Genomic DNA, 72,089 nt, shown 5'->3' on the forward strand with positions numbered 1-72,089 from the left:
GTATAACACAGCATTATAAAATTGAGTGGGTGGTAAATAGAAACAATACACAAAATAATTATAATATTCAAAATTAACCATTAAAGAAACATTCCAACATAGCTAAATGTATCATTTACTTATCAACAATACATTACTTTTTACTTATATTATACTATAATATAACTGTAAATTTGTAACACAGTAAAAATTATAATTATAATAGAATAATACACAATTGGTAAACAAATTGTAATAGGAACATATGATTCACATTTAACATTTAATATCCATTTATTTTATCAATATATTTTAATTATTGGGTACCTAATAATTTATAAAAGAAATATATTAAAAGAAATTAAATAATTAATATTATTAAATTGAAATAATAAACTAATAGACATGACACTTATATAATATGTAATTTTACTCTTGTCTTATAATTTTTTAAATGGTCAATAATATTATAGACAATGATAAATGTATAAATAAATTATAATATGTAAAAACAAACATGAGATGCCTATTAGGTTCTTAATCAGTGTAGTGCCACTGTAGTCCATACCATTTCAAACTTCAAATACTATATTTTGCTTTAGGTACTTAACTAATTATATAGGCATTATGTACCTACTTATGTACCTATGGTAAAATTATTTAATTTCAATTTGTACGTGTTTCAATATTTGTACAATGCTTATGTTATTGAGTGTTTACTACGAAGTCTTCAATCCATATTTAAAAGTAATTATTACTTTTTTATAACCATCTGTGACAAAATATTACATTATTTTATTCCTGAAAATGTACAATATTTTAATTATATCTGTATAATATATTAACCCCAACCATAAAAACGAATTCATATATATGTATATATTTTTTTACGAATTATTTTCCAAGCATCAACATGGACCTAGCTAGGTATATCATATAATTATTCATAGCATATATTATTATTTATTGGTAGGTATGTGGGTCACGATGAACAAGTTTCAAGTAGGTGCATTATAATATGAACAGCCAAAAATGAATAGATGATAATAAAATAAAATTCAATTTTCGCAATATTATTTACTTTGTGTTATTATAATGTCATTCTTTTAGAATACGCGTGTGATTAATATAATAACATGCTATGTGGACATTTTCATATTACAGATATTGTGTTGATCACGGTTGTTTTGATCCGAAACGTGATTTTAGCTCGTAAACTGTAAATGATCTTGTGCAACCTAGCTTACAAGTCAGGCGTAGACTAGTAAACTTTTAACAGGGTGCGAACAACACCATATAATAACATGTAATTTGCCACAATTTTTTTTTTCGTATTCAAATTGGCGAAAGTATGAAACAAAGAATAAATTATGGTTCGGTGTGTGAATAAGGGTGGTTTTTTGATTTTCCAACGACAACCCGTGTACCTATATATAATATGCGACGAACCAGTTGATATAGGTACTCGTATTAATAGCAATCCACTGACGAGTGGCACAACTTAAATGGTCATTTATGGGTGTCGAGCGAAAATTGTATAGCGTATTATAGGTACATGCGTATAATATCTCAATGTTCATACACACAGGTAGGTTGTATGTTAGTAACGCGTAAACGAGACAAGGCCGTCTTATTCTGACAAGCAAAATTATGTTTTGCGATCGAAAGCCGATATCGGATCGACGGTCGTCCGGGAGGATAGGTACTTAGATATAATATATTATATACGATGCAGAGATCGCGGCTGTCTTTCTCGGCAGTTACAATGACGACGATGATGATGATGATGATGATGACGACGGTGATGATGATGATGATGATGATGATGATGATGATGATAATAATAATATTATTATTATTATTATTATACCACAGCTAGTCATCGCCTCGGGTTTTATTTAACGAATCACCGCTGATGATTTATTCGTTTCAATCGAAAACAGTTTCTGATGCCCCCAGCAAAGAAAACGGTAAATACCGATCAATATTGAACACCTCAACTCTCATTGTTATTGATATGACAATGATAAATAATAATATTATAATCGCAGCTACCCTTCCTTTCTTTCACATGAACATATTTGCCACAATCGTACAAGTGTGTGAGTGGTAAAATAATGTTTTGCGAAACAAAAAAAAATTCAATTGTACTCTGAGAGGTCATAGAATTAAAATAAATTGTGGAATAATTTATTTATTTATTGTCATATTAAAATGGGTTAGGACCTAATTGCATAAATGGATATAATTATATACATAAAATATATTTAACAATAGCACCTACAAATAATTAATTTACAATCAAAAATGAATATTATCATAGGTATATAGATTTGTATGTGATACTAGATTAATAGAAACATGTTTCTTTAAATGGATGAAAAGAAACTGAATAGAATGGATCAGTTTTATGAATGTTTACAATGTCCATAATTCATATCAGATAGCGGGATAGTAGCATAATTAGTGTCTTAAGACTTTAAATAAAATAAGTTCATTAATAAAGGGTGTGCGTTTAGGACGCTTAGAATTAGACGGGTTAAGAAGTAAGGACAAACAATATAAGGTCATTTAATAACTTATAAATAAAATATTAATCAAGTTTGATTCTGCGTTGCTCCAGGTGTTCAAAATTGTACATCCATGCTGCATGCACTGCCCCTGTATAGAGGATACGGTGGAACAATATTGTTGAATTGCCCTCGCTGTGACAGGTTCAAAGTGAACCACCTAAACGTCCGACTTTGACGTTTTTTTCCAGTAACAAAATTAAAAATTTCGATTTTTGATTCTATTTAAGGTCATTAGTCATTACATATTATATTATTGAGTATAAGTAATAAAAAAAATATACCTACCTATTAATTTAAGATATTGCATATTTGCATTATATTTTTAATGTATAATTTATATTTGGAATAAGGTATTTAGTTAATTTGTATAGGTAGCTTAAAACTGTAAACTCTGTAATTACTAATTTTATCCTGCGAGGTGTTTATAATTTCATACAACTATACAAGTAATATACAATCTGTGCCCTTAGGAACAAAAATTATATGTGATAAGAGAGAATTAATAACATGAAACGCGTGAGGGAAAAAGCCATCCGGTGAAAACACTACTTATTTTGTTTTGTTTTGTTTTTATTAATCACTAAGTAAATAACGACATCAATTTCTTTTCAAACGCCGCAACGTGGGGGATTGCTCGAAATTGTTCGAGTAGCTAGATTTGATAGAAGGGGATTGGGATGGGAAGGAAGTTATAATGAAATCGTTTGTAGTCGTTTATAATAAATAAATAATAATAATAATACATCACTATAGTTCAGAGTACACTATGATACCTTTTTGTGCAGAAATCATAAATATTATGTAATATTTAAAATATTTAAAAATAAATTTAAATTCAAATTTCTTTTGTTGTTATAATTATTATTATCATTCAAATAAATAGCCCGTCGTTTTGACACTCCAACAATGAGTATTACACCGCGTAGTCTTAGGCGTCTAGACTTTCAAAGACCGTTTTAAGAATGTTCCACCGGGTACACTATAGCAAACGCGACTTGCTGACACAGTGTGAATCATTTGCGGAATACGATAAACGTGCAGCGTGGATACGTGCCAAAGCGAATGTTCCAAACATTATAATACGTTCCTCGTAATTTACTGCACATAGCTAAACATTAATGACCGTATTGGCAATATAGTATGATATGTATAAAAGTAAATTAATTAGCGGTGAAGATATAGGTACTCATTTTAAAACGAAAGAATGTACCAAATGAATTTGATGTTGAAAACAAGCCTTAATAAATTTCGAACAAGTAGAAAAATCTACACAGTCGTAAAAATAATTGATATTTTCCTACTGGTAAATCATTGAACAGTTAACACTGTTATAAATTACACGTGTGTAAAAAAATATCTAATCGAATTGTAATCTAAAAATAAATACTCCTAACTACGTAGTTTATACGTAGGTACGTATTAATTATTATTAATGTTGGATTTCGCATTACAACGGCGACGACGACGAGACACAAAAAATTACCGGATCGATCATCAGCTGCAGCGGTAGGTATTGCAGTATCTGCAAGTATAATCGACATACGATGAAATTATTTTAGCAAAGTTGCTTATTAAATAACACAATAATAATGTACAATATCATATTATTGTATATACTTTTCGGTGTAAGAGCGGCAACGGAATTCGATTAAAGAATACTACTCGTCGTGAGCGTACCGAATACCAATATAATATATATATATATATATATATATAATATGAAAATATATTCAAACAATATCGAAACGTTTATATTGGTGGGGGAGGGGGAGAAGATCCGTAACTCGTGACATTCGTTCGGTGTCGACTTTGCATTGTCCGCGAACGTTTCTTCGGTCTTCCGACCGGCCGATCGCGCGCATTGTACGCGAGGAGACGAGACGCTCGTTCGTTATTTATTATATAACACTTATTATTATTAGTATTACTATATATACATCAGCGTGTGTGTGTGAATCCCGGCGACGTCCCGAGTTCGTCGTTTGACGATATCATTATTATTATGGCGTGGGTGGCAAATTCCAGCAGACAGAGAAAAAAGGCTTCCGACGAGGTCGCCGCCGCCGCCGCCCGCATGCGATTCACGCGTCTTTGTGTATCACCCATATACCCAACTCGCGGTGTATACGACGTCATTATAACTACCGTTTAAAACCTCTGCAGCTACCCGGGTCGGCACTCAGCGGGCGCCCACCCGAACACCGCACGCATCGCGCGCAGATGACAAAAGGTATTATAGGTGTACGGACGACGTGGAGAGTCGGCGGCCGAGGGAGACGCACAGACGGGCAGACCGTATGCAAACAAGTATTTTATTGTGTACATAAAATATATTATGTAGGTACATAATATATATATATATATATGTGTGTAGGAGTAGGTGCACCGGGTGTCGTAGTTATTAAGATAACTTGTAGGCTTCCCCCCCACCAGCGTAATAAAACGAAGTCAAACACGCCGCCGCAGTGCGAGACATTCTATAACAATACGTATAATAATATGATAGTGTATAATATAATAATTATATTATGTCATACGACACACATTACGTGGCATCATGTCATAAAGTCGTATATACCTATCTATAGGTATTTATATACAATGATACGCACTAACGATATAATAACTAATTGAAACGTTTAAGCCAAGTTAAAAATGTAATTAACCTTTCAACTTCACTAGTTATTACTTAATATTAGATTCATTTAGTTGCATATTTTATATTATAATATTATATCAGTTAGATGTAATACTTTTATGATTTAAACTTCATATATTATAGTTAGTTAAAGTTAGGTGTAGGTATCGTATCAAAAATGAAAGAAATAATCGACTTGTTATAATAATCAATTTATATAACAATAGCTATTAACCATTCGAAAAACTTCAGTTAGATGCATGTAAGTATGATTATATTGTATACATAGTTATCTAAATTCTAAAGTGATTACTAACTACAAATTACAATCATCATAATTTGTTATACTTCGCGATTTACAGTCTACGCAATAAGCATAAAAGTTAATACTGGATAATTTGAAAATTTGTGTTTCTAGATCAAAAATACGAAATATTTGAAAATTTAATAAAATCATTACGAGAGGCAATTTTAAGCTAAAAGTTAATTAGGTTTCATAAAGCAGTATATTTTCAAGATTTTAATTATACCAATAATACAATTTATTGAATTTTACGCTCAGGTATCTGAAAAATCATGTAATTTGGACACTATCAATAAAACGCCCTGTCCATATATTATGCAATCATTTCTACATTGCACGACACTCTATAGCCCAGACAGGAATTTTTTGTTAAAAATTATTATGACATTATAATCCCGAATTATATTAGTATAAAGTTATTATAATACTATCATAATTATTTCACAATATGTTTAAAAGTTCAAATTGTTTACATAATTTAAGGTGAGTTCTTTAGCGATTCAAATGAAAACTATTCTAATTTACTGTAAATTATAAAGCAAATTACTTTTTTGAGACATTTGATGTATTCAAATCGAAATTCAAACGGTTTAGGGTTTTTAATTTTGCAGTTTGTATACTATAAATAATTATAGGACTATGTTTTGAACTATGGTAGGTTTAGAAGATACTGGGGCTTTCAAAATTATAGTAATAATTAATATTAATCTATCAATATCGTATGTTTTGTAAACATTTTCTGTGTATAATGTAGTCACTAGATTAATATATTACGTATCTATTTCGAAACCATTTTTAAGTATACTGTATTATATTATATTTCGTTATTTTGATAACTCAGAAGCTACTAGTTAGAATTTCAGTTAAGATCCATGACAATTTTCAAAAAACATCGAGTGCTTCATAATTTACAGCAAATAAGGATGGTGTTCGTTTGAGATTTTGTTAACACGGGAAAGCCTTAAATGTCGTGTGAAAAACCCAAGTGTTTTAGAATATAATAATATGGTCCCTACAAGAAGCATAACTGCAACGATCAGAATTCGAATAAAATATTGCTGGTTAGAGAAAAACTGCACGAGGATGAGCCACGGCACGCACGACGAATCACTGACGCGCGGCGATTGTTTTACAAAATATGTATTATTATTTATTACAATGTTTACGGGGGCTGGCCGGTCTGTGTGCTGGCGAGGAAAACATTGACAACACTTGCATTGGACACGGGTGGCGTAAGCGTTTGTCGTGTACGGGCGATTAAATCGGGAAAATGGACTTGAATGAAAATGTAGAAATATTCCCTTAAAAATATACATTGACCCTCATAGGCACTATAGACTATATAATGAGTCTAATAAACGTCTTTATTTTCTATGTGTTTGAATAATAGGAGTCCAATAGACGAACGATTCCCATTAAGTTGCGATTACTGATTATAGATACTATATTTTAAGCATGCTCATCCCAATTTTTTTCTTTAATAGTAAATTTATACAAATTTTAAGTTTTAGAATTTATATGTATGCCTAAAGTCTATATCTTGAAATGTCTTATATTTTATGTGCTATTTTAAGAGTATCCTGTGGCTATTCTAACTTCTATTTTTCTAATGAGAACCCCCCTTTTTTTTTACTCAATATTATTTAGTGGATGATTTTCTTGATAATTTTAATGTATCTGAATCAAAATTCTATTGAGCAGTTTCTGAGTAATTATAATGTTTATACTTTGTATATATTAATCTTTAGAAATGGTTTTACAAAAATATAAACTATATGTTTACTAGCTGATCCCGTGCACTTTTCCCGTTATTTACCAACTCTATATGACTCAAACTTTATTCAATTCGTTATTTAATATTCGGTGTATGGTGTTCAAAATTTATCTTAACTCTTCTGTTGCCTGGAATAAAAATTCTGGTTCGTAGCAGTATACTATCAGGTAGGCAATCTACCTGCGGTAGATCGCGAACCCCGTGCTGTTTGTACGTAACTTTATAATTTGACTGTAAAGTATCAAAGTTATACCAAGCATGTCACTGAACTCCTCCTAAACGGCTGGACTAATTGTCAGGGCCGCATTTAGGGGGGAGCCCTGGGTACAACTGCCCCGGGCGCCAGTATTTTAGGGGCGCCAAAATGTTGTGGCCAGAAATATGCTTACTTGTGAATTATTAAAATTGTATAATTTTAATTATTTTAATAACAGTATTATATATATGGTATTATGCTGTTTGACATTTTTTTAATTAATATTAATTTGCATAGTTTTATATAATTTTATTTTATTTATTCATGAAATACCTACAACCTACTTAAATATGTTAAAAAAAAAAACAATTTATATGATGAATTATAAGCAAGGTTTAGGTGACATAAATTCAAATGTATCTTTGCGTAGAGAGGATCAAAATCTAAAAGGTTAATGAGGATCTATTTCCCATATTTTCCGTGGTTAGGCCCCATAGGGGGAGCAATTTTTTTTCACCGGAGCTTAGGGGGCGCAAATTTTTTTTGCACCGCGGCGCAATATGTCTAAATGCGGCACTGCTAATTGTGAATGCCGAGTCCGTCGACCAATATTTCCTCCTCATCCACGAATTGAATGAATATACTGTTTCACGGCAACCAATAATTATTATTATAATAAGCTTTAAAACCCATGGCTAACATTTATAAACAAAAATTTCCACCGTCAATCTCTAAATCCCCGTTTAAGCACATATCCTGGTTGGACCTAGGGGGTTGGTTTGTAGCCTATATGTTATTCTGTTGTATGAGCTATTGTAAAGTTTCATTAAAATCCATTCAGTAGTTTTTACGTGAAAGAGTAACAAACATACTTACAAACTTTCGCGTTTATAATATTAGTACTAGGTATTGGGATCATTTTTAAAGATTATTTATATTGATGGATTAATAGTAATAATTACTAACATTTTTAAATCATCTAATCCCCATATCTACTTAGCTCATTACCATAAACATATTATTCTTAGTACACATATTTATCTGATTCAAAAACTACTTGCTCAAATTTTGATTTAGATACATCAACATTTTCAAAAATAAAAATACCTGTTGAATAATTAAAAGTGAAAAAGGGGTTTCTTACTTAAAAAAATCAGAAGATTGTATTGTTACAGGATCATCCTTTAGTGGTACGAAAAATCTCAAGTATTTGAATATATGGTTTTCAAGTATGTTTGAAAATATCAAAAATCAGAATTTTGAGTATACGCATAATTTAAGCACAAAATAATAGAGTGAGCACTGAGCATGCTTAAAAATCACTCTGTATATTATTATTATTATTGCGTAGGTATATAATATATTATAATACAAGCAAGCCCGGTTTAAGGGGGGCTCCAGGGGGGGGGGCCTTGGCCTCCGGGCCTCGATAGTTAGAATGTACTTAGGGGCCTCAGATTTGTCCATTAGTTTTTTTGTTACAGGTTATTTTTTCGCATGGTTATTGCAGTGCTCGCGGGTATGAACCGGTTTCGCCTAATAAATTTAAAATTTAGTCATATCAGCTGTGCACCAATTGCGCTCGTTATTTTTTACGGTAAATTAAAAATGTATATACTTATATGATAATATAACCTATACCGATTGTGCTTACAGTTTTGTTTTTCTTTAATACCTATGAAAAATATATTATTTTCCAATCCAATTATATAAATATTAAATAATTGTTATTACACCATGCATCATACAAATAGCAGGAAATTATTATGTGTAATTTAGCTTCTATGTTGATCAATTCATTACTGACTACCGAGTGACCGTTTACCATGATGTCACATCCTGACTAGAAACGTATTCTACCTAAATCTATAGTATAATTTAGTGGCTATGATTCGTGTGTTGCTTAAGCAACACATAACACTTGGTAGGTGAGTGGGTGATTAATAATTATTTATTATACAATAACACAATATTATATATTATAGTGTAACATATTTTTTATTTATGTTGCACTATAATGAGTCATTGTATAATAAGTAATTATTAATCACCCAACATAACATAAATTTTAAAAAAACTAAAAAAATTTTAATCACCAGACATTTTAATAAAATACGAATACATAGCTATAATAGATAATATTTGGTAAAAATGAGTCTCAAATGTTTGTTATTCATTTTTGAGTTAAAATAAAATTAAAATAAAAGTTAAGATTTTGTATCAAACTAGATTTGTGTAAAAATTGCAGTTTTTCCCAAAAACATTGTTTAAAAATTGGAAATACAATATATGACCCTCTGATTGAATATTGATGATGTATCGATATATTTTTTGGTACCTATAGTGATGGGAATGATTTTTATCAAATTTTTATGTATTTAGCTATATTCAGCCATCCTTTGTGTGTAGGTGGGTCCTCAAAATTATCCCCAGCCACACATATTATTTTGGGCGTATGTAATTTGCGCCAAAAACAACCAAAAAAAAAAAATATATGTCATTTGCGCCACATCTAAAAATGTATTTTGGTAATTTGCACCACTATTAAAGTTTGTAATTTGCACCAAATAAAACTAAATAAAAAGGCAATATGTAATCTGCGCCATCGTGTACCTAAACAAATTGTAATTTGCGCCATTTTTCACCTTATTAAAGTTGTATTTTGCGCCACTAATACTAAATAGTCGTATTTATAAATCAGTCATATTATAATTATAAATAAATAAAACATATAATTTTTGAAATAAAATACCTAGCTACTTATAAAAATCCGTCATATTATAATTATAAATAAATAAAACATATAATTTTTGAAATAAAATACCTAGCTACTTATAAAAATCCGTCATATTATAATTATAAATAAATAAAACATATAATTTTTGAAATAAAATACCTAGCTACTTATAAAAATCAGTCATATTATAATTATAAATAAATAAAACATATAATTTTTGAAATAAAATACCTAGCTACTTATAAAAATCAGTCATATTATAATTATAAATAAATAAAACATATAATTTTTGAAATAAAATACCTAGCTTTCTACCTGCTTACTCAGCTTTTTTTTATACTTATAGCTTAAAGACGAAACTAAGCCTTTTCTGTCAATTTTATTTTGTCTGTAGTCTTCAAATATTTGTTGAAAAGTTTCCAAACGATTTTTGTTGATAGTAGATTTTCGCTTTTTAAGATATGTATACTTTTAATTTTAATCAAAGTTTCTGTTTGAAATCCTTTCAGTACGTCCAAAAAGTGATAAATAGTAGGATGTGGGTGATAGAACTCGGAATTGAAACGTGAATGATAGGATTCGCAAGCATTAGTAGTGAGACCTAGTGACGCAATATTCGAAGCCCAAAATTATTGGTGGAAATTTAGCCTCTTCACAGATATAAGTGTCAACTAAATAGTCAGCATATTTTACGTACGTATTATTGTATGTCTAATGCGTTATCAATAAATTTAGGTATCTGCTGGTAAATTCCAGCAATTCAAGTTAAAATTGTGGCGCAAATTACATAGTCCATTTCGTTTTCTGTCGTGGCGCAAATTACCAAAATTAATTTGTATATGTAGTGCAAAATACATTTTATATTTTTATATTTTGGCGCAAATTACATACGCACTTAAATGTACCTATCCTTGGCGCAAATTACAAGTAATAAAATTGGCGCAAAATACCATCTCCCATTATTTTGAGGATAAACGCCTATGTAGTATATTATAATATTATAATAATAATTGATTACCTATAACATTGGAAAGATTGCAAAGATTGTATAATATTGTTATTATGTATACAAGATATTATAACGCGATGTCTTGATTCTTCTTAGTTATTTTACATGACACGTGGTGGGTATGCGCATGATCCACGCCCGCGAGACTTGTTTCCCCGCCCTGTATCGATTGTGATGAAAAGGGTTAACGCGATTATTTTTTTCGCACGGTTTGTGCATGGTGTCGCGACTAGTATAGGCGCAGACGATCCTAAGTAACGAAGTGCGTTACCCCAGCAGCCGTACTTCCGAAATCATAAATATTAATCAAGCAGTATTATGTATTGTATTTTGTAAAATTATGTACAGCCCTCAACCCCGTTTCAGTTTCATCTTTCAGGAGCTGCGAAAACGTTACGCATACGTTGGGTCTCAAATATACATACACAGACTTCAGGTTTTACATCGTACACGTTTTTAACCAAATATAATATTATTATAAAACATAATATAGTTAATATTAATTAATAGTAGTATGTTTTAGTAGGTTCACGAACCCTGCAAATCCGGTGAGTCCGGCGACCCCGCCATGCATATGGTTCTAGCTGCGCGTGCGGAATCGGTTCGGCCGTGCCTCCACCACTCCTCTCCATGAGTGTTTTGCTGTGCAATGCCATGAGTGTTCATACCGTGAGTGGCGCCCCCCCCCCCAGATAAATAAAAAATAATATGGCTAACCACCTCTTAATTATCCCCTTCACTATTACAAACACGCCCGCACTTTTCGTTCTCGCTGTATACTTTTTTTTATTAGTATTTTACCGGCTATCATACAGATTATGATATGAGTTTATCACACTTTCATTATCTTTTTTATTATTTAAACCTGTCTACATTTCAATAATTCCTAATAAATTGTGCATATACATAGTATTATCACCGGTGTATTTTGCATTTTTATTTATCCGCTGTAAATGATAATAATATATGTGTTTAATTTCGCTATTTTAGTTTTCGGTCTTTTATAGTTTTGTAACTATGCAGTCATAGCTTCGCCGTTATTACTTTCGCTATTTCGGATGGATACCGTTGCACTGTTGCGTGCAAAAGTAACGGTCAGAAATAATTTCCATGTGATAAGCCTAGCACCCAGGGGTGGGTTTGATCCAGGCACTGGAAACGTTTGATTTTATCGATACTGGTTGCGGGTTCTGTTCTGGTGGGTACGTGAAAAAATATATTTAATGATTTATGAAATCTAAGCGTCAAAATTGGTGAGTGGTCGTACGAAGTGCTAAAAAATAATATAATATTCGGTACGATTTGCGGAAAGTGCAGGTATACGATAACTGCATGATGGAATGTTGAACAGGCGTCGTTCGTGGCCCTAAGACTGCCGCCTAAGTGCATAGCACTATATAATAATATGCACTACGTGGCTTGGGTTGGCTAGAGCCTAAAGATTACGTGACGTCCGCTGTCACTAGTTCCCGGATGGGTGACCACACGGGTTCGTTAAAGTGGCAAAAACCTTGCCACTATGCACGTGTTGCTGACCAACCGCCATTTTTATTGTATATTATACGCTTATATCGGTGGCCGCTCACCGCGGATGCAGCACCAGCGCGTCGTTCAAAATGGTCGGTTTTTATATATAGAAACTCCACGAGAGTCTGAACATCACCGAGGCAGAAGCACCGCGAGTGGACCATCATACTATCATTCCGTGAAATGTGTAAGCACCACTCAATACAACAACATTATTGCGCGCATAATATTATGAGACGGCGTATATACAATACATGCATTTGCGCTCATAATAATATAAACATACAATAATTAACAATTGATTAGTAATTACAAATTATTGTGCATAGATTACACAATGACGCCGACCACGAAAGCATAAGAAGCAATAAGAATTTAATATTTTAGTTGCCTTGGTCGTACACCACATCAGTGCAGTGTATTATAATTTTCTACACCAGTGGTTACCAACTGGTGGTCCGCAGAACCACACGGGTCCGCGGTTGCGTCGTACTGTAGTGATTCTTCATTTTTATTTTGTTTTAGTGAAATTATTAAATTTGTAGTCGTTTTAAATTCCGGCTATTTTTGGTCTATTGAAACTCGATTCACCGCCGCGAAAAAGGTAGATAATTAATTTGTTCAAATTTAAAAGTAAGTGTTTACAAAACAGGGGTCGCCGGACCAATTTAAGTTTTTGCTAGTGGTCCGTTAACTAATTGGGAACCACTAATCTAGTGGAGCCCACTGTTTGAGGCCGGATGCACACCAAAGCAGTGCGGAATGGGCGCGGGTTATTGCAGCGGGTCGTGGCAGTTTTTTTCACTGATTTGGAAATTGGAATGCATCGGTGTGCGGCCATATTTTACAACATTGAAACACTATGGACTATTCGTACATAATAGCATAAGAGCATAATACATAATATTATTATGATTTATGAACTTTGAAGTAATGATATATTATAACTTAGGTATTAATAACCCATAACAGCCAGCATAGGAATTAGATTTTTATGTATATTCTATATTTTGAATCAGGATAATATTGTAACGTTATTGTATTAATACACTATAATGGCGTTGTGTGTGCCAGTTTTAAGAAATAAAAGCTCATGCCCCCCCCCCCCCCCGTAATTACGTCACGTCTAGTAGGTGTATGTTTTGTGTCTATCCCAACACTTTTCTCGTTCCTAGATCCGCCTGCGCCCAAAGCGATCACGTTCGAATCCGATACCTATTTCACGCGATGATCAGTGGCGGCGCCTCGGGTGGTTTTGTACTACTTCTGTAGTTCTGGGAGTCTAAAGACTCGTATAATAGTCTTAGTTTTTTTTTCTAATAGATGGGCGAACGGCTGAGTGGATGTTAGATAGGAATAGGCATTCGGTTTAGAATTTGGTAACGTACGGGTGGGTGGGTGGATGAAATAATAATTGTTTGATGGATATGATGATAATATTGTAAGCTCGCGCGGCCGCGGCACGGTGGCCTCACCCTATAACGCGCGTCATTAAAACCGGCGTGTAGCTGGTACCTCGTAGTCTACCGACGCCGCCGCCGCGTATTTCGTGGTCTTCACACATTATATTATTGTTTTTATCGCGTCGTAACGATATCATTATTATCGTGCGTGCGTGTGCGTGTGACGGGTGATGGGTGACGGGTGACGGGTGTCGTAGTAAGTAGTATGATTGTATTCGTCGTCATACTATTATTATAATAATGATTATAATATGATTATACGACGATGTGCGGTAGTGGTGCACCGTCATGTGGTTGGTGCGTCGGGGGCCGCGGGGGCACTAAGCGGTGTCGTAGGGGGGAATGCGGCGGCGGCAGCGACACGCCGTGTGTGCGCGCTGCCGACGGTGCGCAGTGTGTTCTTTTTATTTACTAGTGCCGGACACGATGGGCTGCAGACAGCGCGGTCGATGCACCGACTCGCCGCACACGATCCGACGACGACATGGTGTTCAAAGGTGAGACGATCGCATAACTTTTACTTTAACCGTATGTTATATAACATTATCGTGTAGTGGTAGACACAGTGGCGTGCCGAAGAAGGTTTTTCCGAGGGCCTTTGCCTCAATCCTCAAATGGGCGGTTGTGTGGATAAAATGCAAAAATATACAAAACATATATCACAATAAATAATATGACGATTTTATATTTTTACCGTAAAAAAAAAATTTTAATTTGGTATGTAAAAAATCATATGTCGGGTAGACGGGTCCTAAAATTTTTGTTCAACGAGGATTCTAAAAATTGTTCGGCACGCCACTAGTTAAAGAATTTTTGTTTTTATGTGAATAAATATATGATTCGCCGCGTAGGCATAATATTATAATATCATAACGTATACGCGTGCCGCGTCCATGTGCAGCGTGCCAGCGCGCGATGTCTTTTAGACTTTAACTCATTTCCGGAAATACGGTGTATTTGTACATCCTAGACGAGTTTATGAATCACGGAATCCCATAATCTTGCTATGATCTCCTCTGTCTGTCTGTTCTCTAACTGTGAAACTGTTTAAAAGTATATGATATATGTATACTTACGCAACTACGTACTGTACAAAAATAGGTATTGCTCTTTTGAGGTCCGAATGTTCAATAGTGATGGTCGTAAATCAATATTTCGTGTAGTGTATAGGTAGCTTAGTTTAAGCCGTTTAAGGTAAATAGTCCAAAAAAAATTGAGTCAAATCAAATATGCCGTATAAAAATTGCACATTTATCTATCTATAATCCATAAATATTATGTACTTACCTAAGTTGTATGACTAGTATTTTTAATTTTAATCAACTATATAATATTATCATCTTTGCGTTATGACATATTATTAATAATGGTTTCGTACTGACGTAGCGTATGCGTAAAATGTTTAAAGTAAAACATCAAGCAGGTGAATAATTTCACGATCGCGAACTTAGGTAATACCACTAATAAGTACCCATAAAAATAGTGATATTACATTGTTAAATATATTTCTTCGGTAAAAAAAATATTGATTTATTAATTATGGAGTGACCAACTCAGACACATTATATATTACAAAATGCGACTTGTGGTGATACTGTCGTCACAATAATAATTGTAAAATGATTTTCAAAACTATCCAATTTTCATGAATTTATAAGGATAAATATTTTTTAGGATAGGTAGGTAATAATAACATTATCCAAAAAAAAAAATCAAATTGAATACAATGCATCGCACTTATCGGTGTGGCTTATCAAAATTGTGTTTTATTGGTCTCTTCAACCGTTATGCCGATCTACGGTTGGCCGATTATACGACGTACCAACGACGTACCATTTTCACTCGAGGATCGTTCTGAAGTCTCCCGAAATGACGAAATCTTATCGGTTGTCGTTAAAGATGGTGACCTATAAAGTATTTTATAATTTATAATTTTATTTCGATCGTCAGATTTTCTGGTGTTATGCCTATATATAGAGAGAGAAATGGGGCAAAGGGAATAGTAAATTTATTGATGCATACTCGACAATACAAATCTTGAAAAGGATCGCTTAGAGAATGGACTGGATGAGTATGAGTGAGCGCTAACTTCAGAAATAAAAAATCATTTACAATCATACAAACTAAAAAGTTACAAAAATATATAATTTTTGTAAGTGGACCGTTTGTTAATTTTGGGGCGCATAATAATAATATAGATATCAATGAATCACCCTGTAAATCGGGGCTAGTAATATTTGAAATAAAAATATCACTCATTATCATTATTGTTATTATTGTTACATACCTACTATATTAATATAATTTTAATAAATTGTATTGTAAGTGTAATATACCGGACGCAACGTCACATCGTGCCTTGCTGCAGTGATATGTGTAGATTATAATAATATGTGTATCTACGCAAAGAAAAATTATTTTGAACAGTTTTTTTTTTATTTTTATTATTATGATATTATTATTTTTTTATTATTACGAGTTATATAATACATCAAGGTCGGGTCAAAAACACCCCGGAGCTATATATATTTGAGTGTAATTCTCTTCTTTTTTTTTTATTTTATTTGTTTTACACTATCTATATCATTATTATTTCAAGATCGCCTCAGCTGATTTATGTTTGATGTTTGAAGTCTGAAATTCTGAACACAATCAGTTATAAGATCGGCGTTTGAGGTTTTATACCTTTGTCTTATGCTTATGTATACATATATAATATATATAGTATTTTATACAAACACACATGACACACACGTACGTAGTATTTATTACGGTTTGTATATAATAATCGTCGAGATTAGACACTTGTTGTCGACTGCTGCGGCACGATATGCGGTAAACCCTCGACTCTCGGGGGTTTATCGGACACACGACTGTCGTAAATTGTTATGGCGAAACAGTGGAAAAACAGCCACTGCATAATGAAACAATATATACCTATGTTATAATCTTGAGTTTCACTGTGTAAGTAGGCATTACGATTTCAGGCGTAGCTATAGCCCTCGGAATCAAAACCACAGGATCCGCAATACCTATCGCTGCAGAAAAAGTACCTATCTATAATAATCATTATCATATTATGTGTTGTGATATACATCCGATATATCGTCGACGTCGTGAAAAAAAAGTGTGTTATGACGTGATCATTCTTATAATTTTAAATGTATATGGCTTGATAAACCCAAAATGTATAGTAGTTATACCTGTAGGTAAATCACAACGTTTTGTGTCGGATCAAATTGAATTACGAAACATTTCGGAAACGCGACCTACAAAACACGTGTATCTACCTATGTACGTGGACGTAATTTAGGTATAATATTTTGTCGACGACGGTCAACAGAAATGCAGCATATAGGAAGGCAGTATCACATTAATAACACAGGGGACTATAATATATAATATGCACAGTAGCTTCTTTCGGATATTCACGCTTGTTTATATAGACACATAATATTGCAAAATTATTTATACCTTTAAACGCAAAAATTGTCTGCGCTCGATATAATACTATAGATTTGTTTATTTTTAGTTAACTTTCGACCGGTGCATAATTATATCATCAGACATAATAATATATCCACGGCTATATTTCAAATATTCCATATTGTTATAATAATAATAATAATATATAGACACTGCTCGGGCTATGTAGCTAAATATAATATTTAAAATGTTATTATTGTAATGTGTTGCGAAATCATGTCGGTTGGTCAGCACTTAGCTGAAACGGGTGGTCTTGAATAAAGAAGTGCAAACAAATTTTAGCGCACATCGTTTCACTATAATAATATGCACGCGATATATTATGCATATATTATATATTATTATCGGTATATGAGATCAGCGCATTGGTAGCATAATGTCTTATAATATTATTATTTATTATTAATGAACGTCATTATATTGATTGCCACGGCCACCAGTTGTTCGCTGACCGCCGACATTCATCTTCGCGTGAGACGAGTGAATCGTTTTACTCGTCCTGTTTAAATTAATTGTCAATTTGATGTTTCAAATCGTTTAAATGAACTTTTATAATATTGTACAGTAACCACGCGTGCACTATATTTAGATTGTTTATAATTTTGCCAAAATTTTGGTGTAGTTCACGTTCCTATTGCAACAGACAACCGTTTAATCATAAATCATTCACACTTTGCGTTTAAGATTTCCAACGGTATTTAATACATAATAAATTATGGTGTAAATTGATAAATTTTATTATGTAAACCACTTATCCGTGTTTAAATTTAAACGTTAAACAACAAAAGTTATACGTATATTATCAAATGTATCATAATTATTTTTGCATCCACGTTATATTTTATTCTAGCAAACTTATATGTATATATTTCTTTTAACATATTTTAATGGCACGATATCAAATTCATTTTTACCAAAAGGTTTTAAACGTAGCTATTATGCTTTAAAAATTAAAATTATTTTTAACTGTTTGTTATTATGAAAATATTATTAGGTGATCAAAATGATTAGTATATTTGAGGATATTTGTTTAAAAATATATCGTAATACTAATTTTATTGGCTACAACCTATAATATTACCTACAGACTTGTATTTTTTTTTTTTACCGCCTATAGTATATAATATTGATCATCGACATTACGCGATATACGAATTTTATACGAATGATTAATCATCGTACAGCTTAGAATATATTACGCTGGTTGTCGTGTTTAATGTATTTTCACAATATTTATCTTGTTTATTCTTGACGAAATGAAGATAAATAATTTAACTTAGGTATGACTGAAAATAATTACGATAAATATCAAAACACCATTCTTCAATTACTAAATCTATAGCTATAAAGTTATTTAAAATAGTAAACATTTAATGTATTAACATTTTTATTGTTTTATATAATTTAAATTTATAATTTTTAGTAGTTGATGGTGTCTGGTGTACTGTTCTGATTCTTATTAAAAATGTCCTACTAAAAATAATTGTCTTTCCTTTTAATTAAAATGTTTAATTCTTTACAACTGTTCATCGATATTGATGTACCTACTGTTAAATTTGAATCTTTTCGGTTTTGATAAATTATTTTTATTTTTGAGAAGATTAGGGGAGAACACAAATGTATTCTAGCTTTTAGTTGAATTCAGATATTTTTATTTAATTATACTACCAATGTTGCACTTTTAAAATGGTGTAAGCCATCGAGTATTTTAATTTTGAGAATATTACAGGTGACCAAGCATTTTATTTAATAGACTGGACATCCATAATTATTAATAAGTACCTAATTACTAACTAAAAAAATGATTTTTAATATATATTCGATAAGAATTTTATAACACTTTTAGATTGGTCGTCTTGAGATTATTATACATTCAGGTTTCAAATTAAATCAAACATCAGTCTAACCGTACCTCGTGTTTGTTTCTATATTATAATACGAGTATCAAGTTGAGATATTAATACTGTTCGAAATAATGCGCGGAAAGAAATTTGTTTTTTAATTTTTTTATTAGGACTGAGGTCACTAGCCTGTAGGTTGGTAGGGTTGGTACAGTAGGGCTGGGATGGTTGGTACGATCGGTTAGGAACATTTGTTTATGTGGCAAGGTTTTTGCGCACTACGAACCCGGGGGGTGGTCACCCATCCAAGATCTAGCGGCAGCGGTCGTTGCTTACTCTCAATCACGTCACGTAATTGATTTCAGCCACTGTACCGCGCCAACCCACAAAGAAATTTGTAAAAACATTGGAATACCGAATAGGGATATTGTAATTTGATATTTTCACAGTTTATTTATTCCAGCGGTATTTAAGTAACTAAGAAAATCTAATAAACAATAGATTTTATAATAATACTTTTTATACTTTTAATTGATTTGAATACAATTATAATGTATGTAATTATAATTTATATAATTTAACATTATATTATATTATCTTATTTTTTTATATAGATTTCCAACTGATGATTTCTTTTTTTGATATTTTTGTTAAGTATATCACGGAGTATATCATAATTACAGCTTTTGTAGTTGTAATAGTTAAAACCATATTTAATAGTTACAGTAAATTAAGTAAAACGTGCATGATTTTTTAAAAATTTTGTTTTAACAAAAATTAACCACGGAGTTTATTTTAAAAGTAAAGTTGTCCCTGTGATTTATAGTAAAATTCTACACGACTTCTAAATTTAAAATTTAACTGTTTAAGCTATTTTGAACTTTGATTAACAGTGTATTCAATATACGTAAAACATTACAGACATCATAATAAAACATGGTAAAATAATAATAATAATATGAAAGTAATTCTAAATCCTATGATAGATTACTGCGCCGGTTAATTTAAAGGAGAATGTTGTTTCTCATGTTAAGAAAATAATATCTTAATAAATCAACCAAATTGTATAAGTAATATCCCTTTTGAATAAATTAGAAAAATATAATATAGGTAGGTACTTACCTAATATAATGAAAATATTTGAACATAGAAAATCGACATACATGTAATATTATACTGAACCTCGCGTTATACGCGTATTTCACTCACGTTTTTAACGGTCATCAATTTTGAAATTTTTTCTAAAAACTAATGTTTATCGAATAAACGTGTATTGCGTTTTAAAATTTCAATATTGAAATACTATAAAAATAAAGCCACCGTTTTCTATGTAAAACGAATGAATGATCCTTGTGCTTTTATGTGTCTATAACGTCATAACATGAGGCTATAAAACAACGTCACGTGTAACAAAAATCCATTTCCAATGTTTTCCTCGTTTACATAATCACACAGTTGTTAGTCACGAGTATATGAGTGGGTTATAGACATTAAACGTATAAATTGTATTGAGGTAAAAAGAAAAAAATCACACACTATACTAACCCCGGAAGTACGGCGATATATATGTGTAGAAAACTCTCCTTGTGGTGATAATCGTAAGCGGTGGCCTGTGAGTTTTTGACAGCAGAGGTACAGGTGGTTAACAGTAATAATATGTTGAAAAGTACTAACGTTTTTGATAATACATTTTTTTCTCAACTTTTATTCAATACCTACGAGACAAAATATTTAAAAAATAATATTTTTTTTTTTTTAGTCTTATCGCTATTATAATAATTAGGTTTTCACTTTTTGAATTACAGCAAACTTTGTTAATATCTCGTGCCAAAGCAGAATATTGCTCTGAGAATTTTGATGAATACAAATTAAATTTCAATCGTGTAATAATTAATTAGTTATAAGTGTTATAAGTGTTTAAAGTTTAGATGTGCGGAGTAATAGTCCAAATTTTTTTGAGTTCCAAAATATTCTGCTTTTAAAATGTGCTGTTGTAAATTAATGTTGTCATTCAAAAAGGTAATTTACCGTGTAATAATATTACAGGTAAACGGTAGGCACATGATACGTATTAATTATAAAATAATGTTATAGTAAGCTTTATCTTAGCGGAATGAGTTAACATTTTTTAAATATTATTATGATACATCAGATTGATCTCAACCCTCCCCCCTTCCAAAATATGATATTTTGATTTTTTGCGTATTATCGTAATATACCGCCGTGAGTCGACAGTCAGCAGCAGGAACGCAATGGACCTTGATTTTGGAACATTAATGTATGTAGATATTTTAATATACATAAATAGTAATATAATATAATTTAATAATCATAATTTTATAATTTAATTCTCCTATTCAGCATAACGTTTTCGGTTACGATCTGATCCGAGAAGCCGCCTCAAAAACAAAACGAAATACACACATGTCATAATATATAATTTATAATTACTACTATTCTATTGCTATTATTATTATTATTGTCAAAATTGGTCGTGACTCGAGGGTCGCTGCGGGTGTCCGGCGGCAGCTGAGACCGCCGATCTCTATATACGTGTACATAATATTACCTATTATTATTATTGAACCTACGCAGTTGATGGCCGGCCGAAATAATTAATTGGACGTACCGGAAAATATTGTAGCGTCGTCCGACGGTCTCGCGCCGCGGCGGGAAGGCGATCGACCATTATTCATCGAGCGAGGGCGGGCGCGTCACACGTCCGCATTTTACGCGTTATTTTATAACCCATCGCAATCGTGCGACGAGTTTAGAGTATACAACAAGTTGCGATCTTATATTATGTATAATATTATCATCGACGTGTGGGAGTATTGATCGTATTTACGCGTCTTTCATGGATACCTACCGGATTTCGGGATGTGATCCATATACCGGCAAAAACGAAAGTCGTATAGTCAATAATCACCGTATATTATTAACGGACGTTGTTTTAACTTTTTCCGTCGGTCGCACCAGGCCCGGATTGAACCGGCGAGCTACCGAGAAAATCTCGGTGGGCCGCGTAAAATTTGGGCCGTTATTATTTTTGGACAAAAGTAGTCTAGTATTTTTAGATAGTGATATAGTAAAATATAGATCCAAATACACGGTTAAAACAATAGATGCGTCAGCTGTATAATACTGATGTATAGTGTATTGGTTATTTAATCCTCAAGAATTGTCAATCGCGATAATACACGCTAGAGCAGTAAAGATAGAAATTTAAAATCTCGGTGGGCCGAAAACTCTCAATCCGGCGCTGGGTCGCACACACGATTTAAGACAGATAAGATCCTATCTTAAACCGTGGTCGCACAGTAATAACACAGAATAGAGAAATATAATATACTCATTACCCATAATAATTATAATCATTATTATCACGTTGGTCCGGTCGGTACGTTTTTCGAACAAACCGTCGCGTCGCGTCACCGCCTCCTCCGCGTCACACGTGTTCATCCGTCTGGCATATCAAGACTCTGTTCGATCGGTGGCACAGTCATTGACAAGACTCGGGTGATTCAGGCGTGTGCCACGTTTTCGCGTCTCGCGTGATGTATTTATTTTATTTATTATGATAATATGTACAACAATCGTCGTTGTCCCTTAATTTTTTTTCTCACCTAAATAGCCTTTCGAAACTGTAATTTGATAGTGTAGTTTTATAATATTATAATATTATTATTATTATCATAATACTAATCATGTCGTAAATCACAATGTTTTATGGTTTAAAACCAGTAAGCTACCTTTAACAATATTAACGATCGGCAACATTATTAAACTATAAGTAGCTATTTCGAAACTAAAAAAAAAAAAACAATAATTTATTATGAAGTATTACAATTTTAACACTCTTCATATATAATGACGATGGGTTGACTATACATTTATACAGCGTAGGTATGGGTGTTTGGTGGCGTATAGATTTTATAGAATTTTAAGCGACTAATATATATTATGTATACGGGATGATTGTTTTATCAATTATCACGAAATCCAAAGTTAAGACGAACGGTGTAGTGCACCACCATTTTTCTGCAAAACACTTTTAATTCTTTAAGTACCAATGTATTATATTTATATATTATTGCCTATAGTAATCAACTATACAAGTTAGGAATTAGATTTTATTATAACTGTTGTAATGACTTCAAAGTCTTCAATATTAAGTACCTAAATAAAAAAAATGCCCTGATACTTATTAGCCCTCCATATTTATCGTTGTGAAATAAACGTTTTGTGTTAAAATAATTGTACAGGTAGGTACTTCGCAGATTTTGTACGGAGCAAATCATAATAATCATAGACCAAATAAAAATAATAACATATTTTTAATAATATTGTAACAATAATACAAATTAATCAGTTCATAAACGTGTTAGTCCTCATGCGTCTGTCCGTATAATCTGTACTACCTATAGGTAGGTTATAGACCTACGACTGCGCTGTGTCACAATTGTATACAAATTTTGTATCATATCTTATACGTCATATTCGAAATACAGCACAAAACACGATAAATTATAATATACGACCTTTTACATTTTAACACGTGAATAAACAGTATTATCTGCATATTATCTCACTGCAACGTAATAACGTCATCGTTATATCGAGGGGGTTGGTTTACGGGGCCTCACATTCGGGGTCGTCTCCGAGGGGTCCTGCGTGTTTCTGACTTTTTGTGTCAACGGTGTGTGCGTCCGACGTATATAATAGTCGAAGCTATAACGCGGTCGTTTTTTTTTTTACCGAATATCATACATTATTATCGCTTTTTAAGGTTCCGTTTTAGATCGTAAACCCGCCTATCGTCTCCAGTTTAATGTCCCTGCACTACTTTGTAGTATGGTATTACGTGTGTACTATTGTGGGTGTATATTATAATATTATACTTCACGGTTACACTCGCGTGTAGTCGTGTAGACAAATCCACACCTAAATAAACGCGCAGACACAATACTGGCATACGCACTATACACACACGCACACATTTAGTATACAATTTATGTGTGTGTGTTGGTGAGCCATAGCAAAGAATGTGGATTTCAAAAATAAGAAACGTTTTTATCGAACAATTTTTTTCCTTTAATTATTTCCACATAATATACATCTATTGTTAGTTTTTTTACCACGCAAAATTGAATTAAAACACGTTTTTGTTAATGAATTTAACATAAAATTAACATTTGTATAATTAAATAATCTTGAAAATCAGATTTCAAACTAGATAATAGTCTGTACATACTTATATCAATAAATGACACTTAAACATTTTAAATGTGTATATTTAAATAGTTACGTACCTATTCTACATTTTTATAGATATATATAATTAAAGTTAAAATGTAATCTATTTATTATCTTGTAAAAAAATGTTATATAACGAAAAATACCTCGATTTTTATTAATTGATAATATTCGAGTTCAACTTACTATAATTATTCAATGGCTTGTTTCATTAAACGATTTGCATCGACTATTTTTGATACGCGGGTCTATATGGATGGTATACAACTTTCTAGTTTTCAATTTTTTACAGCGTTGCACCAAATTCGTCATAAAAAGTAATTAAAAATTTTATTTGTATTCCAGCCAGTCGTAAAATAGGTCGAAAACTTAAAACTAGAGTATCACTTTTGCTATTGGTCTGTTTAGCAATGCCAGCGGCTGCAAGAGATAACGATTTAGACTTCACGGCCATGCCCATTACCTCGTTAACCATAAGACACTGTGGTCATATTCTAGTGAGTATCAATGCTTGATATTTATATTATTTTGGAATACTTCTTCCCTCACCACCTGTACACTGTTTACCACTTGCATTTTGTTTAGATAGCCGCGAACGCAAAAAACAACGAATTATACATGTCTACGAAATCCCGCAATCCTACCGAAGAATCGATAAACTTAAATAGAAGCAATGACATCAAGATACTGAAAAGGGTCCGGACGCAACTAAAAGTAGCTAGAAACCATTTTCGAAATAACCGAGAAGTAATCGCACGGCTTTATTCGGATGTAAGTATATTATAGCCATTGACTGAAAAGCGTATAAATATTAGGCATATCGCATATATTATAATTCCATTGTTATAAAAGATTTTTAAAATCTGTACGTTTTTATTATTGGTAATTAAATCTCTGATAATATGAAACATTATCACTAATCGAACCGTTTATTGCTTTGACCTATACATTTCCAATTATTTATTTATCGTAACAATAAATAAGTACCTACCTATGTATATACACATCACGATGACATTAATCGAAAAATCATTACTGTTGTAAATAATTGCACCCGAGGTCAATTATATGTATTATTCAACATTAAATATTTAATAATATTATATACTGGCCTATTAGACCGATAAATTCAGAGTCATTTAGTCCAGCATATCAGACCATCATTTAACTTACGCGAATTTCAGTGCACCTGCTATAGCTTATATATTAACTCTCATCGAGTCAAGAGCTCAACCGTTCTTGTATAATGTTATTGAACCAAGACGATGAAACTATCTGCATAAAGTAGAAAAAAATCCGAAACGAATGATATTCACATTATCCGTCTGCCACTCTACAGGTGTTTAATTACAGTCGGGATCTCTGGCGGGAGTATATTATATTTACATATACATTTTCTGAAATAAAATTATGTGCAATTTAACGTGACATAATATTATATTATTATATCATTATAATGCGTTGTGTCAGCGTTTTTATGGATCTTTAAACAGCAAAAAATATTTACCCATGTAACGTATTTTAAAATATAATAAATCAATGTTTAAAGTGTTAAAACATAGGGTTTTTTTTTTGTTTTCCCTCCGAAACTGCGTTGACGATGTATTCAAAGATAAATAATACAATACAAATATACGTTTACTGGTTTACAGGTAAAAACTGTGATGCAAACAAATTATCATTACGAGTGGTTGCCCTCTCAGTCACTGGTTTGGTACAAGAAACACGTCAAAAAGCTTGACAAGGACACCAAGGTGAGCACAATCAATTGAAATTGTTACACATTATGCGTAGCAGTTATATTATATAATATTATTATATAGGTAGGTAGGTATACTCTGTTCAAAAAATAACATGATATTTTGATACCTTGAATCGAAATTAATTATATAAATATTGTATCAAAATTCTAAGTGATGCGTTTGAGTGCTTTCCGTTTTTACACAAAACCATTTTTGGTCGATCCACTGAATATTATGGTCATAGGAAGCAGCGCATTGTCTACTTAATATAATATATAACAATTTATTAATAATTATTATTATAATATATAGCAGGATGGTAACGTAATATTTTATTCGTTGACACCCACTTAGCGGAAATTACGTGAACATTCTAAAGTTCTAGTCAGAGTCCGAACAAATATTTGTGGCATATTCCGTGAATACAAAACGTCTACTAAAACAATTCCGTGATTCCCACTGATAATAGAATAATAAGACTAACGAAATCCAAACACATGCCATCCGATGCATTATCACATAAACATTCGCATACATGGTTTATACCGCTGCAGTACTTAAGGATGCAATAATATTGGGCATTAAAAGAATGTTTATACCGAAGATAAATGCATTGTTAGAAATATATTTTGTATATCCGAAATCCCGTCGACTGGTAAACATCTGTACACCCTGTATAACAACGCTAATAAATTATTTTTCATTATACACCGCGTAAAACCATGTGGAAATTAATTTCAAAATTACTTTTCTGGTTTGGTTGTATAACATAAATAGGTATACAAGTATAATATATTATAACACCACACTCTCGGTTTAGGAGTGGTGTATTTCGAAATTTTTTCGACGTAAAAATAGCTTTCGATTTTTTTTTTTTTGACAAGAACGCGTTTAGTTTCATTAAATCGCAACAGCCCTGAGGACTACACCTAACGGTAAATGAGAAGGCCGGAGGGTGATAAAAAAATAAAAAATACTTGTGAACAAGAAGTAGGAAGTAATAAAATCCAAACGACATCATTACCAACGACGTGGTATCACTAAATTACAAAGTAATAAAAAACAATATATTAATAAAATATCGTCTATAAATTAGGGTCAGTATTGCGTTTGGAACGTGGAACATCGTTGCGACCATACTGAGTGGCAATTCCGGTGAGCTATTTAGGGGCGACAATTATTAACAATCTGTGAGATAAATTACTGTTCCACATAGTTCGTGTAAGTGATATATTATATTCGATACGGCGACGGGTGCCAGAATTGCTAAAAAGTTTAATAAACATATTTTTTAGCCCGCGCGTGTGCACGAAAAAAAACTGAATTATTACCTCATTAAATTGAATAGGTTAGTGGGATGATCTACATATTATTAATAATTAGTGTCAACGAAACACGTTGGTAAAATATACAATAATATATGTGCTGTCGTAACGCGTGTTACGCATCGTTTACAAAATGCCATTTTTGTTCTACTTAATAACTGCCAACTGATGCAACGACGAAACGTAAACGAATTTATATTGATTATGTATTGGTTTATTTTTTCTAAATATGTCTTAAAAATGAAAAATATTTTAATTGTTTCTTTTTTTTTTAATGTTACTTATCTTATAATATTAATTAAGTCTATGGAAGATTATGACGTATCGTAAAATTGATAAATCATTCATCATATTTTATCAAAATATAAATTTTTTGATTTTATTCACACAAATAATTATCATTCATACTTTGCACATTTCGAATGGCGTTTCTTAATCGCAAACACGAATTAATTCCATAATAATCTATATAAATATAAATATTTCTTCTTTCCCTCTATCTTGTCCCCTATAGACTTAACAATTACTAGATCGTTTTCAATGAAGTGCAGATATCAATAGATTTTTCGAGACTTGGGGAGGGTTTGTTGCTTCGTATTTCAACCCCTATTGATTGATATAGGGTGGCACACACATACATTTTGTTTCGGCCAATGAAAATCGAATATTTTTTGTTTATTTATAGGGCTATTGGTTATAGATAATAAAACAGTGATTATGATTGGATATAGGTTTCTGTATCTACATTGATAAAACGCAATATTTTTGGATAACGCAATTATCCACAACCAAGTCTATCAAACTAATGTTTCTGAAATTTAATACACAGGTAATCCTATACCCGAGGGTGTGCAACTTGAGGCCAATTTTTCAATTTTTTTAACTTTAAAGGGGGGCTTACATAGGGATTGGTTGGCTTACAAAAAACGTAAATTTTTTTGCTTGTATAGGGTTGTTATTGGTTACATAAAATGAAATAATTTATATAATAATTGTATATAAATAATAAATATAGGTATAATATAATACATGTAATGTGTATATTGTATTTAGTCAAAATCCCTTCAATTGCTGTGTCAAAAATATGTGTACTTTACATTTAATGGAGCTTAAAGCAGGATAAATCAACTGGCATTTTAAAAGTCACGTGGAGGATCAGCTGGAAAAATGGGGGATGGAATGGCTGAACGGACTACGGCGTTGGTTGTAAAGCGCACCGTCGCCGGTTCGAATACCGGCCACGGGCGGCATCGCTCTCTGGGCAGGCAATTATCTATACGGCGAGACCGCCATCCCCCAACCAAGCATGGCAGAAATCTACAGGTGCCCAAATAGAAATTCTGCCAAATAGGCGTCTGAACTAGGCCTTCGGATCTACTTCCGGCATAGCGCTATACGAAAAAAAAAGTTAGAAAAATGTTCAGCTGAATGTTTGTTTGTTTGTTCTCTATATTTTATACACAATAACTACTGTACTGTTTAAAAAAACATTATATCAATACATTCCTCGGAACTCTGAGGATTATTATAACTTACATCTCTAATAACCCCAATGGGTTACAGCAATATAGGGTGGCTCAATAATTTAATTTTGGCTCGCAGAAATTTAATTTGTTTGTTTATTTAAATGGTTGCCTTTGGTTACAGATTATATTTTGCCCATTGGTTGTAAAAAATAAAATAGTTATTATGATTGGGTATAATAGTATAGTTATTATTGACCGGTATTATTTTACATTAATTGTTTAAAACAACCCCAATAACTGTGTTAAAAATCTGCGTAGTTTACATTTCATAGGGCTTAAGAATGTATAAATCCACGGGAAATTAATTTGTCCCGGGAAACTATGTGGAAGGTCAGCTAGTTGTATAACATTTTGTCATTTATACGCTAATATCTATTATATATAAAAGTGTGTGGTTGAAGTTTATACTCTATTATACTATTCAACTGAACATTTTCAACTGAAGCATAATGGAAATAATATATAAATATTATAATAGATATTAAGCTAATGTACAGATATTATTAGTCGGGTTATATCTAAATAATATATACCCAAATCCACAGTTTTTGACCAATCGTCATCGAATTTGGCACAAATATAATATCGTAACAGCTATAAAACATAAAAGGAAAAGTATGGCCCGGGTCGCAGTAGCGTACGCAGGATTTTAGTTCGGTTATAGTTTTACCTAAGAATAATCACAGACGCGTGACGCGGGGCGGGGCGGGGGTTAATAGTTGCTTAACAGTTTTCAAAAAATACTTGAGATACATTTTTACGATTCAATGGAAGGTTTATAATAGATTGAGCCAGTTATTTTAGAGTGGCTTATCCGATATTAATAATATTAAAATCATCTCGCTTATTTATGCTTTCTTTTGGTTAGGTCAGGTTAGAAGGCACATAGGAAAAAATTTAAAAAGTTATTTATGAACATTGTTAAATTAAAATAATAAGCTATGAAGTTTCATCAATGAATGGGTTCTTCACTCAAGTCATTCTATATCACTTTCGCTTATTGTAAAAAAAATAATTTACAGAATATGAAATATATTTATAATGAGCAAAAAAAATAATAATAAAAAATATGTGATATTATGGAATATACAGTTTTAAATTAACTAAACAATTTTTTTTAATGTGTGGTGTTATATTTTCTAGGTGTTTATACTTTTGCCTGTGCTACGGGATTCATTGCACAATTTTTCAGTAACGCTCGAACAAATGCGACTGTTCAGCGAAACACATTTAATATCCAATTACACAATAAGAAAACTTATGTTAGACGATCTATCCAAACATCTTATCGCAGTGAGTTATAATTTAAATTAACCATCATTCAGTTAAAATAGTACATAATAAACATAACATAATAAATCTTAAAATACCCGAAACCTATATATATAGGTTATATATACTTACCTACTCACATACAGCAGGGGACTATTTCAGCCATATCTTGGTCCGTTCTTTTTATGTTAAAATAATTTGTAAATTCCTGAGATATTACCCGGTGTTCACGACAATATTGAATCACTCGCGGTATCTATACGCGCAATTGACTTGGCAAAATCCTTTCGGCTCAGTGCGGGGACACATTATTATATACCACGACTGCGTATTATATACCTACCTATTATGGCGCGTAATAAACCCCTGTAGGCTGTAAGCCGCCGTGTCTGGTACTCGGTTGTAATAAAATCGACACAAATAATATACATATTATAATTTATTATATTATACACGTTTTGCAAGTACGTCGCTCGGTGACAATAGTGCGCTGATCAAGGACCTCCTACGTTGCACCTGGTATGCACGCGTATAATAATGTTATAACTATGTATACCGTCATATACACATAAATATAATACGCGTATCGTGTATACCTATCTATATAGGTATGAGTATATTATAACCTATACGATTGACGAACGCACCCCGTCATCGCCACACGTCTTTCGCGACTTCGTATTACTCGCGGGCGTATACACGACGAGTATTAAGTAGGTACCTATATATATAATTTGAGTAAGCCCGGCAGTGGCTATATACATTGTTAGACATGAATGGCTGCTGCACCGCGGTGCACCAGACATGAACTGCAGTGGCCACGGCGGACGGTTCGCATAGCGTTTACCGTCAAAGTGTAAAATATACTATACCTATATATACCTATATACGTATATAGGCACTGCTGACTTCTGACGACTTCGCATAATATGATGAAGCCACATTTAGTACGAACGCGTCGGCTACGTCGGAACATACGCACCGTATACGAATATATTATATAGGTATATACACACATATTATAATAATAATAATACGAAAAACGCCGTACCTATATTATACGCTGCATCACCACCCGCCGGGCTCGCGACGACTGCCGGCGGAACACGTGTTCTTTATAATGCTCTCAAAAACACACACACTCACACAAGTATAACATAATATTATACATGTATATAATATAAGTACCCGCGTGTGTATATATATACTTGCAGCGGGCTCTTCGGTCGGCGGCGTCGGACAATGAGATTGTTTTGGGGGGCTGCTGCAGCAGTGCGGGGCTTCCGTTTGTCTGACCTGTCACTGCCGCAGTACGGTGTGTATACGTGATTATAATTTAGTCCACACACACACACACACACACATTATATTTATAACGCGTCGGCTACTCCGATATATTATTATCATTTATATATACGATGGATCGCCTCGTGAAGAAAACGAAACTTGACGCGGCAACGGTGTCAGGCGTTTTTTTTTTTTTGTATACACGAAATATGTATAATGTATATAGATGTGCGCTCGGCGCTCGGCTAGTCCGCGAGACGGGTTGGGTTTAAACGGCGTGTGGTGTGTGAGAGAGTCTGCGCCGGTGCTGTCGGCCCGACCAACGTGGTCATAGGTCCCGGCCGCTGCAAGGAGATCCCAAACGTCTGATAATAATAATATAATGTCCGCCACCCCCGGACGCCCGAGGACTCCTGCAAACCGCTCTCATCTTCGTGACGCATAATATAATATAATCTTTATTCTTCTGGACACGATGAGAAGAATATAGTATAATATTTTAACGCGCAAAATAACACGACGTGTAGTACGCGATATCTATAATACGCGGCTGCGAAAAAAGGTCAAATAGAACCCGATTTACGACTCATATGTATAATATATTATAATAGTGTATATAGGTATGTACCTTGTCAGTTTTAACGTTCCAATAAAAGGAATCGATCGACACGGTGTACTGCGCAGTGACACGCACAACCTGTGTACACCTCTCCGTATTATCCTGGCGTCCACTTCAGACTACGATGATGTTCCGTTCATCTCTTTTATCATAATAGTTTTATAGTAGGTATATTATAATGTGTGTGCGTGTGTGCTGTTATTTATTTTTCTTTCCAACCCTTCGATCCGTGATACGATATTATTGTAACATCCGTATTGTGTGTATACCTTTTAGGTATATAGTGTATACATTTAGGTAGGTACCATATTATTTACACGAACAAACACACGCCCCCACACGCCACGGATAATAATCATCAGTCGAGGACCTACACGTCCTGCTGCTGTAAATTGTGATACATACATACATAATATAGGAATTATAGAGCCATAGAGGTAAATAGGTATTTGGTACCTATGTACCCTATGTACGTAAACATATAATAATATAGTTGTACGTTTGTGATGCGACGCGTTTTATGGTAATATTTAATGTACGGGATTGCTATAATGGTAATAAAATATAATAATAAATTTATTTTACTAACATAATTATTAATTTGGAAGATTTGTGAGATAAATTCAGCTGTCAACATTATAATGTTCAATGTCATAAATTGTATGTGCAATACCTACCTATAATCAATCCTAATTCAATCAATTTTTGATATTCGTCGGTTATTGATTTTCTGGTAAACTCAATTCTGTTATCGAGACAAACTGCTCTCAGTTATACATAAATACGAATTAATCTCGTAAATAAGAGAAAATAATATAAATGTGTCTGCGTCGGTGAAATACGGTAAAAGGTCCACAGCAACTTTTTCATTAGACACGATACTTATATCCCAATTTTTCACGTTATGGTAAAAATTTTAATTAAAAAAAAAATGTGCAGTAACCGTGCACAGGCGGTCGCAATAAAAGATAAACACTCAAACTCTTATGATATTACATTAGTAATCATTAATTTTACAGCGTAGGAGCATGTGCGAACGGTAATACATTTGCAATGTCCCTCGCTCTATATTGGGTATTTTAGTCTGTTATATCAGTCATGTGCCCGCATTCGTCATTAGGGTGTATCGCAAGAAACATTTTGCACCTATACCGCGAGAGAGTATTACTGTCGCCCGACGAAAACACGTTCGATTCCGCGCATCGCCACGTATTTGACATACACTAAATGGCACAAGGCGGGGGAATGCCTACAGTCTTCATGCGCAAAACTGTAATACTCTCTCGTGGGCCGCAGTTGTAGTTGTGCTTAGGCGGCTACGCGACTCTGATATTGTATTATAATAATGGTACTTATGTCGTTTTCAATTTTCCGCGACGTGCTATATTATGACCAATAAACGATAGCAATGATAATAATATTTGCGAGGACTCGCGGCGACAACGACGACGACCTCTACGCCAATAATGTTCTATGTGGTTTACAATTATGAGCTTGCAGATTATTAGCCATTCGTTTCTGTTATTTTTTTACACTTATTTTTATCCGCCACATTCATCAGCACCGTGAGTACGACTTCGTCAGAAATCCGTAAAATGTGTTACGATCGTCTCGCCATAGCCGTGATCGCATATACAGTACCAGCTACTGATTTTATCTTTGGAAATAACTTTACTATACGTTGCCACGATGCAGTATGTTGCCTCAGACCGATCAATTTTCTCGGTAAATGATGCGGTTTATTGCACTTTTTCATTAATTGTTATCATATAGGTAATACATATTATTCATTCCAATTTCCCATCAATGCCTTTATACTGTAAGAACCTTTCTAATTAATGTTTTGGGTTTTTTCTTTTTGATTGCTCAGAACGCTATTATAGTCATAGATGTATTATAATCCTGTGCGAATAAACATCATATTATTCTACAGAAATAATAACCATTTGATATAAAATTGACGCCATAATTGAACATGCGTCTTAAACAATTACTGCGCTATAGGATAGCAGCTAATTTATTGACTCCATCCTAAATATCTGTCTGTTCACATTTTTTTCGTTTTAGTCTAGTTAATCGCTGAGACATACATTCAAGGTTAAAAAATTATAAATCGATTTTATAATTATATATTTCAGCTTAATTATACAGTAATATGTAATAATAATAATAATAATAATAACATAACAATGACGTCTTGACTCGATGTCGTAATTTATAAATCAAACACAAAATATTTATTAAATATTAATAGTTAGTCGTATTACATTTGTTTGGTTTAAATAATCATAAATTAAAAACGTCATTAGATTGGATTTCATGAGTCATGATACATAGGATGTGATAATGGCTAGACAAGAACATTTAAACTCAAGATTATTTTTTAGAAAATTATTTTAGGGAGCGGAACTTCCCAAAAAATTATTCTTCACTGGATCTCTGATATTGTTATAGACACATTATACATAATACATATAATACATATCTAGTGATTCACTAAACACACCTGTATATTGTATCCATTAATAATGAATTTGTTCAATTCTGATTTTTGTAAGGCTGGTCAAATTAATGATTTTTTTTTTTTAATAAGTTAAGGTAACTTAATATGCATCAATAACAAAAAGTTAAAAGTTAGTTTAATTTTTGGTTAACTCAGTTACATTAAAAGTTAATTTTTTTACACAACGTTAGCGTACTTTTATTTTTTATCAACCCAAAACTAAATTATAGACTATAATAGACAATAGTGTTTATACTTTATAGTTTATACAGTATTTCAATATAATATATTATATTTCATTGACGTTTTTCGTTTCTAAAAAAAGAAAAATAGTTAAGTACCTAATTATCTTATAAGTTAGATTAGAAAAATATATATTTTTAACTTTAAACAATTCACGGTAAATATTTTTCGACATTAGGTATAATAAAATAGACTGAAATAGTGAAATGCAATAAAATAAATTAACTTAACTTTCTTCTTAAAATGAAAATAATAATTAGTTGATTTCTCGTTAATTAAAAAAAGAAATTTCTTAAGTTAATTGATAAGTTACCTAATGAAAATCCAAAAGTAACTAGTTAAGGTACAAAGTTTAAATCAAATTTTTTTAACTTAAATTTAACTTTTTAACCCTCGTTTAGATTTTTAGAACTATTAAGTATACTTAAACAACATATTTTTAATGATTAAATCTATTTAGGTACCATTTAAAGGAGTGTCCTGTGGCAATACAAACTTCTATTTTTTAAATGCAACCAACTTTTTTTATGTTAATTGTTGAGCAAATGATTTTTTTGAAAATGTTGATGTATCTTAATAAATTCAAAGGAATAGTTTCCGAGTTATTAAAATGTGTATACTAAGGAATACGGATCATAGTCCTTGAAAATGATTTTTAGAGAAATACAAAATATATAGTATTTATTATTCGTGAACATTTTTTACAAATTATAAAATGTTCATAGATTAATAATATTAACTATTAACAAATTATCATGGCATTCATCATATTTTCCACACTTCTAATCATTGACTAATATAAATTATCTTTAGATAAACTGCTTCATAATTTATAGGAGAAATTGTGTTTTTTTTAAAAAAAGGAATTTGGTATCGCCACAGTGCACTCCTCAAATAATACGAAAAAATCTAAATATTTGAAAATATTGTCGTTAGGTAAAACTCAAGGCTGGGCAAGTTAATGATTTTTTTTTAACTCAGTTAAGTTAAGTTAATATGCACTAATAACAAAAAGTTAAAGTTCAAAGTGAATAAAACCATAGGTTAACTCAGTTATGTTAAAAGTTAATACACACTTTTAGTTAAATTTTTATTAAATTAAAAAAAAATTGATTTGCTTACACAACGCTAGCGTACTTCATTTTTTTCCAACCCAAAACTAAATTATAGACTATAGTGTTTATCTTTATACTTTATACAGTATTTCCATACAAGCTATATTCGAATGATATAATTTTTTAACTTTAAACAATTCATGGTAAATATTTTTTGACATAAAAACGAAATAGTCTGAAATAGTGAAAATTAACTTTTTAACTTAACTTTAACTTTTTAACTCGTTAATGCCCAGCCTTGGTTAAACTAGTAAAAAATTACAAAAATTAGAGCCGACAAATGGTGTGTGATTATACTCGGTGAGTCACAAAGCCCATATTTTATATTTAATAGTTATTACCTGCTTTAATTCCGAAGACACTCGCCTTTTCGTGAAAACTGTAAATAGTAACAACATTTTATCCGTTAACGGATTATATTCCAGAGAACTCTGATCGACCGCACATGAATACATGCCTGTAGGTACCCAGCTATCTATTCAAAGGGAAAAAGGTGTATAAACGAGAGCACGTCGACATTTCATTGCGGTTTCATTAAACGCGCATTTTTAACTAAACGTATCATTGTATTATTTATAAACAGTATAGACACAATAATGTATACGATAAATATGCCCCACAGTTGGCTGCAGATCCATTCATCCGGACTAGATCTTTTGACACGCATGGTACCTATATGACACATAATGTCACATTCATTCGGTTTTACTATAACAATAATAATAATATTGTTCGATCGGTTTTCAAACCATCAATATAAGAACTACTATATTATACTTAATATTATATTATTGTGGTTTGGTCAATTCCTAATTCGAGTTTATAGCGTGTGATTTGTAGGTACCCATTATACTCGGCCAGGTAAAATTTCCGAGCGAATTTGCGGAAAGCCATTTATCATGGATATCGTTATTATATTATTATTATTATTATTATTATTATAGTGTGTTGTGGGCGGGCGGGCAGAGCGTGACTAAATCGCGTCTGTACCCGCCTTGTAAATACACATATTATTAAATATTATTATAATAGCATAATAAATATAGGCGGATCCGATTTATTTTTCTCAAAAACAAACTGACAGTGACGCAAGGCGGATAAAAAAAAAAAATCGTGGGCGTTCCACATTAAAAGGCACTAAATCGATTTTTTTTCGTTTTTCTGTAGTTGAGCATAATTATTACAAAGTTTTAATTTACGTTTTTCATATTAACACATTAATAATTACCATTTTTAAAATTTTTTTTTGGTCTAAGTGCAATTATGTATTAATATAATATTACTTTGTATATTTTAACCGACGTAAAGTTACTGAGATTATAACGTCTAAAATTCAATATTATTTTGAAAATCGATTTCCGTGGTAAGAAATTCAAATATTGAAAATTATCGTCAATTATACATCTTAATCGATCGTTCAAGATACATTTTCGAGAAAATATTTAGATAACAATGAAACGAACAGAAACATAATAATATCGCGCAATTTCGTTTTTTACGATTAGAAATGAAGTGTACGGATTATTATATAAAATTACATAAGAGTTGGATTAGTTTGTAAAGAAATCCTACGATAGCCGATAATCTTTATATAATCGACCGAGCAGTTAATTGAAGGAACTACACGAATACGACGTGTGTGCCTATGGGAGACGCCCAGCGTTCTGTCATTCTCTGTAGGTATACCAAGTATATACAACTCTCTCCTTTGATTAATATTAAATATAGGTAAACGTATAACATATTAACTGCCTGGGACGTGTGGTCACAATGTCGGTGGGTCTCATATCAAATTTTTGAAGGTTTTTTTTTTTGGTCTGTATATTTTTCAAAAATATAGTAATAACTATTGATCATTGTTACAGTTAAAATATATGTCTTTAATATTTGAAGCTTATACGGTCATATCCAACGAGATAACTATTAAAAATTATAGAAAAGTATTTATAGTCAAGTGTTCCAAGAATCGTATAAAATAAAAAACAAGAATATTTCTAAAGTCATTATTGATTCGTGTTAAATAACACATTAATTCTCCTTACAGCAGGAGTTATGAAAATTCACGTGATGTATTTACTTAACCGTTTTGCAATTTATTACAATTAATAATACCTAATTATTAATTATAGTTAATCGGTTTTAACACCATATAACATTAGACGATAATTGGGCACACGATTTAATGATCGTTGTGCACGACTTTATAGTATACAATACTAGCTGACGATACTTCCACCTGTATAAATAACCACCCATTTATATATATTATTGTTATTACTATACTTTTGTATTATATAGGATTATACTTTGCCGCAACGGCAACGCTATAATAATATGGCAGCCACCCCGAACACACTCCCTAGTCCGGCATGGCGCTTTCATTTTACATGTGTTATTGCTGTACAGTTATAATAATATACATGTAACTATTTATGATATCCAAAATAACAACTTAAAAATTAAAATATTCCAGTCACACTAATATGAATACGAAAACGAACGGCCGCCAAAGTACAATCCATACAGTCATCCATTTGTTAAACCATCTCACTCAGAGATAATAATATACTAGTATTATACTATCTTTAATAAATAAATAAATATGCACATTGCCTAGTGACGTAGTTGCACCAAAGATGGTCGTCTCATTCCACTTTAAACTTCGCGTAATCAAATTAACCATTGGTTCTATTATCTGATCATTTGGTTTGTCATATCGAGTTGTCCAGATAGTTTTATGGAATTGTCACAGCTCACAAGAATTAAAATTGCCCACACATACCTACGTCTCCTTAATGGCAAACTTGAATTTTCTGCGTTATTCGTATTATTATCAACATTAAATATATTTCCAATGAACGCCCCAGGGTACATATTATATACCCTGCAGGACATTTTGAACTATCAGAATCGCTCAATCAGGACCCCAACTTTATATCAACCACATTTTAATATCTCTCAACCGTTTAAATAATTTTGTATTTGTTAACCGTCTATTCATTTTTATGTAATCTATATTTTTATACAAAACATATAATATGTAAATCTATCCAAATGGCTACTGTACTACTGTAGTCTGTTGCAGAAGGTTATATGTTAAATAAAATATATTATATTATATTTGAATACACACGAGTACGGTAAATCTAATTCAACTGCGTAGTTGTATAGTACAATAATTTTACTACTATGTTATAATATTACTTGCAAAATACGCTCATGGAGTTTTCCCATAGTAAATGATGGCGTTACAACTTTGTAGGTAGCATTGGATAACGTGAAATCGTGACCGCAATGGGAGAATCCAACGATCGGCTTCATCGCAATATATTAATTCTGACAATTTAATGACATGGTAATATTATACAAGGCGTGGCCATGGTTGAATTTAAGGGGTGGCTTAAATTCGGCGTAGACAAAGGTCCGTGAACAATTTGACCCCATAATAATTTTAAAAAAAAAACCGTTTTATTAACATTATTTTACGCTTTTTAAAGTAAGTTAAAATAAAAGTTCTTCTCACTATTTTTATTGTATTGTCATACTATATTATAATATTATCGTTGAATTAGCATTATTTTATTATTTCATTACTTTTTACAGGGTGATTCACCAAGCATGTTCATCCATTTTTTTCAATAATGCAGTTATTCAAAATCTGACTTTTTGAATTTTTAAATACACTGAGACCATATTTTCAAATTCTAGAGATTTTTAATACCTAATACTTAGGGAGTATCCTGTGAAGATACAATTTTCTGTTTTTCAATTGAAAATAATTTAAAAATATCATGAATTTGAAAATATTTGGGTGTTTATGTATATATTTAAAAATTCTAAAAATCAGAATATGAAATTTTGAAATTTAATTATTAAATGAAAAATGAGGGTGTGAGCATACTTTGTGGGTGGATCTACCTATATATTGACTATTTCATATCAAAAAACAAGAAAGATACACTAATTGTAATGGAAAAAAAACCAAATTACATAAACAAAAACAAACTTTACCTATATTTAATTAGGTAATATTTTTAAAAATCGTACGAATATTAAAATATTTAATATTATATGAGAATTACAAACACGAATTATATCTTTAGAAGGGCTCCTACAGTAAGTGTAGTTTAGTGTTAACGTGTAGTCTTATAACAGACTTCGCGGGTGTGCCGGTGTGGTGCAAAAAGCCCAATTATGTGGCTAAGTACATAGGTACTTAAGTGGAACTAAATATATTATTATAACATAGCGGTGTTTTTGCGTAATAAACTGCGTACCATATGCGTGCGGAACGGTGACTGACCGAAAGAGATAGAGTACAAAATTATTATAGTGGCTCACGTATTATATAGACGTGTAATACGTATGTGTAGTGTCCGCGAGTAAAAGAGCAGAGTAGAGCCTACTACCTATGTATACATAATATAATATACAAGTTCGTACGGGTGCGCGTCGACGAGTTGACCTACACCGGTATAATGTTATACCTATATATATATATCAATATATGTATATTGTATACAGACACAAAAATATTATTATATGATATAGGCAGATGTTTCACACAGACGTCCCCCGCGAATAAATCACCGCAATAATAAAGGCGTGAATGTTTCCGTGCGGTCTCCATTGACGTTGGTTATACCACAGCGGGGCGCTAAGGGCAATCAATGTACATAACTCGGCAGTTTTTATCTATTCAACTCGAAATTATTATTATTATTATACTGTTAAAGCCAAGATGCGCCGCGCGGTATGCATGTGTGTATAACACTGTTTTTTTCCCGCCCTATCGCACACACCCCTCTCACACCCTCTATCGCACATGCACCCTCACCCTCGCCTTGCCCCCTGTCTTGTTTTGTGACACACTCTGCGGGCCGACAGAGACATTCGTAAATTTATCACCTCGCCGAAACGCCCGAAAACTACCACCCCGTAATATTTAAGGTAGGCTTCGACAAATTTTTCAGCCCGTTTCTAAACAACGCGCGTGCCGCCACAGTCTCGCACCCGCTCCAACGCGTAATAATTATAAATTTATATGACATTCGTATATCATCATTACACGCGCTGTGTCGATGATCACGTGACATGGACAGCAGGGCGTAGGTGGTACGAGTTTTAAGGAGGCCCATACTTTGATCTCCCGCAGAAGCCAATCATTATTATTTTTTCTATCTCATACGCGGTCATACCATATACCTAAGTAATATTTACGATTGTACACGGTACACGCAGTCAATGAATATGGCAGACGTTAAGTCATGAAGCGGAGGATAGTATTGGCAGGTTAATGGCTTCTGAACGAGAATTTAAGAAATAATTTACGTCTATATTGATTTATTGATTATCGTCTATACCGGCAGCCTCTTTCATCTAACCTTATTGTTAGATCTGTTTATAGGTTAATTTTAAAATTTAAACGACAATCGCTTTCGCCGAAATTACCACCCACGGCCCTATATTATTATATTTGAGTATTTTAACAGGGCCAATAAATATGAACATATACAATCAAATAGGGTACCAGTTCAAAACTGCAGGTATAAGTGTGAGTAGTGTGACTAGTGACTTTCTTGAATTACGTCAGTGAATCTCGATCGACTGTCGGTATTGCAAGAGTATTGTGTCAACGGGATGATAATTAACACTTAAGAAAGATATGGCACGAAAAAAAATGAGGATTTATTTCAAAATATTCATTGAAAGAGAACCTAAAAAATAGTACCTTGTGAATTTAGAACCAAAAACTATAAATTGAAGAATACATCGTGGTTGGCACATTGGTGCATACTGTACTACGCGTAATATTATATATGTACCTATAGGTACCAGCTATGTATCATTTTATCTATGGACTATTCGAGAAAAATACCATACCTAACTAAACGCGTAGGGGACCACAACATTGGCCACGTTTGTTAAATCTAAAGTCGATAAATTCTGAGATTAACCTGTTATTAGCCATGTATAGTATATTATTGTATATTCTCGAATCGAAACTTAACTATATTTATTATATATGATTATAATCGCAAGTGATTAAATGCATAGTGCATTAATAATGCTATAATATCATACACTACTATGCTGCAATTCCATATCATATCAGATGCTTTTTCGACAGTAATAACATATTAGAGTCATAATTTATGTGTATAATATACAAATTAAATATCATGTGGTCCTGAGCCCATTTTATTAAAGTTTCGATGTTTCACTCGACCCCAAGATATATGTCATATATTATTATTTATTATAAGAAAAAAAATATCTGCCGCTTAACTATGTACCTATTCGTACGTTAGATATGTACCCACGACCCGTCGTTCTACGATAAATTAGTGTTTGACGTCATGTTAGTGTAATACAAACAAATACGACGTATTATTTGGTGGCAGGCCTACCGCCTACCATATTTTAGATGGGATAGGAATAATAAGTTTAAAATTTTATTAGAATAATAGGTACATAATATAATATAATAAGTAGGTACACATTATATTATGGCTATATAATGTTTTACATATAATAGATTACAACGAAAGGTTTCTTACGTATTTTTTCTATGTGTATTCTCGTGTTTGTTTCTAAAAAATTGTCTAAATTGCCATTTTAAAATACAAAATAATTTTTTATACTGTCTTGTTATAATATTTTCCTTTTTATTCTGTTTTATATCTGAAGTGAAATGTGACCGGATAAAATATATTAAACAAAGAAGCGTATTGGAATATTATGCACATCGAATGTATTGTATTACATTATAATATTGGCATATTGCTATGATTATTATTTGATATTATACTTACAGGACTATAATACGGCATAGGAGCTTTTTTAAGTAAATTTTTTTTTTTCAATTCAATCTTCTATATTAAATTATTAAAATCTGCTGTACCTATACACTTATAAAGTTCTAAGTGCCGATAATAAAACAAAATATAATCTCATCATGATTCGAATTTATTCATCATAGATGTCAAAATAGATAATATTATTATAAGTATTTTTTTTTTATATAAAATGCAATCATTGCAGTTACGGTTTTTGGAGATTGCAAAATACAGTAAATAAGGTTAAAAATATTTAGTACCTACATTAGCATTTTATATTTTATGGTACATGTTTGCAAGTTTTAAATATTGGAATAAAATATCGGTTCTGTAATATATTTTGTACAACAATAACCGCATAACAGTTATCTGCTCATTAATCATTAAATTATGATTGTTGATGTCTTTCTTATTAAATCTTAGTTGAAATATTTAATCATTTGTTCTAAGTATACACACATTATGATTATGTGTTTTCTACAATATTATACTGATAACTTTATATAAAACTGAAAACTCATAGCTACGATAAAACTATTCCCATGTCGTTGTGTACATTAATAATTGACTGTCAATTTATTCCTGATTACGACTGAAATAAAACCGAACGTATACGTATAGGGTCGTCGCGGATCATAATAATATTATTATAGGCGGAAACTGAACACACACCTTCGAAAAAAATATAGGTACCAACACTTTCGTTAATTGTTCATTAATCGCGGTTAGTGTATTACACTATAACATTGCCGCCGTTGACGTCGAGTGTTATAGGCATAGTATATTATAATATTATCGTAATAAAAAGTGAAAACGACGTATTCTTTATAAAACGGAATAATATAGGCGCACAGAATAACGGTTTTGGAGATTAAAAACGTCGATTACACGCACATCGGACGGACAATCAATACCTACGTCGTAATATTATTTGTTGTCGCGGTCCCCGAGATCCCACGAAGGGTTGTTTGGTAAAAAAAAATAATCGGGTGTAAATATAAATAAAATACTCACCAAACAACCTTGACGACGACGACGACGACTAGTCCCAGACGACTGTTGGAATGTTTTGCGTAGGTGCGATGAGATAACGGTTGTGCGTCAAGAGGTCGTTATAATATTAATATAGTATAAGTTATGATAATTATTAATTGTATACGTGTTTATTACCTATTCGTAAATGCAAGTTCCATTGTACGCGCCATATCCTATTGATGCCCACTGTTAACGCACACGGTAGACCCAACAAAATCAAAAAAGCAAAATAATGATGCCCATAAGTTATAATCTTATATAATTAATAATACATTTTTTTGATACATAGGTAGGTACCAATTAAATATATTAATTAATATGGATATAAATATTATAAACCTGGTGAACTTTCCGCTATGTGAACTATGGAGTTTTATTTTTTTCTCATTTTTACACAGATTATCTGGTAAGAATATTACAATTTTGAGTTTCAAACAAAATGTATTGTTTCTTCTTAACTTTGTTCGTATATTTGATAAAATTGTTTGACTTTCATAATATAGGTACATATCTACTCTGTAGATTAAAAATAGTATAAAAAATACTATATTTTAACATAATAATAAACGGACTGTCTCCTAAGGGCTAATACTGATAACGTTTAACAATATTATTATTATTATTACAAATTTTATTTGGTGCATAAAATGAATGCGCTGATTGTGTCACTCACATTTCAACGACTGTTAAGTTATAGTGTCCACTTGTGTCACCGAACGGCGACCAATATTGTGTTATTGTTATTACGTTTTTAAATAAATAAAACATTTGATCATACGATTAAAATCAGGAGCACAGACACGAGTTTATCGTCGTATCTACACTGAAAATGCGATTTTCTCATTTTTTTTTCATGGTTCTATAAAGTTTTGTAATCAGTGTGTGTTAAATTGTACATGTTTCAGAATATTCATTTTTTTTTATAAAATTATTTTGTAGGATTTGTAGATCACATGATCACTATATTTTGTAGTCCTGCACACAAGTAATGATGGTAGATCACATAATTTACTGCTTTTTCAAGTAGCATGTACTCGGTATGTCAGAAAAAAATGATGTTTAGTTATAGTTATCAATATTTACCAATGATGCACTATGCATAAACGTTTATCGGATTTATCAGCAATATTATGGGACGACGTACATCAGATTTTTAAGGCGTTTTAAATAGGCAATTTAAAAGAAATTATTTAATAAATGAAAAATAATTGATTAATTAACAAGTGGTCCAATAGTATTGTATCCGTTATCTGATTAAAATTAAATTATATTATACAAAAATTGTTTTGTTATTATGTCGAAAATATAAATATTTAATAGTAGAATAAATTATACTCTATAAAATTAAACCGTTAACTTCAATAATATTTTTATAACGCTATGGGATATATCGTATATAATGGTCTTTATTGTAAAATGTTATTTGATGATGAAATAAGTAAATAAAATAAAATAATGTAAAATAATAATCTTATTAATATAAACTATATACAATATTAATTGTGCATATTAATGTAATAACTGTGTAGGTACCTAATAAATAATATGCTATGAAAAAAAAATCACATAATAACATAACGTACAAAGTTCTACTCTGTGATTAAAATCTGATTGTTGAATTGTTCCATTATAAAACATAATATTATCGTGTACTGAGTGCACACGATGCGTTAATTGACATTTGGCACACATTGGGTTCTTATGCTTTTTACACTCGAATAACAGCAAATACACGCTTACATCTACTTAAGAGGACGTCACACCCACATGATATTGTGCTATCTCCGTCTTACAATAACGAACAATATATTATCAAAATTGTGTTCTGCAGAACCAATTAAGTTTTGTTAACTTTGTGAATTTATCTATTCTAGAGTATTCAAAGATAAAAACAGTTATGTATTTTTATGTTAGATTATTTATGATATTTCAATTTTCCTTTTTAATTCATAATTTTAAAACGCTCATAACTTGATTCGAAATTTTACTCCACTTTGGGTCTTGGATAATATTTTCACCTTAAATTTGATAGCATGTCAATTCTATTTAATACTAAAAATAACAGAGTAAAATGGATTCTTTATAAGAAACGTAGGTACGTAAGTACGTTATAACCGCAAGTGTTAATTACGTCTCACAAATGCACATCATACGAGTAAATTATAGTAGTACATTTTAGAATAATCTATTTAATTATATTATTTTTAATATATTTAGAGTAAATTTATCTATAGTAAAGTTTAAAGTAAGACTATTATATTGAGGGTGCCGTGAAGGTTTTTTTGCATATTCATTTTAAAGCGAGTTATGATCATTTTATAATACATTATATAATACATTGTATTTAAAACTAGAAACGCTTAACTTGCTGGATAATATACTTACCATCAGGTTTAAAGTTTTATAATAGGTCAATTCACTCTAATTTTAAAATGGATTATTCTGAACATAAAATGCGCTATATGTTATGTGTTTGTAAGACAGATTCAACACATAGCAGAAATTAAGTAAGATGTCCTCTTATAAGGAACCTTTGAAAATCGAGCGTTGAACTCACTGACAAAATGAGAACGAGCGTGAGAGATTGATTTTCGCATAAAATAGTAATAATTTTAATAATTCTTGTGCAGGTGCAGGTGTACTTATGCATTCGAACCAAACATACACCCTCCCCACCTAAGTTCTAGTTCACTAGATGTCTTGAAGCACTTGTGCCTCTGGATTAAACATGTTAGAAGAGTCCAGAGGGTTATGTCGTGATTATCAGTATTATTTTTATTTCCATGTCTCTTATACTATTATGTCTTGTCGAGCAGTATTTCATTTCTGTTAGGTATGTACGCATAATATTTTTGCAGACTATTACGCGTTATGGTCAATATAGTCATTATGAATTATGAACTGTAAATTGTAACAGTTTCCATTGCAACTTTTATTCCGTAAAATTTTTCAAAAATGTACCATTTTTATATCGAAGTGGTGGTTTTTTTACGCAGGTGCTGTGCGAAGTGGAGGCGGCAATGATAAGCCTGAGCACGTGGCGTAACAGGAAGATGCCCGAAGAGCCACGGACAGTGATCGTCGGCGGCCTGGGCTGGGACCCGAATCCCGACCACACGACCATGATGATCCAGGACTGGGGCGTGTTGACCATCTACTATAGGTTCCTAAAGGACTGGCTGCATATCAGCCGGAAAATGGTCCAAGACCAGGTGGACTTGCACCAGCGGTGGTCAGCTGTCTCAGCGGTCGTTTCAGATGTCGACGACGGCGACGACAACGACGAATCTTCTGCCTCCACCATCGACCGACTGCCACCTGCAATGCCGCTGTCGTCATCGCCGTTATCGTTATCGCCACTGTCGTCATCGCCAATGCCGTGCATCAGACACCGCAGATGTGGTTCGTCCAAGTACAACAAGCGGCCCAAAACTTCCGGCTCGGTTACGTAGTTACCGGTCCCCGAGGGGTAACGAATATTAATAGATTAAAAAATGTATTTAAGTCTGTACATATGACCACAATATACCTATTATTTATTTATTTATTATTTTTTTTTTTTTTTGTACTTTTGCGACACAATTTATGTACTTCTCTGTTAACGATCGCGAGTGACGTGTAAAAGAACTCTGTCGTAATGTTACTATTACCTATTTTTTTTTTTATATCTTCGATTATTACACGAGCGTTCTGTAAGTCATGCAGTATAGACATGATCTAAATTATTATTATTTTTACTACTATATTACGAATAATTTGAATACATAATATACTGCATATATTTTTATATTCTATAAACGATTGAACACGAACAGACTGTTTTTTTTTTAAAAATATTTTGAATGATAATTATATTAGTTTTGTTTATGAAAATTTTAAGCTCAGCTTAAAATGTATCTGAGCTTACTCAGCTCAGATAATCTGTCGGAGTGTTTTTGTTTTTGTAATCTGAAGAACCAATACACTCGTGCCGAAATTAACGGCCTCTAATAATCTAATAAAGGTAAAGATAGATCAAGCGTTACCACCAGTCACCACTAACTGTGGTAACTATACATTTTAAAAACACGAAATTTGTATTAACTATAATTTTATTTTTGGTCCTCTCGAGTTTTGTGATTATATTATTGGGAGTAATAGGAGCTATAATATAATCAAGACAACTATAACTTGATGCTATTATCAAACAATACAATGTGTTGAACAATATACCAATTATTAAATTTAAAATTATAAGAATATCATAGCAGTTATAATGGAAGACGGTCATTATTACATCATAAACATTTTTTTAAAAACAAACTTTTCTAAAAAAACAAAAAATTAATGAAAAATTTGTTGATGAAAAAATTAACAGTGTGTGGTGCTCTTACACTTGACATATACTCCCAGTTACTATCTTATATACAGGATTGAACAAAGAAGTGTATGTGAGACTTAGCTCGGCTTAAAATGTTGTATATGATGCACCACCCACTTTTAAATTTTTCATCAACAAATTTTTCATTAATTTTTTGTTTTAAATATGTTTTTTTAGAAAAGTTTGTTTTTAAAAAAATTTTATTTTATTTTTTTCCCCGTTTTTTTTTGGATGAAGCGACGACACATTCCCCTTTAAACACAATGGCGACTCTAAAGGAAGCTCAAACTAAAAGAATATAATTATTAAGTATCCAAGTGAGTGGGTTCACAGTAGTAGTTGCTGATCCCGTCCAATGATAATGGATCGTTCAATGACGTCGATAATATTCGTGCAATAATAATTATAATAACTGTGTGTTCGCGACGGCAACAACGACGATGCGTACAAAATAAACAAATAGTTATGCGACCAGATATACTGCGTGCGATAATTAAAATATTTACAGTATTAGCTGTACCACTGCAGAATCCGTGTAGGGGGGATACCGGGGACTTCGGGGCATTTGTTAGACCTCAAATTCGGTTTTAGCGACCCCGAAAACCCCAGAGAAACCCTTCGTACCTGCACTTCCTCGGAGATGACTTTGCACAGCCGTCATCGCCGACCTGGAGGTCCGGGTCCCAAAATGACAACGGACTATTGTATTGTCATCCATGACCAAGGCCTATACCAATTTTCAGAATTTTTCATCGTCAAAAAGTGCCTCAAATCGAGCGCGGAAGATTTGATTACAGACAGACGTGAAAGCGAACTTAAAAAAAGTGTGTAAAAACCACATAATTTTACTCATATTATTCATGATAAAATATAATATAATTACAATAATTACTTTTATTGTATACTATGTATATTAATATTATATTAAAGGAGATTGTTATTTATTATTTACAGTTAATTTTCCAAATAAAACAAAACTCGTGAAAACAATACGACGATCACATTATTATGATATAATAATACTTGTGACGTGCCATAATGACGATTTGACTCGATATTTAATACTAACCTATTATAAGTAAAGCATAGATATAGGCGTATAATAGGTATACATTATAATTTATAATATGGCGGGTTCTAAGACTTCTGCAGACACATATATTATGTAGGTATTTTATAAATTATATTGTTATACTATTATACCTACCTACTAATATTCAGCGGCAACGTACAATAATGATCTTTAAATGGATATGACGTATTTATTTTACCGTTTAAAATATTTAATATCAAATACAATTTTTGAGCATAATATAGAAGGTTAATATATTATAAAATAATATATTGTACTAATAATCTAGCGCATGTTGAGGTATTTTTTATTTTTATTTTTAACACAAATTATTATAGTACTTGTTAGTGTACGTGTATAGTTACAAAAAAAAAAAATATACGTAATATTATTACAACTTACAAATAACAAAGTCCTATAAGTTTAAATAGCTACTTATTTATCTTATACTACAAAATTCACTATACAGTATGTCCCAGAAGTCCCGTATCATCCTTAGCATCTCCACGGAAAATCAATATATTTAAATGCAATTTTTTTTACAGTACTAATTTACTAAGTATGGAAATTCTGATCGAATAGCATAATATTCGATTTTTTTTTTTATCTAATTATTAGATTATTATTAGGTATATAATAATATATCCATAATAAATGCTAAACCAATTTCTACTAGAACTTCATTTTTAAATAATTAAATATTTCCGATTAAGTGTGGGTACGTCCTTTTAATATATTTAAAAGGACGAATTTTATTATGAATATTATAGATCTATTTTATAAAAAAGTGCACATTGCAAGTACCTACGAGTAGATGATGTGAAACGAAAAAATACCCTCACTACACAAGTCTTTCTATGGTTTGTTTTGTAAGAAAAAAAATCACTACTGTCTTCGGGCGAAACGGTTAAGAACTTTTTAACCCTCCGTAAAGAAGTTTCTCTTTAAAAATATGACAATTTCTGACTATTATATTTAAAATAAACATGATTTTTTTTGTAGGTATTTAAAATAACACAAAACAAATATTTCACATGGACGACAGAGTGGCCGAGCAAACTAAGGCGTTAGTTGCGATGTGCACCGCCGTCGGTTCGAACTCGGCCACGGGTGGCATTTTTCTTCGGGCAGTTACGGTGTCCGGAGAGAGAGGTCACCATCCCCCGAGCACCCGTGCATGGCAGATACCTACGGGTTAAGCCCACTTAAAAATAGTACCAAAACAAATACACACGTGTTCAAAACCTACAGTACCCTCCCCACATGGTCGATGTACGTCTAGTATAAATTTGATTTAGCTGTCACCGTATTATTTGTGTCATGTGCCGTCTGATAAGGCCCCAGTACACTAACAAGTATTGTATTTAACACCTGCAGCATCTGGTTTCCATCTAGAACAGTTTTTTTTATTATTATTATTAATATACTTATTTCCGTATACCTTTATCGGTAATAATATATAGTGTTAAATCGATGAATGTAACCCATTATTCATTTCAATTAATAGTATGCATTATGCTTGCTACCTGCAGTATGCTTATAATAGTAGTTAATTAGCATCATTGTATTCGTACAAAATATGCACGAGAACAAGTGCATACAATAATATTTGACCACAACTCATCTTAATGGATTTTTTACCGATTTTGGTTGGTATATTAACATGTTTTCATTTAAAATAGTATTTTATTTCGAATATATTAGTTTCTCATTATAACACTTTTCGATTGTAACTATTTGTTCCTAATACATTTTCATGGAAGCGTGAGAGTGTGATTTACCCGAAGTCGAAATATCCAATCATATTTGTAATTTGGATCTATAAAAAAATCGTTAGTGTTAAAAAGAACGCTGAAAACACTATGTCTGCAAACGAAAACAGTTTATAAATTAAATTAATTTACTAGGTGGTGCCTGCAGCAGATATTGTACGAACAATAAGCCACTCTCTCTGTGGAGGTCCTGCAGGACTCCTGCCCATCATAGTGGATATGAGATACGGTCTTCCATCCGGTCACGTGTGATTATTATATTTTAGGTAGCTACTAATAATATAATATTTTGTATAGTAACTATATTATTATATGTGTCAATGTGTATGCGTGTGTACTGGCGTATTCTTTTGGTGTCAGTTCATTCAAAAATCCACCAGCCTAGGTGACGTGTTTTCCTTGTGACACCGACACGGAATTCCGTTGAAGACGTGTATATTGGGTACCTACGTCTTATTATACCTTGTATTTGTCAGATCAACGCCTTTTTCACACACGCTCATACACATACACCCACTCACATGCACACATACACACACACCACACACACACTCACACACAATGTGTTTACATCTCCGAAATTATTATTGTAACAAAAACCGTCAGCCACCGCCGCCGCCCCGTGTATAACATTTTTGCGTCCTTTCGTTTGAGTGGCGCCGTCGCGTCGCCAAACGGTATACAAACAGTTTTCGATACAATGATAATAATAATAATATATTCTCTCGCGCCCGCTGAGTTATCTACACAATGAGACGCGATGAGATGCACCGCCACAGCCGCCGCCGCCGGAGCACCACCTCCAACGATGCATTTTTTGAATATTTTTATTCATTTGCGTTCATCTCTTTCTCCGTCTTTCCACAAATGCGTGGACGCCGCATCGAGCTTCCGGTGTAGTACTCCTTGGTGGTTGTAGTCATATTTTATTATTATATTTTATGCATTGTGATAATGCCCCTCCCCCTTCCTCTATTCCCCACTAAGAAGGACGTTTGTTATTGTCCGTCGTGTATAGTTTATTTACGACCACGGCCCGCGACAATGACACGGTGGTACATATTCGTGTATATTGTGTAAACTCGTGCAGCATTCGAACTGTCCTCGTAAATCGACTTTTTTTTATTAATAATCCAATACGCGTATAATATAATAATATGTTACATAATGTATACTTTATGCTGGACTCGAAGCGGTTTCAAATCAATGGATTTTTAAAATCCAAAAATACGTTTGACGGCCACTCGAACGATTGGGGTGTCCGGGTGTAAAATGATTTTACACGGTGGGCGCCGACAGAGGGTCTTTATTTATTACGATAAATAATAATATCGTCGGTGTAAAAATATTGTGTGTGAAAAAGGCGTTTGATCCGATAAATAGCATAGATATATGTCCATACGAGACTCGTATTTAGTATAGATATAATATATTATATAGGTACCCGTACGCCCCCTCGACAGCATTCCGTTTCGTCGTCACAAGAAAAACTGAAAACATGCTCACTTATAAAACGTATCATGTTGTTATGATATATTTATTGCGGTAAAACGCAAATTGGCGGTGCGGTGTACTTTTGCGGTATAACGTTTAAACTTTTGAGCGTACAATATTGGCACGTAAAAAGCGCGTTAGTTTTCATTTGACCATTTTATAATGAAATAACTTTAATTTCTCGGGACAAATGACATATTTTGTATGTAAGTAGGGGTTTTCAGAGTACAAACGACCATTGTAATATGGTTGTGTGGGCTAACCGGCTATAGTACGGCCAGCGAAAAATGAGCCATGATTGTAGCGCCTCGGGTGGCGTCTTTTCGGTAGGGTTATATAGGTTTTAGATAGCCCTACTTAAAAAAAAGCCACCTGGGGCGCTACAACCGCGGCTCCTTTTTTGCTGGCCGTACTATAACTGCAAATGGCGCCTGGTGGCTTGGCCCTTACTATTATTGTATCTTATCACATTTTATTACTTCAATATAGGTATCTGGTATATAGATGAAATGATTAATTATTTGTTAATTCCTTTCTTTCAGTATTTTAAGATATTTTCTGAGCAAGCAAAATACGCAAGGCTGGCCAAGGTAATGATTTTTTTTAAACTCAGTTATCAAGATGATATGTACCAATAACAAAATGTTAAAAGTTAAAAGTTAATTTAACTGTAGGTTAACTCAGTTAAGTTAAAAGTTAGTGCAAACTTTTTTTAAACTTTTTATTAAGTTAAAAAAAGGTTAATTTATTTATACAACGCTATCGTACTTAATTTTTTTCCAATCCAAAACTAAATTGACTATAGTGCTAATACTTTATATAATATTTCCATATAAGTTAGATTCGAATGATATACATTTTTAACTTTAAACAATTTACGGTAAATATTTTTTGACATGAAAACAAAATAAATTAACTTAACTTACTTCTAAAAATGAAAAATGAATTTGTTAATTTCATGTTAATTAAAAAAGAAATTTAGTAAGTTAATAGTTAAGTTAACAGTTAAGTTAATGAAAAACTAAAAGTAACTAGTTAAGTTAAAAAGTTTGTTTTATTTTAACTTTTTAACTTAACTTTAACTTTTTAACTCGTTAATGCCCAGCCTTTGATAATACGCAATAAGCTGTTTTGGTATGTTAAAAAAACAATTGTTAGATACTTTTAATTTTAAATATTTTTCATAATTAAGTGTTGGGTATAATATTATATATTTTTTTTTCACTAAAATAATATAGCAAGTATAGCAACGACAGTATTATCAAGGTCAGTTTTCTAATGAATAGTTATCAGGCTACTCAGGTAAAGATAATATAGAATATTAGAATATTGATAAAAAAAACAACCGCATTCCTAAAACATTATGCTAATAATCGAAAAACAAAGTTTAAAACATATGAAAATTTAAATTTTTTCCTATTGAAAAATCATGAAACTGTCGTTTTTTTAGAATAGTATTATGTGATGCTAGTTTTATATAAGTGTAGGTATCTATATTTTTTTTTATTTAAATAATCGTCAAAAATGTATATAATTTTTTTTTTGCATAATTATTGTTTTTGCTAATTTTATTTGTGTTTAGTCAAATAATATTATAGTGTGTATTAAATATTAATATACTATACTATAATACATATGTATGATACAGGCATACAGTTAGAGTGTTCACAATATTATTTTGTTACGAATTAATTATAAATTTCAGTTTAAATTTATATTAATATAATAATATATGAGCCAGTGGAATAAACAAATTATAAAAAAGTTTAACGGAGTTAATTTTTTACACAGTGATAGCCGGTGCAATAAACTGCTAAGTTTCTTATAAGTAAAAAGGTGAAATGGTTATTTCGGTGTGGTCGATATATCTTATTATGCTCGATTTTTTAAAATTAGCTGACACACCTTTTATGCTGAAAAGCTATAGAATTATTATTACCACGATAACGACAAAAGCCTATAAGAAATAGAATATAACGTAAGTACCCTAAAGTTGGGGGTCAAACACAGAGAGTAATTTGACTTATAGCTCGCATAACAGTGAAAGGTTCTACCTCCAAAGAATGTTTGTAAATATACTCAATTCATTTTTTTTTTTTTAGAATTTAGTTGGATTCCAGCCCAACATTTATTATCTAAAAATCTCTCACATTTATTAAGCATCGAGGCATTACCTATTAATTATTATAGTATCTATATTACAAGAAACATATAATATGTAAAAAAAACATTGAAATACATTTTAGCACCCACCTATTGAAAAGTAATTGATATTTTTTAGGACTAAATACTCGTGTAATCAAATGCCATTAGAGCACATAAAATCTTTTTTCCATGCATTCATATTATTTACAAATACAGATAATTAGTTGTTACAATAATATTAGCAAACAGGTAGGCATTATTAATTTCTACAAGTACCTATATTATAATATATGTTTAATCAAGTTATTTAATTCCAACTAACGACGTGCATTGATGACAAAGAGACGAATTTATTTAGATAGATGCAGGTGTTCATCTTATTGTTCCTTTTTAATAAAATCGTCTATTTAAGTGGTTTATTGTCTTGCCCACACAATATATAATTCGAAAGACTTTTGATTTTTATCTTCGATACCTTTTAACGACGTTATCCATCAAGCCGACCCACGGGCCATGACATTCTGCAGATCGATGGAGTAAACAATTTGAAGCTGTAGACTTGTATGGATTAATTGGGCTATAATGCGCTTTTTATCCAAAAGTGTACGTCATTGTGTTTGAACGTCTCACATGTTTATTTGATGTAGTTCTCGTTTTCTCAATGCCTATAATAATCGCGAGTGCCGAGTGGGCCATCGATCTATTTCTGTTGTTAAAAGAAATCGTTTTTGTTCTATATAAAACGAACATCAGCCTACAGTAGCGTCGTTCAGATCCTCTCAGCTTCCGTCACTCACGCGATGTAAAATAGGTCTGTGTGTGTAGGTGGGGTGCGTGAGTATGTATGTGCGCGTGTAGGTACATTGGCTAGACGCTAAAAATGAACCTACGCGGAGGGAGGTATATATACTATATAATACACAATTATAAATGTTCTTTTGTCAGATGAAACTGATTTTTGTTACTTAAAATAGTCTGATAAGTGATAATATTAGTTTATAAATAGTTCACACGTGTATTTCAACAACCGAAGTAAGCCAGAGTGGCTAGAGTCGGGTAAATAATAATATTAGATTCGCTGGTTATGGAAGAGCAGGGACGACCACAGAAAATAAGTTTAGCAGGTGCAACGGATAAAATTCAGTTTAATATCAATTGCTATATTCAAAATGTTTTGTTCAAAATGTGTTCTAAGACACTTAATCTGATAATGTGAAAAAAATTATGCTTACAAAGTAAAAGTATTTTCAATAACAATTACAAATAAATATATTTTTTAAATAGTCATACTTAAAAAGGTGTGTAAGTGGATGTCGCTCTGCTGTACAGTAGGTTACAAGTGGGTCACTGTAATGGATAGTGTTAAATTTGAATACAATGATATTAAAATATCATTGTATAAGAAAAACGATTCTGAGCGAAAACGGTCAGTCAATGATATTACTAAGTATATTTAATGATATTATTGTAAATAAAGTAATTTATATATAACCTATTTACGTGGAATTTTATTTTAAATTGTTAATCATTAGCTATAAAAGTTGAACATTTTATACATTTTTAACTAAAAATAATTATTAAATTTTAAATTTGATATATTTTGTCAATATTTAAAATTTAATTGCTTATAAAAAAAAAATTGTGATGATGGATTTTTTCATCTGGCTTTGAAACAATATACTAGGAGTCTTCTATTAAAATTTAAAGCTTTTTTAACCAACAAATACAATTTTATTGATATTTATAGAAAAAAAATTTTAAAAAATCGAAACTGAAAATATGCGTTAACAGCTCAAAATAAGTCAAAATATTTGGAAAATGTTATGGTGTATAGAAAATGCTAATATAAACATTCAGTCAACATTTCATGTACCTATGGTCGTTTGTTTAAGAGTTGCACCAAAAACCAAAATCAATTTTTTCGAAAACAGATTTTGCGTAAAAATTCCCGTTTTTTCTTTACTTTTGACCCTCCAAAGTACCAACTAGATTCAATTTCCTATCAGATAAGATACTGTTGAAGAAAATCCAAGGATTTTTACCGTCCTAAAAGGTGATGACAGACACACAAAAAAAACACACAATAATTATTGTAAAATCAATACATTTATCGTTTCACTCAGAATCTAAAATGTATCGATAGTAAAATCGATAGGAAGTAGGGAAAAAGTGTTTAATTACTTGAATTTAGAATTTGAAACGTTACCGTGTATTACTATTTATTTATTTATTTATTTCAAACGGTAGTTACAAAGTAATAAACAAAACTAGTTAATATTATAATTTATAAAATATGTATAATAATAGTTTAAATAATAGAAAACAAACAGTTAAAATGAATGGAGATAATGGTAACATGTATGAAATTAAATATGGAGTATCTCAAGGTAGTGTATTGGGCCCTATCTTATTAATTTTATATATTAATGAAATTTATGATATTAACATAGAGGGTTTAATAGTAATATATGCGGATGATACCTGTCTGCTTTTCTCACAATAGTAAATGGGAAGGTGTAGGTATATGAAAAATCTATAACTGGTTTTCGAAAAGTATTACAAATATTGAAAGAAAGAAATCTATCTTTAAACAGAGAAAAAATAGTGTTTATTCCGTTCTCTATTAATAAATCTAATTCTACTATTAGCTCCATATCAATACACGAATGTTCTAATAACAAGAACTGTAACTCAATTTATTAACTGTAAGAAAAATAATAAAGCTCTAAAAATAAGATATTTAGGATTAATTATTGATAATAACTTGAAATGGAACTTACATGTTTAACAAACTTAGGGAACTACCTACGCTTTATAACTTATAATATGTTCAAATTAAAAAAAATAGTTCCAAAGGAAACAATGAGATTAGTTTATTTTGCTCTATGCCAATCCAATTTTCAGTACCTACGTTTTATTAGTATATGGAGTGGCCTTCGAGACAATATGTATTAAATCACCTAACTATTAATCGAAATAACATTGTTAGTATTTGCCTAAATAAGCTTTCACTACAAGGATAAACAATCGAAAATTACAAGGAAAAGGGGTCTTGCCAGTAAGACAATTATATAAAAAAAATGCAATTAAGTATATTCATTATTAAACAACTTGATATTGATCGGTTACATAATTATAATAGTCATAAAAGAGAAATTAGAAATTAATATGATTTTCTAGTTAGATATACTAATAAATCTTTTGGTCATACATTTGTAGATTACCTAGACTTATTATAATTTATTCTATGCCTCTGGATTTTAAAAGAAATATTATTAGATGTAAAAAATTAATATAAAGGATTATTATATAAATATATATTTTTAGAATTGAACAATACTATGTATTAATTTTATACCTTTATTGTAAATGATTGAACTGCTATTCATATATATAATAGTGTATTTTGATTGCTTAAACGTTGTATCATCTTCATTTATTAATTCATTTATGTTAAAACTTTGCATAATTTTCTACTTTTCTATTATTATATTTTTTTAAGTCGTATTATTCATAAATTAATGTACGTAATATTATAAGAAATTATCTAATTGTATTATTTTATAGGTAAATGTAATAACTCTTACTTCCAACACAAGCTTTTAGCTTACAGGAGGTAAGTAATCAAAACTATACCTATTTGTTAAACTTGTTAATTTGTAACCATTTATTTCGATTTCTAATAAAAAAAAAATAGTAATAATACAGTTTTATAATGTGTGGGTACACTGGAACCGGTGTAACAGAATTGCGCACTTTTTATCTTTTTATATTTGAAAAAATATAACACGATTTCGTACTTTTTATCTTTTTATATTTGAGAAAACATAACACGATTACATATTTTCGACTATTTGACATATTTTTGACCATATTATGTATTACGTTATTATTAATGTTGTTAAATTTTTTGAATTTATGCACTTAATTTATGATATAATTTGTTTTTTGTTTCATGAATATATTATAATACACTAAGTTTTAGTATTGTAAGTAAATCATTAAAGATATTGTAGGACAATATTATTGTTAATTTCCTTAATTCCAACATTACAAAAGATTTGTTTTGCGCAATCGTGTTGGGTTTTTTTTCAAATATAAATAGGTAAAAAGTGCGCAATCGTGTTACGCCTTGTTACATTGTACCTACTGGTTCCCCTGACGAATGGTATAACATAATACTTATACAGAAGAGACAAACCGGCGCGGTGTCTCAGCAGTCGCACATCGTCGTCGTTGCTTTGTCGGCACCAATATTTACTAGTAGGTATCATGTCCCTATTTTATACTGTTATCTTAATTATTATTATTGTTATACAATTAAATGTATGTGAAAGCACATATTGTGCTAAAACATTCTAAAAAATCAACTCATTTTTTGATAATCATTTAAAGTTCAAGTTTTGACGAAATTTTATATTTTTTTAAACTAAAAATAATTAATTGTCCTCTAACCATTTTAGTTATTTTGTTGTAATTCAATAAATATAAATCGTAAAGATTTAAAATATTAGCCAATTTGTATACTATTGTTATGATTATTAATTTTCTGTGAACAATAAAATTTTCAAATTACTTGGGTAACAAATAATGTTAAGCTATTTACAACACAAATGTGTCACACCATAATGCCCAGTACATCGACAATGTCTCATAACTTATATTCCATTTTTATGGTAAAAATCAATTAATCTTAGTATCTTACCGAATTAACAAGGCACTATATTCAAATAAATAATAATTTAACATAAAGTATCCTTAGGATCCACCCGTATATATCACCTGGAATGATCGTTGTTTGTACAATGATTAATCGTTAAACTCAAATTTAACACATCTATTGCACTGTTGCAGTGACTTATTCAAAGACGAGTTACAATACAGAAGCGAATTCTTTTTTTACTCCATTAACAAAACAACCAACAAGCATATTGTTCAAGTTTTTAAAAATTTGTCGTCAAGTGTCAACCTTCCCATGAAACAATAATCTAACAATTCTGCCGCTATACCTACCATAATAGGTATATTATATCCAACATTGACTGTATAAATATACAATACTCGTATACAGTCGTACCTAAACGCCTTACTGTGTTGTTTTTCACAGATGAGAAGGTATACATAATATTATTATTATGGATATCGCTCCCAACTCACATCCCGACCAGATGAGTACCTACACTCGTCGATAATATATTAACAACAACACAACACAACACAACCCAACACGGCAACTACAGCAATAGGTAGCAACATCAGTAACGACAACAATATTATAATAGTAATAACAACAATAATATTATTTCTGACAAGTCGGATTAAACTGCGTACCCACCCATATGTTATAATGTGAGCCAGCATTGGCGAGACGGCGTTTACGTTTACAAAGGGCGTACATGAAACGCCGCGGCGAGAGTTGGATAACGACGGTAATCCTCAGCCGCAGATCAGAACGGACGATAATCGTCTTAGTATTATTTTCTTCTCGCCTGCAATTGTGCGTGTGTGTATGTAAAAAGCCGCGTAGGGGTAGTTTTTGGGGGCACAAAAGTGTAAAATAACCTGTACTCGAATCGAACATCAGCTATATGCTCTGATTATAATATTGTATTTATATTATACAGGGCGATTCACCGAACATGCTCACCCCCTTTTTCTTCAATAACGCAATAATGCAGTTATATTTGATTTCTTTATACTGTTTAAATTTTGAGAAGTGCTCTGTGCCCTGTCGTGATATAAACTAATGTTTTTCAAGTGAGAACCACTCTTTTTTACCATACATTATTCAGCGGTTGGTTTTTCTGGAAATATAATAATATATTAATATATAACTACTTACTTGTTCTAATTTTGATTGATATCGGCATTTCCTAAGCGGGTTATCGTTTTATCACATTAAGTCATATTGTTTCCAATAAAATAAATAATACTACCTACTACCTAAATACTTTCAGTTGTGTTGCAGTATCGTTCTCAAGTCTATAATCTCTTTAAATATTAATAATGGATAGCCGATATACGTGAAAATTTGAATAGATCATTTATTTTTTATTGCTTAAAATCATTATTCAGAGTCAAGGAATAATCTAAATCTAAATATTCTAATAAATAAATGAAATATTAGCCACTATAACCATCAAATGTATAGATTTCATGTACTGTCAAGATCACGGGTCACCAATTAATATTTTTGTAAGGCCACACTAAGAATCTGAAAATTGTTCGCAAACCAATGAACGGAAATTATAAATTATAACACTATACAACGTATAATATAAACTATTATTAGTTTTTTATCTTGTCTGCAAACCAGATAAAATTAGTCCACCATCTCGTGACCCCTGTTCTAGGCAGTGTCAGCCTTTCCTAATAGAATTAGCCGTTGTAAATAATGACTTATTTCCGATATTGACGGCAACGTAATCAAGTCATCAACATTTAAAAAAAAAAACTATCTACCTACTTACCAAACAATTTTCTGTAAATTAGAAATTTTTATTTGAGTTTTAGGTTATTTTAAGTTCTCATTTGAAAAACAAAAGTTATTGTATTACTACAAGACAATATATTTCAAATATGACCTTCAATTATAGGTACCTAGATGAAAATTCCAAAAATCAGAATTCTATTGAATAGGTACATTAATAAAAGAAAAAAAGGAGTGAGCATGCTTAGTGAATCACTCTGTATATAATATCAAGAAGGTACTTGTACGATGAATGGATTTATTTCATATTGTATATGTATATGTGTATACTATACATTTATTATATAGCATATAGGTACCTATGTGCGTACGCGACGTACGCACATTATACTATATGTCTGTATGTATACTTTATATATGTATAGCGGTACCGTCGTTTATTGTAGTTGGTTTCTATCTCCGTAAAATATTATATATATATATTTAAAGTATATAATAATATAGTATGTGAGTGTGGTGTACCCGCATATACATATTATTAATATATACCTATATATACCTTCTATATATATATTTTTCACGTCGGCAAACACACAAAAACGCACACACGCGCGCGCGACAATATATAATACATAACATAATAATATACGTATTTATTGTTATTATTATATTATATATTTATATATTGTAAGGCTCGTACATATCTACGTCTCCGACGACAATGTGCGCGGCCTCGCAGGCGCCGATATCATTTGATTCACGTCCTAAAATATAATGCTATATAATATATTATATACATAGGTACTATGTATTATATACCATGACCCTGTAGCTCGGAATATAATAACAATAATAATAATAATACGCAGTACGCACGTCGATCTGTGAATGGGCCCTGCATACCATTATAGACGTACTGCTGCAACACGTCGCGTCTCTGTATAATATATGCGCGATATGTGTTATCCATTAGGTATATGCTCTAAAGCTCGTTTAATAATTATTTATCTGCATATGCATTATGAGATTAAAAGATAAATTGAGCAACTTGGCACTTGCAAGACTTTCTTGCATTTATTTTTATTTACAACTGGCCGAAAAACGAAACTAGAGAGGTACACTATCGTAGACGAAACTACGGTTCTGGCCAGTGGCCGGTAAAACCATGACCTTGCCCAAAATACTGACTGGATAACGTATTGACTTAGGATAATTTTAAAATTAAAAACTTATTTTCATATTTATCATAGGCCTATCCTAATAAGATTTTTTATTTATTTATTATTTTTTATTTAAGATGTTACCCACTTCAACAATACTAAGGTTATTAGCTAACATTTTTTTTTTACATGTTTTATATATCATACAATTATGTTAATATTTACAGTAAAAATTGGTTTGTATTTACATTATAATATTATTATATCAATTAAGCTAAGGTTTGTTTGTTAGATTACCTTTTTGAGAAGAACTTGATAATATTTGAGCCTTGAGGTTTGTTCTTCGATGATAATTTCTTTGATGTTGAGTAGGATACTAAGAATTGTGCGTGTTGGTTAGTATATAGGGAATTCATCGAATACCTATGTGTTTTATTGTAATGCGTGTTTGACATGTATTGAAAATATTCGTGGTCTTTGGTTATTAAAAAGGAATTGTGTAGTAAAAGTGTGCCCGGTTCTTGTTCAGGTGATAGCAATATCTCGACAATGGCTTAGGTATGGAGGTGTATACCAATTGTTTCGCTGAACTTTTGATGGATTCAAGGTTGTTAATCCCAGTAGTGTTGTCACGTCAAGATGGTTTTATTTTTAATTTATGTTAATATGATATCATTAGAAGATATTTTTTCGATGGTGATGTGTGGTATATTGTTACTTGCTAGAAAGGCTGCTCCGTCGGCCGTCACGTTTCCTATTATTCCTACATAGAGAGGTATCCACTTAAATTCAAATTTTTTATATATGTTTGATTAGTTCTATTTTGGGTGAAGTTTTTTGTGATTGAATTTATTAAGGGTTTGATTGGTAAAACAATCTATGGTTCTTAATAATCAATTATTCGCTCATTTGCTAGGACTTCTTCTACAATTTTCATTCTAGCATCGATGTATTTTGATCCCAACATTTTTTTGCTACTGTTAAAGTCATTGAAAAAAATATATGGTTTAGCTAATTAACTGATAATATTATTTAGATCATTAAGTAATAGGGTGGTAGTATCAAGCAAGTGGATATTGCAAATACATATTAGGTTTTTAAGGTCTATAGAAATGGCTTTTACTTAAAGTTAGCTTTCGGTGAGCTGCGAGCGCAGTTGCTTGGAGATTCATTTGACGATTCAAAAAATTCTAATGAATCCTCGTATTTGTAAAGTAGTGTTGGGTCTCAGATTTGTTTCTAAAAATCAAAAGGTAGTTGGTTGGATAGGCATTTTCTCGGTTTTTGGAGAGCATTTATTTTCCATTCAATAATTGATTTCATGATTAAATTATTTTATGAGTTATAAAATGGAGGTTGATAAAATTGATTATGCATTCGAGTGTTTTAGCTTGTGCTGTGTTTTATTGAGGTGGTAGGTAGTGCTCGAAAAAGAAAATTTGATAACCTTGTGGCTTGTTGGCATGTTATAAGTGATCTGTCATTTGCTATTGGCCGAATTTGGTCTAATAAATTCATTAGGAAAGATAATACAATTTTTCTATACTTATATCTACGATCAGAGTGTAGATAATAGATATTCATTGATTTGTTAGTGAAATTATCTAGGATGTATTTAAATTAAAGAAATGTAATTGGTAAGTGGTCATTGGTTGTGAAAAATTCCTCAACTGGTTTTATTTTATTTTTTATACGCCAAGCGGCTTTTACAAAAGAGTGAAAAGATAGATAATATAATATGATAATAATAATAGTATATGATATAACTAAGTAATAATATAAATATAACAGTAAATAAAGAGGTGAACAATAAACAATTAAAGGGCCAAGATCAAACTATATTGGCAGACTTAAGCATTCTGTGGAGTGGTTGTGGATGAAGAAAGTGGAATGAGTGGGAGTATAAAAAGGAGAATAATTACGAACATTGTGAAAGGAAACTTTAAATAGAACTTAAGATAAACGGTCAGATGCATCTATAGGCTTGGTGAGATGTGCATAAATGGACTGAGAATCGATACAATTACAGCGTGAAAACAAAGAAGGCATAATATTTAGATCACGGCTAATATCGGGATAGTTATGGTTCGGTGAAGGTAGTTCAAGAATAAATGCAGCGTACGATGAAAATATATGTTGAACACGCTCAAGTCGTAACTTATCCTTAGCAAGGTGTGAGGGTACCAGACTATAACCCCATAGTCGTGTATGGGTCGAACAAGAGAAAAATACAACGAACGGGGACAATTAGATGACGAGAAGACCTTTGTATTACGGTTAATAAAACCTAAAACCTTTAGAACACGACCCGTTATAACATCAATATGATAGCTGAAAAAGAGAGTGGAACTACATTTACTAACATTCAGAGAAAGACCTAAGTAGGATACACATACATTAAATGTATTTATCTAATACAATTAAACAGACAGAATGTGTATAAATTGTATATAAATGTCTCTATTATGATAATTTTAATTCACCAGTTTCAATAGTGTGTTGTTAGTTTTGATATTAGAGTGAATTGACCTATATTACCAAATTTTTAGATAAGAACATTAGGTATCTGTGCTTAACGTCGTAATTTTTTCAATATTTTAATTTTCAAGTGAGAAATAAGAACAGACTTTGATGTCTTTGACTGTTTTCGATACAAACATGCATTTCACGTCCAAGGAATAGTGAAATTTTACATGCCTATAGCAAAACTTCAGGATGTATTACATTGGTTTTTATATCAATCACTTTATGTACGAAATTATAATTTAATTTAATTAAGTATTTATGATTTAATTTTTATTAAACAAGACATGTTCTCGATACTCAACTGAATAGACCTCTTTAATATTATGCCTGTCCGCTTTATTTGAACTTTAAGTATCGTTTGGCAAATTACGTAAAGCATTGTTTGTAGAATATTACTTGACCGTCATGATTTTTTTTTTATGTGAACGAAGTAGTCTTGAAAAATTTGAAATGTAAGTATAACGTGTATTGTCATTTTCCGTCATTAATAAATCAGTAATAATAAGTCAAAATGATTTCGCTTCTCATTATCTACATTTTTCAGAGAAAATACACTTCGCACCGGGTGCTTTAATGGTGTTTTTTCTCAAGTCCCTAAAAATGTGCAGAAACATATTGATAATTTTTTCAAATTTTGATATATTCACCTCACCCATTGTCCGCTATCCTCGTCCATGGGGGGGGGGGGGGGACTCTCGGACGGTTTCTCATCGGGAGCAACAGCGCGCAGACTACGCGCGTACCTACGGTTTTTGCGATACCTCTCCACGCAGCGGAGACGATCCTCGCCGCCGGCCGTCTGTCTGCGCGTATTGCTGGCGTTACCCCCGGGTCCAACCAGCCGATCAAGTCTCCAAAGCTGTTCCTGACTTCAGCTCCCCTAACTAAGGTGACGACGGTGACGTACTCCGCCTCGTCACATTGCTCTTCCACCGCCGCTTGCACCGCTGGCACAGCGATCACGTCGTCTTTGATCCCTCCATCTGTCCCAGTACTAGATTCATCGTCTGATTGAATAATTGCTGACGAGTCGCAGCCCGCGAACTGGGTCGCATAATACATCAGGTCCGCCAAATCTGCAATCGTAGGGTCTTCTTGGAAGTTGTCAAATACCTACGCTAAATTTTGTTTTCATTATCTCGTACTCGATGTGGTTGATGATATTGCTAATGACGTATTTGATGGTTTTTTCGATCTCTTGGGTTGTGGCTTCGATATTATGTGATTCAGCCATTTTATCTGCAGGTATATTGTGCGCGGAGTCGGAATAATTGCAAATGAGACGATTCCGAATTTCGTCCTAGCGCCGTCGCCGATAATTTAAAACAAACATCGTTTATTAGTAGCCAGCTACTAGTACGACATCATATTATTAATTAGCCAACATCAGCTGGTTTTGGGGCCGTTTATTTTTCCAAACGCCTTTGTTGTTATTATTGTTGATATATTAACTTTCTATACATACGCAGAGGTATACACGTTACATACAATGGTATACAAATAATTAAATAACAGGACGTGATATGTAATTATTTTTAAATTATAAATCATTTTATTTAGTTCACTATAATGAGTCTTTAATGTCCTGTTTCTTTATGTGACTTTTCAAGAATATCATACATTTCATCATTATATACATAATATTTAATTTCATAATATTTTCTGTTCTATATAAATGAAAATTAATTCATTAATTTCGCTTACCTACTTCAGCAATGTTGCATCAATTGAAACGTCAAAAGACGTTGTAGTCTAATGAAGTCATATTTTTTCAATAGTTAGCTATTATAAATACATCATTTGTTATTTTTTATAATTTTCTTTATTATCTATGGCAGTGGTTCTCGACCGGGGTGACATTTCACCCAAGGGTGACATGGACCCAGTGCAGGGTGACACAAAATCTTCACGGAAAAAAAATAAAAATATATATCATAATATTGTTATTTATTGCCACCACTAAGTGTCATATGTAAATAGCATACCTCGAAGTTCATATATGTATTTTTCATTTTATTATACCTTTATTATTTGTTAGTCTATTTGATTTAGTATAAAACATATCCACCTTTATTGTTTTTTTGACGAGGAATGATATAATGAATGAAATAATAATTTAAAAGTATTATTCCCTTACTATATTAAAGTTACTTTTATGTTATTACTTAGAAATAAAAGTTGTTTATACTTTTATTTACGAAGGATAAACGCCGTAAGTAAATTTTAATTATACAATACTGACAAATAATAATAAGAACAAAAGTCACGTTATTGTTTTATTTTAACAAACACTTTGAAAATAAAATTCCCTATAAAAAGGTACTTAAAGACGAGATGAACGAGCACGGAGCAATGTACGTGTAGCTATAGTGAACCTATAGTGAATCATAAGACTGGAGATTTATTAATCTACTGTTGACAGTTGTTGAGCTAGATGACTAATGATTTGGGGAATATGTTTAGTGATGGTATCATTTTAAACCACCGGTTGCTAAAATAAAATTTAATCACTTATCATATCAAATGATTAATTCAGTTAATATTTTTAATTATTTTGGGATACATTTAATACTTCAAAATGAAAATAAATTAGTAAGCAGAATTAGGAAATGTCTCCTATAATGAAAGGAAATGTTTTCTATACAGTTTTATGTACACAGATGCATGCGATATATCGGTTTTATATATTTATCGATGTATGAGTGTTCTATAATTGATTAACGAGTACCAATTGGTTAGTAGAATAATTTTTATTCTAAAATAGTATAATATTTACATTTTTACTCATAAGGGTAAATAAGAGAGGTGATTTGTTGGAGGGGGGGAGTAATATTTATATGGGTTATATGTCAAAGAGTGGCGGGTACGTTATGGTCACTCATGGACCATGAAAGGGTATGGCGGGAAGTAGAGGGGATTGGCAATGGTGGCTCAGATGATTAAAGTAGATGGTATGCAATTATTGCAAAAGTTCTTTAAATAAAGATATAAGAAAAATTCAAAATGTTTTAATGAAAAAAAATTAAAATAGAAAATACAGATGTACCTAGTTAAGAAAATTATGCCAATACGGCGATTAACAACTTATAAATCTCTATTAATGACTTAATAAGGATTGATGAATCAGCAAGAACAGAGGATTCAGAGGACAGAAATCGTTGGAATGAACTGGTAGAAGTTGCAAAACACTTAAAAGGCGTGTAAAGCATAAAAAAACCCTGCGTATAACTTTTATTCAATAAATATGATATTTTACTTTTGAATATTTTGTTATTGATTAATTATAGTAATTAAAAATAAGAACTATGCACATACATTTCGTAACTATAACATAATTTCAATAACTTTTTGAAATTGTCTATTATACAATTATATCGTCTAGACGCTATTGTTCTAATACTTCTATGTTCAAAAATAATTTAGTTTTCAGAATACAATATCAATATAATATTATTATTATATTTTGTGTAAACGGCATACGCATAGGCAATCTATAGTCACGCAGGCGAATTGAGAGTACTGTCATCAGGTCGTCCTATGTAATATTATATATCGTCGGTGGAAAGGCCAACTGATGAATGATGTAACTCTCGTTTTTTTAAAAAGTGAGTTTATAATTGGATACTTGACACATTAATACACCTTCTGGCCAAGTATTGAATATTACATTATTATATAGGTACGTTATTATGGTTAAAAATAATTTATTATAGTAAATAGAAGTCAGATTATTTGACGTTTGTAGTTAGATTAGCTATTACAGTTTATGTCTTTATTAATTATTATCAGTATTAATTTTGAGTTGTTGTACATTAATTCTTATTCATGGTTATTTAATGTTGAAAATATGAAATAAAATATATACTATGTAGTTAGAAGTATATTAATTCGTGGTTGAAAACAATGTAGAATTTATTATTTTGTTATTATGATATAATAGTAAAACCTTAATAACTGTTTTTATAGTTGCTCTTATTCTTAGTGATAACTGATAATAATTTAATAATACTAAACAAAAAAATATGTTTTCATCATAGACATAATAGAATTCTATTATGTCTATGGTTTTCATTACTACTCAATACTTTAAACTTATACCAGCTACACGTAGTAGATAATTAGTTATAATAATATAGTAACTAGTAAGCACCTCGCTACTAGTTATTACTAAACCGGAATGTCAAAAAAAAAAAAAAAAATATTAAATTGTTAATAAATTATGATTATTGATTAATATTTGTAACATTAAACATATTATCATTGTTGTTATACGACTCATAGTATATTTTATTATCACTAACGATGATAATATTCAGTAGAAGCACTAAACAATTCAAATGACATTAACTTTAAGTATTGGTGTATTGGTGTTATACCTATAATATTGTATTTGGTTTTTGCTATCGGATAGTTGGAGATTTCGCATTTACAATGTAACTATGGATATATAATATAATATATAAGTATATAATAAAAAATTAGGTACTGTAAATTTATAATGAAGTTAGCGGATAATTTTTTAGTCAGCTGGGCTTTTGTTAAATTTAAAAGGAAAATTGTCGATCAAATAAAAACAAAATTATTCTACTGCCTATTTGTATTCTATTCATAATGAATCACAATATTATAATTAAAGTAAAAAAAAAAACATTATCTCATACAAGATAGGTACAAAATTACACATTTGAAAAGTTTCTATATACTTTCTTATTTAAGTATAGAATATTATTAAAAAATTACGAACACAATAATTGTATGTATTATGTAATTACTCATTAAACGTAAAACGAGTTGTCGCGTTGGTATTAATGCTCTTACGAAAAACCTTGTACTAAGCAAGGTGAATTTATAAATTCACCTTGTTATATGAAAATTACATAAATAATATCGTTATTATTCTAATAAAACTATAAACTATGAACTAAAATAGTATAATTATGTTTGATAAATTGTAATGTATAACGTCATAAATTTACAGCAAAGTAGGAAACATTGAAGCTTAAAATGTAAATCTAAGCCGTAAATTATACAAAACAAATGTGTAAAAATAGCTCTGAAAGCCACCTGTTCATACTAAACAAACTAAGCAAACAACTCCACAACCAATACCGGAAGACCGTACACGGCCAGTCGGATCAATGGACAACTCAATAGGAGAAGCCTTACATTACCGAATAGGAAAAAATAACAACAATTAATAATCAACTTAAACCACGTCTGTGGCTTACCACCAAGATGTTTCATCATCAGGACACGATGATAATATTGACAAAAAAATAAAAAGAATGATATAAATCCGTCTACAAGACTATACAACCAACTGAGGTCTCAGATTAGAACTAGATTAGTGTGCCGCAACCTTTCAAGGTCTTATTGCTCGGTTGATCATATCGCTCTCCTGACATGACGATGATCGTATAATGATATAATTATAAAAAATTGCCATATCCGTATTTTCAAAACCGATTTCGCGGGCGTAATAATATAATTATTTTATTGTTGGCACGTCTTTGGTTCGGACGAGTTGGCGGGATTAGTTTGGCCACCAGCCGAGGTCACACTGTTTGGTTGTGAACGCTGGCCTTTCCCGCGTTTTCCAAATTGGAGGCAAAACATTCATACAACATTCAACGCGATAAAGAAAACAAAACACGTTTCCCGCGTTTGCCTTTGCCTGACACAACGACTGTCGCCGCCCGCCATTCGCCATATTCGTTTTCACTCTGCGCATTTGTCACTTGTCATTCGCCATTGCCTCGTTGCTCACGTCGCTGTCTGCCTTCGTCCGGTGTCGCACTCGAATTCGTTTACCGCTTCGTTTAAATCTTGACATTTATCCGCGTCCATACACCGTCGCCATCATGCCCAGCCCAATGAAGAAAGTACGCAAATGCACCGAAGAAAACGTTTTGGCTTTCTCCAAACTCACCGAACACGGTTTCCAGCCCACCAAGGGTAGCGAACACGCGGCCGGTTACGACCTCAGGAGGTAAGCTCGTCGCCCGTCACATAATAATTAACTATTAAACAAAGCCATTATAATGTGTGGATTATTAGTTATTCCATAGTCCCATTCAATTCTAAACAGTTTATTTTTCAGTTCTAACTAGGTACCGTATAATTATCATCCTTTCACAAGCTGTGAAGTCCGTACCTATTTTAACATTAGATACCTATCCATAACGCCCCTCTAAAAATCATTGACTCATCAGTCCATGTTCGGACTCGTGCTATTTTGACGGCACTTTAATAGGTTAGGTTAGGTATGAGCCTTACCTATATATATATGTTATATGTATAATGTTCTACTTAGTACTTACCATTCTTCTACCATGTCGATATGTCATGACATTTTAATTGAAGAGGGAAACTATTGGGTCATGAACGCATGAGTCAATGGTAGTGTAGTGTGGTTGGACATTATACATTATTGTGAATTTATTAGACTCAAGCACCACTGATGGATGTAGTTCTCTATAGTTTACATATTATTATTGTAACTACAACTAACTGTCTACTTGTGTATTTGCAGTGCCTATTCATATGTTGTGAAAGCCCACGGAAAAGAGCTGATCAAAACCGACATCCAGATTAAAGTTCCCCAAGGTACCTATGGTCGTGTCGCTCCACGTTCTGGTCTTGCTTGGAAAAATTTCATCGATGTTGGTGGTGTGTATTACAACTGCAAATTACTATTAATTTATTACACTTTTATTTACATTTATTACTGTTGTTTTAGCTGGTGTGATTGACAGTGATTATAGAGGAAACGTAGGTGTCATACTATACAACCATTCTGATGAAGACTTCATAGTAAATAAGGGTGATAGAGTTGCCCAAC

At 31.7% G+C, this 72,089-nt stretch overlaps 2 protein-coding genes across 5 annotated transcripts in view; both read left to right on the forward strand.

The window, feature by feature from the left end:
• Positions 1-14,569: 14,569 nt before the first annotated feature.
• On the forward strand, positions 14,570-48,095 carry LOC100575919. Of its 4 annotated transcripts, none has more exons than XM_003247964.4 (6): positions 14,570-14,697; positions 25,129-25,280; positions 25,369-25,554; positions 26,436-26,537; positions 30,520-30,669; positions 47,286-48,095. In XM_003247964.4, exons 1-6 carry the CDS (start codon positions 14,685-14,687, stop codon positions 47,739-47,741), a joined length of 1,059 nt encoding a protein of 352 aa, XP_003248012.1. In that variant the 5' UTR covers positions 14,570-14,684; the 3' UTR covers positions 47,742-48,095. The 4 variants fall into 4 exon arrangements, with proteins under 4 accessions (XP_003248012.1, XP_008188209.1, XP_016664052.1 ...); XM_016808563.2 differs by having other exon boundaries at positions 14,594-14,697; positions 25,192-25,280; XM_008189987.3 differs by lacking the exon at positions 30,520-30,669 and having other exon boundaries at positions 47,286-48,078.
• A 22,809-nt stretch (positions 48,096-70,904) lies between these two features.
• Positions 70,905-72,089, forward strand: part of LOC100160933 (deoxyuridine 5'-triphosphate nucleotidohydrolase, mitochondrial-like) — a 1,610-nt gene continuing 425 nt past the window's right edge. The window contains 3 exon segments of the mRNA NM_001161996.1: positions 70,905-71,237; positions 71,781-71,917; positions 71,988-72,089. The exon segment at positions 71,988-72,089 is cut by the window's right edge and continues 44 nt beyond it. Of these exon segments, the coding sequence (NP_001155468.1) occupies positions 71,110-71,237; positions 71,781-71,917; positions 71,988-72,089 (367 nt within the window). The 5' untranslated portion in view covers positions 70,905-71,109.

Source organism: Acyrthosiphon pisum, chromosome A1, assembly GCF_005508785.2.
Source record: "Acyrthosiphon pisum isolate AL4f chromosome A1, pea_aphid_22Mar2018_4r6ur, whole genome shotgun sequence".
NCBI lineage: Eukaryota > Metazoa > Arthropoda > Insecta > Hemiptera > Aphididae > Acyrthosiphon > Acyrthosiphon pisum.

What these genes read in the sequence shown, in the direction of transcription:
- LOC100575919 (XM_003247964.4), top strand. An exon ending in TCGCACGGCTTTATTCGGAT is followed by an intron (nt 25,555 to 26,435) that starts GTAAGTATATTA and finishes ACTGGTTTACAG; the next exon opens with GTAAAAACTGTGATGCAAAC. An exon ending in TATCCAAACATCTTATCGCA is followed by an intron (nt 30,670 to 47,285) that starts GTGAGTTATAAT and finishes TTTTTTACGCAG; the next exon opens with GTGCTGTGCGAAGTGGAGGC.